Source organism: Delphinus delphis, chromosome 4, assembly GCF_949987515.2.
Source record: "Delphinus delphis chromosome 4, mDelDel1.2, whole genome shotgun sequence".
NCBI lineage: Eukaryota > Metazoa > Chordata > Mammalia > Artiodactyla > Delphinidae > Delphinus > Delphinus delphis.
The window spans coordinates 59069185-59141273 of NC_082686.1; the positions used below are offsets into that span (position 1 = coordinate 59069185).

General features: G+C 36.7%; 2 protein-coding genes and 1 pseudogene across 4 annotated transcripts in view; 2 read left to right on the forward strand and 1 right to left on the reverse strand.

Annotated features, from left to right (window-relative positions):
• Positions 1-1995: 1995 nt before the first annotated feature.
• On the forward strand, positions 1996-2535 carry LOC132424397 (protein Cripto-like; annotated as a pseudogene).
• Positions 2536-6696: 4161 nt separating this feature from the next.
• On the reverse strand, positions 6697-39190 carry CD200R1 (CD200 receptor 1). The gene is made up of 8 exons (XM_060009889.1): positions 39079-39190; positions 19808-19891; positions 18618-18677; positions 13298-13615; positions 12931-13182; positions 9110-9215; positions 8351-8390; positions 6697-7681 (listed from the first exon to the last, which is right to left on the reverse strand). Exons 1-8 carry the CDS (start codon positions 39143-39145, stop codon positions 7541-7543), a joined length of 1068 nt encoding a protein of 355 aa, XP_059865872.1. The 5' UTR covers positions 39146-39190; the 3' UTR covers positions 6697-7540.
• Positions 39191-59132: 19942 nt separating this feature from the next.
• The window catches only part of GTPBP8 (GTP binding protein 8), a 29163-nt gene continuing 16206 nt past the window's right edge, over positions 59133-72089 (forward strand). For 2 of the 3 annotated variants that reach the window (XM_060010644.1, XM_060010643.1), the window contains exons 1-5: positions 59133-60025; positions 61822-61920; positions 63604-63734; positions 64737-64836; positions 67227-67345. In XM_060010644.1, the coding sequence (XP_059866627.1) occupies positions 59690-60025; positions 61822-61920; positions 63604-63734; positions 64737-64836; positions 67227-67345 (785 nt within the window). In that variant the 5' untranslated portion in view covers positions 59133-59689. Of the gene's footprint in view, positions 60026-61821; positions 61921-63603; positions 63735-64736; positions 64837-67226; positions 67346-67538; positions 67790-72089 lie in introns of all 3 variants that reach the window. The other variant, XR_009519242.1, reaches the window with a different exon arrangement.

Consider the following 72089-nt stretch of genomic DNA (forward strand, 5'->3'; position numbering starts at 1 on the left):
CCCATAAGCACTGATGAGAAATCCCCTACTGTCTTACTCCACTGTATTTCTGGCTAGTGAGCAATTTAAGAAGAAGCATTTCCTGTTTGGAGAGTTGAGGTGATAATGACTGAACTTCCTGGTTTGTGCTTTTATACATTTATTTCTCTCCAATGAAGCATATATATTTGACCCACTATTCAGATCCAATGGTAATCACTTGAGTTATAGCCCAGACGATGTTAAAATGATTCTTGGAGCTTCCCTGGTGTCACATTGGTTAAGAATCCGCCTGCCAATGCAGGAGACACAGGTTCGAGCCCTGGTCCAGGAAGTTCCCACATGCCGTGGAGCAACTAAGCCTGTGCACCACAAATACTGAGCCCGTGAGCCACAACTACTGAGCCCGTGTGCCACAACTACAGAAGCCCGCATGCCTAGAGCCCGTGCTCCCAACAAGAGAAGCCACCACAACGAGAAGCCTGCGCACCACAACAAAGAGTAGCTGCAACCAGAGAAAAGCCCGCATGCAGCAACAAAGACCCAACACAGCCAAAAATAAAATAAATAAAATAGATAAATTTATTTTAAAAAATGATTCTTATGAGGCATGTATCAGTATATTCATTTTTATAAATAAAGAAGTAGAAAAGTTAAGTAACTTATCCTAACTTGATTAATGACAGAGCTATAGAACCAGGATAGAAACCGTGATCTTTTCCTGGATAGTTTTCCTTCCCTTGCATTGTATTGTGTGTGTGTGAGTGTGTGCATGTGTCTGTGTGTGTCTATGTATATTCGGTAATTTGTTGCGTGGTTTATGAGAGATGACAAACATGATCTCTTCCTCTAGAAGTATGCACTTTAATACAAAAAACACTGAGGCAGAGAGTATTTAAAAGTAAAACACTCTAAAACACCATAATACAAATAGTTCTCCACTCATATGACCCCCTTCCAAGTAGAAAGCTTAGGCTGGGGCTAGAGGTCAGTCTACATTCAGGAATTAAAGCCCACCTGGGGGGATTTTACTTTGATCCATCCAAGAAATCCTGTGCGCAAGCCCTGGACTTCTGTCTTCCACAGGTGAGGAGGGGACCAGGTCCATGATAATGCTGCATGTGGCATTTCTGAGGCACCTCCAACCTGGCTCCAGCGCAGCTGCCCCCTTGCTGTTTCTGAACATGGCCCTAGTGGAATGTCATCCCTGCCACAAACTAACAGAGGACACCACTGCCCACTGCACAAGCTCAGACCTGTTGTGGGAGAGGCCAGGTCCTCCTTGCCTCCACCCGACCTGCCTAAACATTCACCCTTACACTTTCACACCCTGCTGATGATGTTACCCTCTTCTACTTCATAATTTCCACTTTATTTCTTTTTTCTTCTTTATTCTGTTTATTTCTGGCTAAGGCATTTTAGGATATGCTGTCTTCTACCACAAAATAGAGGGTGGCGGGGTAGGGGAATCAATCTACAGATTCAATGCAATGTTAACCTGGGTTTTCTGTGTGGAAGGAGACAGTGAAGACTGAGGGGCTGGACTGGTAGGCAGAAGTTTCTGCTTATAAATTCTCCTTACATCTTCTTGAACAGATGATAATCCTTCCCTTTGGGTTTGTTCTATTAACAAATGTTTAACATAGGTTTCAGTTTGACTATCCAAAGGAACGATTAATGAAAACTTCTTGTGAAAAGCATCAGGATCAGCTTCTTGTCACCAGATAGATAATTCCTCACACGTTTGAAGATGAAAGTTGGGATTCTTTTAATTGGTGAATTTTATTACTGTCAATATCTTGGTTACTGTCAATATAGTATAATTTAGCAGAATGTTATCATTGAGGTAAACTGAGAATGGTGCACAGGGATCTCTTGTTATTTCTTACACTTACATGTGAATCTATAATTATTTAATTATTTCAATGAAAAAAATTGAAAGTCAGGTGTGGCTGAGGGAGGAGAATCTCCCTGAAGGTTATAGTCAAAGCGTTTATTAGGACTGACCTGTGAGACATGGACTGAAGAAAGATGGAGTGCTTCTCTTCCAGTGTGATTTTGATCATGGCTTTTTCCAGAGCATTTGAACTAGTTGCTCAATTGGGCCACCATGAATTTGCCCATCCATCACAGGGAGACCTGGCCTTCGGAGATGATGGCCTTCAGTCCTGGGAGGAGCCTGCAATTCATCATCAACCTTCCCAGTTTGTACCATCCATGGGAATCCAGGACAGTAAGGAGCTAAATAGCTCCTGTCTGTATGGGAAAACCTGCATCCTGGGGTCCCTTTTGCCTGCCCTCCCTCTTTCTATGGACGGAACTGTGAGCATGACTTGCACAAAGAGAACTGTGGACCTGTGCCCCATCACACCTGGTGGCCCAGGAAGTGTTCCATGTGTAAGTGCTGGCATGGCCAGCTTTGCTGCCTTCCTCAGTCATTCCTACCTGATTGTGATGGATAACCACCTCACAGCTTCTGGGACTCCAGAATTAACACTGTCTGCATGTGCTCTTATGCTACCTGTCATCTGCCTTGCTATACAAAGTTATAATTAACCCATGTTTGCATGCAACATTTGTCATACAAATTTCATGACCTGTAAAGGCTGTCCTCCAATGTCCCACCTGAGAGATGATGATTTGTTAGTTGCCTTGAAATAGTGAATAGATTTCCCTAACACAGTGAAATAGTGAATAGATGGTCCCTAACATTCCTTAAAGTACCAACTACTTTCCTCTGCCCTGCCCTCTCCAAAAAACTACTTAAAAAAAAAAAAGTAACCCATATCTTGTGCCCAAGTCCTATGTTTCTTGATACATGTAACTCTAGCAAGGGCTTATTAATAGTTTCCTTTAAACAATTGAATTCTATCTTCAGATTATTAAAGGTTACTCCCAGTGTGGAACTGAGTATAAAGCACTGAATAGAGTTGATCACAATCAATTAAGGTAATATGTTGAAAAGGAAAGGAAAGGAAGTATCTGTAAAGGGAGCAAAGGAGAAGAGAGGGGCAGATATCGGAGGTGAGAGACAGGGTGCTGGAGAAATGGAAGTGTGCGTGTGTCCCTAGGAGACTAGATATTAAAGTGGGAACAAATGAGAAAGAGTTGAGAAAATAAAATGGATTACTTGGTTGATCGGATGGGTATAGAGAAGCAAGTTAAAAAGCTAAGTTGAAGGACAAGTTTCTATCATCTGTAGGAAGCTGTATAAGACAAGGGCACCGGTTTTCTCAAGGATTTGAAAAGAGAATAAAGTCTCCTTGAAAAAAAAATTTCTATATAAAGTCCCCCAATGTATTAAGAGTGCTTAATACATTATGATTTCTCCATACTATGCAATTATTTTAACGGTGGTAAAAGATAAAATGTTCACAATATATTTAATTGTAAACGAGGTGATAAAACTATACATTGTAAAGCCCATTTTAAAAATATGTATCTGGTGTGTCTAGTAAAAGTGGGAAGTACGCTGAAAAAAAAAATTGAAACTGGGGTCTATATCTCGAATCTTGATGTTAGTAAATTTAGGATAATAGAAAGGAAGTTGGTTGCAAACTTACAGACCTTACTGGCCTAATTTCAGAAGCTGCAACACATGGATGGAATAAAATAATTTGAGGTGTTATTATATACATGATCCATCCATAAGGGATACTTCTAATTAATTAGGATATTCTGTAGTTCATCACTACACCTAAGTTTTAGGGGAATTCACACCCTTTTAAAATTGTTCTTTAGTATCTCTGACAGAGATTTAATATAGTATTTGGGAGTTGGTGGTTGTCATTTCTAACATCAGTCATAGGAAGTTTTTTAAAAGCAAACCCATCACCTCACATAGTACCTTTCTTTGTATACTTGAAATTAGCAAGTTTCGCGTATACAATACAGTATCATTAACAATAGTCACCACGCTGTACATTAGATTCCCAGAACTTACTCATCTTATAATTGAAGGTGTGTACCCTTTGACCAGCATCTCCCCATTTCCCCAACATCCCAACCCCTGATAATCACCATTCTACTCTGTTTCTATGATTTTGACTTTTTTTCCCTTAGATTCCACATATAAGTGATACCATGCAACATTCGTCTTTCTGTCTGGCCTATTTCACTTAGCATAATGCCTTCCAGCTTCACCCATATTGTCACAGATGATAGGATTTCCTTTCTTTTTAAAGGCTGAATAATAATCCATTACGTGTATATACCACATTTTCTTGATTCATTCATACGCCAACACACTCTTAGGTTATTTCCATACCTTGGCTATTATGAATAATGCTTCAGTGAAAATGAAAGTACAGATATCTCTTCAAAATAATAGTTTCATTTCCTTTGGATATATACTTAGAAGTAGGATTAGTGAATCATGTGGTAGTTCTAGTTTTAATTTCTTGAGGAATCTCCATACTGTTTTACATAGTGGTTTACCAGTTTACATTCCCACCAACAGTGCACAAGGGTTCCCTTTTCTTCACATCCTTGCCAGCATTTGTTACCTCTTTTCTTGTTGATGATAGCCATCCTAAAAGGTACAAGGTTATAGCTCATCATGACTTTGATTGTCATCTCCTTGATGACTAGTGATGTTGAGCACCTTTTGGTGTACTTGTTGGCCATTTATATGTCTTCTTTGGAAAAATGTCTACTCATGTCCTTTGTCCAGTTTTAAATTAGAGTATTTGGTTTTGTTTTGTTTTGTTTTGTTTTTGCTATTGGGTTTTATGAGTTCCTTATATATTTTGAATATTGACCTCCTATAGATATATGGTTTGCAAATATTTTGTTCTATTTTGTAGGTTGCGTTTTCATTTTTTATTGAGGCATAATTAACTCATATAACATTATATTAGTTTCAGGTGTACAACATAATGATTTGTTACTTGAATATATTATAAAATGATCATCACAATAAGTCCAGGTAACACATGTCACCACACATAATTACAATTTTTTTCCTTATGATGAGAACTTTTAAGATTTACTCTATTGGCATCTTTCAAATGTGCAGCACAGGGTATCATTAACTGTAGTCACCATGCTGTACATTATATCCCCATGACTTATTTATTTTATAACTGGAAGTTTATACCTTTTGACTCCCTTCATCCATTTCACCCACCCCCTACCCCCCACCTCTGGCAACAACCAATCTATCCTCTGTATCTGTGAACTTGGTTTGGGTTTTTTTTGTTTTGTTTTGTTTTAGATTCTACATAAGTGAGTTCATATGGTATTTATCTTTCTTTGTCTGACTTATTCCACTCAGCATAATGCCCTCAAAGTCCACCCATGTTGTCACAAATAGCAAGATTTCATTCTTTTTTATGGCTGAATTATAGTACATTGTGGGTATTTACCACATTTTCTTTATCCATGCATCCACCAATGGACACTTAGATTGTTTCTATGTCTTGGCTATTGTAAATAATCGATCCAGCAAAGCAGAGTAAAAGAAAAAATAAAACAGAGCTGGGGGAGGAAACATAGTAAATGAGACATGTAAAATAAGATTATAGAAATATGGCCAAATATGTAAGTAATCACAACAAATATGAATGGTTTAAATTCTCTTATTAAAAGTTTAAATTCACCTTCACACTGGTCAGAATGTCCATCATCAAAAAATCTACAAACAATAAATGCTGGAGAGGGTGTGGAGAAAAGGGAACCCTCCTACACTGTTGGTAGGAATGTAAATTGGTACAGCCTCTATGGAGAACAGTACAGAGGTTCCTTAAAAAACTAAAAATAGAATTACCATATGACCCAGCAATCCCACTCCTAGGCATATACCCACAGAAAACCATAATTCCAAAAGATACATGCACCACAATGTTCATTGCAGCACCATTTACAATAGCCAGGACATGGAAGCAGCCTAAATGTCCATCAACAGAGGAACAGATAAAGAAGATGTGGTACAAATATACACAAAATATCATGTCAGGTGTTATCATTAGTTTTACATCCAAAATAGACTAAAAATCCTTTTAAGGATAAAGCCTAGAGGAACCAAAATGTCTTCAGGGAGACAAACATATTAACAAAACAAAATAGCTGTCTTAAACATTTCAAATGGCACAATTAAAGAATGAAATGGATTTTGTTTTAATTTCTACCATGTTGAAAATTTTTAATTTTCAGTATCATTTTTTCCTGCTATGGAGTAAATAGAAATATTTTTCATAATTAAAATGTATATTTAATAATATTAAAAATGATTAATATACACATTCCCAATATTTTATTCCATAGAAAAATGTAGAAAAGGGTCATGTCATCCCATGGCTATTCCCTTAGCACATAGATCATATTTTATAAATATCCCAAGTCCTCCATAATGCATATTTAGCTGGTTATAAAAATTTGTTATTTGATAAATGCATCACAGTAAAGTGCACACCATAAAAATACACATTTCCAATTTATCACATCTGCAAAACTATTAGGCATTAAATAGCAATGCCTCTATAGAGATATAAGTTCAGAAGAAGCTAATGTCTTCACATGTCTGTCCTCCCTCTCTCCCTCCCTCCATCCCTCTCTCCCTCTCCCTCTCCCTCTCTCTCTCTCTCTCTCTCTCTCTCTCTCTCTCTCTCTTTCACACACACACACACACACAAGTATTGAAGAAAAATATAAATTCAGTTTTATTAAATAGTGAAATTCTTATTATAATCTTATATTAGCTAACAGTAGGTTGGCATTTTACAGATATTAAAATAACAGAAAAGGCACATTCAAACAGCATTGGAGGGAATGTAAATTGACACAGTTTGACATATTAGTCAATAAAAGAAATGCACAAACCCTTTGACCTGGCAATTTCACTCAAGGAAATTATCTTACAAATATATTCAAATACATACAAAGAGATATAGTCACAAGAAACATTCTATGTAGTATTGTTTATAATAGCAAAACAAACAAAGCTTAATCTAAATGTCCACCACTAGAGTTGTGGTTAATTAAATTAAATTCCATTACATACAATGGAATTTTTTGTAACCATTAGGAAGAATGAGGTAGCTCTGCTTGTGTTGATATAAAAGATCTTCAGGATATATTACATTATTAACTTTCTGTAAGTACAGAACAAAACTATGGTATGTCCCCATTTGTGTCTTGACAAGGATATGTGTATGTATATATAAATGGACATATAAGTGCACACATATACCATGCACATATAGATATGACATATGCACATAGAAATTTTCTAGAAGATTACATAAAAACTGTTGGTTAATTGTTCCTTCTGTGGAGTTACTTGAGGTAACTCAGTTTTCATCATCTACTGTATTGAACAATTTGAATATTTTATCATGAGCATGAGCTTTCTTTGTAATAATATCAGTTCTTCAAAGAACTACATAGTAACAGCTAAAATTCTAAAATTTCAAATGTATAAGGATATGAATACAAATCCTCTAGAATGTCTCTGTCTTCTAAGAATCTTTGAAAAGCTAATTTCAAAATAAGCCTTCCATTCCAGAACTCCAAGAAAATCAAAACAGTATCTGTACTATATCTTGATTCATTTGTCCTGGTGCTATACTTCAGGAACATATACAGCATGGAGACTCATCCCATCAACTTCACTTTGTAACACCTTAGACATCTTCACCCTGTTTGTAGTATCATAAAGTGGATTGTTCTTCTCTGTGTAGCTGGCATAGGGCTGCATTTCATCCTAAGAAATAACCCAAAGTTAAAATCAATTCAAAAAAGCCAGAAATCAGTAACCACCTATGTTTTTCTAACAAGGGCCCACAGCTTTAGTGTCTACCAATAGTAGTCTCTGGGCTTACATGAACATAAGAGCAAGACTTTTCTAATATTTTATCAAAAAATTATTGATTATTTAAGTCTCAGTGTGACATGATAACAGTTGTCTGAAAGTAGGAGTGGAGAAGAATGGAGTGATATGAGAAGTATTTCAGAGGAGAGTGTCAAAGACTTAGTAAGCTATTGGCTATAAGAGATTATAGAGCTGGATAGGTTTTAAGCTTGGGTAAGAGAGAAATGATGATGGTATTGAAAAAAGGAAGTCAAGAATTAGAGCTGGTTTAATGGGAGAGGAAGTACCAATTCAACTTCTCCAAAGATTACAGCCCAAATGAGGCAAACATTATGTCTTTTGTAGGATGCAGTTCTTGAAATAAAAATATGGATTTGGACTGTATATAAATAGTACTTGGTGGATAATTAACAGAATAAGTACACCTGACAGCACTGTAAAGTTAGAATTTTTGCTTTTCAACTAAAATACTAATAATGATGCAAATTACAAATTATGTGACTAGATTTTCAGACTACATAGCTTAAAAGTTTATAAATATTCTTTTTAATCTTATCTTACCTCCTCAAAAACTGAAGTATGTTCTGTTTTTTTCAATTTTCTGCAAAAATAAAAATTAGCTGGAGTGAATGTCAAAACATTATTATTCAGATTGAAAATGGAAAAACAAAACAGTATGCTATTGACAATTGTGGTTCATTTTGATAGAAGCCTTAATAAATCAGAAATGAACTACCAGAAATGAGTGAAGAATGCTGCTTGTAAGTTAATTCGTCCAAATAAGATAATTCTGGATTTTGGAAAAGGAAGTGAAATTATGCAAAGAAGTTTGATGTAATAGAATATATGTGACACCTCATATTTGGTGTATGAAATGAATCACTGTAATTCTTTTCTCAAATAGAAAATAGCATGCACTGTCTCTCCCAAGATCCTGCCCTAAGTGGGCTGTGCTTGCATGTCTAATTCACTATGCTTGCATGTCTAAGTAACCTAGAAAAATCCCCCTCGTCATTAGTGTAGTCCAAGTCTGTTATTTTCAGGACACACTTATTGATTATAAGAGAACTGAGGTTAACATCTTTTTTTAAATTTTTATTTTATATTGGACTATAGTTGATTTACAATGTTGTGTTAATTTAAGGTGTACAGCAAAGTGATTCAGTTATACATATACATATATCGATTCTTTTTTACGTTCTTTTCCCATTTAGGTTATTACAGAATATTGAGCAGAGTTCCCTTTTTACCCAGTCAATTCCATTTTTTGACTCTTTTCTAATCCAATAAAGCAGGAGAAGAGAAAGCATCAGTCAGTACCTGCAGCCACTGATTTTCAAAAGCCAAATGGATCCAACGATGACCAAGATAATAAAAATAGGGGGAACGATACGTAAAATTCTTAAGGGTGCTGATGTTTTGGCATCTGTAAATGTAGACACAAAAATGTATGATTTACTATTATTCAGCAGTAGAAAGAAATGAGCTATCAAGCCATGAAATCATTGAGGAAAATTAAAAGCATATTACTAAGTGAAAGGAACCAATCTGAAAAGGCTAAATACTGTATGATTCCAACCATATGACATTCTGGAAAATACACAACTATGGAGTAAAAAGATCAGGGGTTGTTAGAAGTTAAGGTGGAAGGAGGGATAAGTAGGTGGAACATAGAGGACTTTTATGGCAGTGAAACTACACTATATGATAGTATAACGGTGAATACATGGCATTTATACATTTGTCAAAACTCATAGAATGTGCACCTAGAATGAACCCTAATGTAAACTATGGACTTTGAGTGATAATGATGTGTTAACGTAGGGTCATTCATTATAACAAAGGTACAACCGCGGAGCGGGGGATTTAGATAGACAGGGAGACCATGCATGTGTAGGGTCAAGGGTTATATGGGAGCTCTGTACTTTCCACTCAATACTCCGTCGTCATAAAACTGCTCTAAAAAATAAAGTCTGTTTAAAAACTATATATATAGCATGGTTCAAGAATGTCTCACAATACATGAAATTCATTTCTGTGATTTTATTTGAAAACTTTTGATCCATTTATAGTTCAAATAATTGTTATAATTAAATTGTTTTATCATTTCAGACTCTTAAGTTTTCAAGACATCATCTTGTATCAGTATTTTATTGCTTTAAGGATTCATGTGGTGAATTCCTGTAAGAGAGATGTGAAATTTAGACCTCTCTGTTATAGTAATAGAGTGTTTCTCATCTCCAATATTCAGAAATAAATAGAGTTGTAAGGAAACTATTTGGATAAATAACCCTAATTCTGAAGTCACCTTTCTTCCAGGGCATTGAAACTGAAATGAATGCATGGCAGCAACTTTAAACTATTCACTGACTGCTGGCAGCAATACAAAGTTCAATCTGATCGGAGGACAAGTCAACCAAGGAATTGCCAGCTCTGAGAGGTTTTGAGACTGTGCTCCTGGTGTTTCGTGAACGCGGCTGGGGCAGCAGAGTGAGGTAAGTGGAGGCCGCATCCAGTCCCTCCACCTTCCTTCAATACTTTGTTTTTAAACATTGGATTTTTATTTGAAAAAGAAGTTTGGTTTTGCATTTTAAAATGACCACATTGTTTTGAAACCCTCTCTTTCAAACTAATGGGCTCTCTTTTATTGGAAGTGCACTAGCACAGATGAAGATCCACCCTGCGAGGAAGACATATCTGCACTGGGTGGGAGTGGACTAGAGAGTCCCTCCAGTTCTGAGATTCTATAAATATGACATCATATTGTAATACTGGGTGGTCGGACTTCATACATAACCAGTGGCAATTACTCTTCTCAGTAAATACTGCTAAACTATTAATATGTATATAAAACTTTAAGAATAGATATTAGAAAATTGTGGTTTAAACCCATGTGTTTTCCTCTTCTCCTTTCTTAACACTTACTAAAACATCAGCAGAGAATTTTTTAAACTATAGACTTGCAAAGACAAAGAGAACATGGATGAAGACAAGAGCAGATGAAAGATTTCAGCTTGTTTTTAGGGTGAAAAATGAACAGAAGAATGGCCAATAATTCAGAGTGAAATAAGTATAAACCTTAGTGAACTCCAGGAAGACTCTAGAGTAGGAAAGACCAAATATAGAGAAGGGGGAATGTAGGGAGTGAAGCGTGGAGCTAAAGTTGGAAGCTTCCTTGAAAGTCTGTATTAAGAACAGATGGGCTGCCAAGTCTCCTCCCAGCCCGTGCAACCACGTTATCATACCTTCCCCGACCAGCAGAAAACAGGAAGTGTGACCCAAAGAAGATGAACTGGAGAAACTCCAGAGTGTCAAGGATCCAGACATAATGGAGGGTGAAGATGAAGTGTCATTAAAAGAAAGTTGAGTTCTCAACAGTCATACACACACACACACACACACACACACACACACACACACACTCCCCTCTCCTCCCTGCTCCCAGAACACTGATAGTCAGGATTATCCCTCCCAGGCAAGAGACTGGAGAGTTATTTTCTGCAGAGTCTGAATAGCCTCAGAGAAAAGACCTTCAGGTACCTAAGGAAATAAGGAATCCCCAATTTTAAAACAATCACCTGTTTTCACCCTATAGAAACCTACTAGCTAACAAACCCACTCACAGATAATATAACTTCCAATCAGCTCCTTAGTGTTCACTTTTAAGTGAACGGATAGCCAAGGAGTTATGGAAAGCCTTGTATGTGGAAGATAGATTAAAACAAACAAATGTCAGGAAGGCAGAAGGAACTCAGATTACACAGACGTGGCATCAACCAGAGGACTGAGGGAAAGAGAACATCCAGGACAATAGCTGTGCAGCATGTCTCGTGACCAACCAGGCCAGATTAGAACAAGAGCATGTAAAAACTCAAGAAAGAATGTCTTCAAGGAAAAAAAAAATGGAACTGACATTACCTAACAAATCTGACCATGTGGAAAGCAGTATTAAGAGGCGTTTTCTAGGGTTTTGTTTTGTTTTGTTTTTAGTGTTAGTGATAATTAATAATAGGTACATGCATTATTAAGGAAATGAAAAAGGAAAGCAATTAAGGCCAGGAAAAACAAAAAGTTATTCAAAAATGAAAGTATGAGTTTATTTCTTGATTCAGAGCTTAACAAAACATACATGTTCAAAATAATGTAAACACTGGCTATTTAATTTAACCAAAAATTGCTATTTTACTACATATGAATGGTGAGGGAAGAGAAGGTAAAGTTAAATCCTCATCTACCATAAGAGGAAGTGGGTACACTAGGTTTAAATTTGCTATATTAAGAAATAGCAGCACAACCATGTTGTTTATAAAAACTGAGTCAATTACTAGAAGAAATACTTGAAGATCTGAAAGTACTTGTGTCTAGAGAGTTGTGTAAGAATGGAGAGGTGGGGTTGGAGAGGCAGAGAGATGGCTAACGTTTTTCATGGTAGCCCTATAGAACAACATAGACTTTAAACTATATGAGTTATGTTGATTAGAATAATATTTTTTATAACAAGAAATAAGAGTAGATGGCAGCAGAGAGTAGAGAAACTAAACTGTAATGAACCGAATCATAGATACTATTATAAGATATTAAAGAAATTTCACTGGAAGACCCTGGAGGAGAAAATTCTACCAGACTGAAAATTCATGAAGATAATTTATGAGCAACGTTATTCTTCTAATAAAATAATATTTATTTGTTTAAAATTACCCATTATCCTTCTATTAAAACCATAAATATTTACATAAAAGTACACTACACAAGCCAATTTAGTAGTACAGAAGAGAACATTAAAAGAAGAATAAATTGGGAAGTTCACTAGTGGCCTAGTGGTTAGGATTCGGGCTTTCACTACCATGGCCCAGTTCGAATCCCTGGTCCCAGAACTGAGATCCTGGAAGCTGTGCAGCATGGCCGAAAAAAAAAAAAAAAAAGAAGTAGAATAAACTGCATTTGATAATATGGCTTTTTACAATAAATTTTTGTATTATTCTTCCAGGCAATCTTTTTACTTTGAGGAGGAAAGGGAGATAAAGTGGAGGGTGGAAAGGACATCCTTGAATGAAATTTCTCTGCACACTCCTTTTTTCTTCTTAAGGTAACTCTTCTGAAAGAATGGAAAAATCAAAAACAAAACTAGAAAAATTACTAACCTTGATCCAGCTCTATGGACAGACTCTTGTTGCCAGTCAAGTGGGAGACAGAGCAGGACACATTAGGTACATGGCGGCCCTCCCAGTAGCATGTACTCTGGACGGTCACTGTGTCGTTGCCCCAATGACGTTTTTGCTCAGTGACACAATCTCCCTCTGGGGTCCAGGAGATCTGTGCAGCTGGCTTCCCTGCAACTGCCTTGCACACTGCAGTTCCATTCTCAGTTTGAACCAGGGTCACCTCAGGGGGCACTGCAGAAATGTAGGGGAAATGCTTCAGTCTTAACACATGGGACATGGAATTCGGAGATTTGTTTCAGCCCAAAATCTGGTTACCTGAAACACCACAATATATGACGTTCCTTACCTAACACTTGGAGGTGATATCCACGATGGAAATTCCCATTAGGTGTTACCATTTGACACCTGTAATACCCATCATGAGTGATGGCCACTGGATCAATCTGAAGGGCAGGATTCTCGTCAAGTCTGGAGGCCCAGGTTATTCTCTTGTCGGTGCAGTTTCCTCCCTTGGTCTCATTTGTATCACCCCTGAAGGCTCTGAAGCAGGGCAACTTGTCTCTGAGGACTATTTCCCATGTTGTTAGCAGTATACTTGTACACAGCTCAAGAGGGCAAAAGAGCACAGCCTTTGTACCCACTAGTACCGATAGTGAAGTGTTAACTGTACACACACACACACAGACACACATGCACAAATACAGAGAATAATAAGAGAAAAGCTTGATAAAGAATTTCAGTGTTAAAATTTATTCACAGCATATTACATGAAATTGTACTTGAACATTACTTAGCGAGGTCTTATTCCAGAAATATTAGACTTACGTAAGAAATTAACATTCATGAAGTATACATAAAGTATTAAACCCATCCAAAGATTAACCAACTTCCTCCAGTATTATGCATCATTAGGAAAACAACATGAATTATATATGTGACAAAATTGTTTAAAGTGTTATGAAATTAATTCAGGAGATTTGATCTATAAGACAAACAGATGAGAATGCAGAATCTAAGTTAAAAGACAAAGGCAGTTTTCTAAATCTAATCTTTTGGCTTCAGAGACTATTAGATTGATCATACAACTCATGCTCCTCAGGGGGAAAAAAATGGAATAATTAGTGATGTGGTTTTCTCCTCTTAAGTTTTGATGAAAGTGAAAAATCAGTAACATCAGAACTAAACACCTATCCTTAAGGGTGGCAATTCAGACAAACATAAATGTGGAAAGATATGGTACTTTCATTAAAAATAGCTAAGATGGCAATCAGGCTGAACAAGGTGGAAATTATTTTGTTTAATTTTTATTCAGTGAATCACAAAATCAGTTAAATCAACAGATTTTATTTATTTATTTATGTAAAGAATAAAAATTTCCTTTATTCTTCCTAACACCTCAGATGTACTTCCTAACTCTACAAAACAATGAGAAGCACTTGCTCTGTCTTTCAGATGTAAATATGCACATTTAAGTATGTATTTACATACAAACATGCATATTTTAATTTATATATATATATATAAATTGAGATGTATATTGCATATCATACTGTGTATATTGTCCTAAGTCTTTTTCTTTTTTGTTGATATATAATAGACCTATCACCATATCAGTATATCTACATCGATGTCACTCTTTTTTTTATTAATTAATTTGTATTGGAGTGTAGTTGCTTTACAATGCTGTGTTAGGAAAACTGGACAGCTACATGTACAAGAATGAAATTAGAACACTCCCTAACACCATACACAAAAATAAACTCAAAGTGGATTAAAGACCTAAATGTAAGGCCAGACACTATCAAACTCTTAGAGGAAAACATACGAAGAACACTCTTTGCATAAATCGCAGCAAGATCTTTTTTGATCCACCTTCTAGGGTAGTGGAAATAAAAACAAAAATAAACCAGTGGGACCTAATTAAACTTAAAAGCTTTTGCACCACAAAGGAAACCATAAACAAGACAAATAAACGACCCTCAGAATGGGAGAAAATATTTGCAAATGAAGCAACTGACAAAGGATTAATCTCCAAACATACAAGAAGCTCATGCAGCTCAACATCAAAAAAACAAACAACCCAATCCAAAAATGGGCGGAAGACCTGAACAGATATTTCTTCAAAGAAGACATACAGATGGCCGACAAACACATGAAAAGGTACTCAACATCACTAATTATTAGAGAAATGCAAATCAAAACTACAATGAGGTATCACTTCACACCGGTCAGAATGTCCATCATCAAAAAATCTACAAACAGTAAATGGTGGAGAGGGTGTGGAGACAAGAGAACCCTCTTACACTGTTGGTGGGAATGAAAACTGATACAGCCACTATGGAAAATAATATGGAGCTTCCTTAAAAAACTAAAAATAGGGCTCCCCTGGTGGCGCAGTGGTTGAGAGTCCGCCTGCCGATGCAGGGGACACGGGTTCGTGCCCCAGTCTGGGAGGATCCCATGTGCTGCAGAGCGGCTGGGCCCGTGAGCCATGGCCGCTGAGCCTGCGCGTCCGGAGCCTTTGCTCCGCAACGGGAGAGGCCACAGCAGTGAGATGCCCGCGTACCGCAAAAAAAAAAAAAAAAAAAAAAAAAAAAAAACTAAAAATAGAGCTACCATATGACCCAGCAATCCCACTACTGAGCATATAGCCAGAGAAAACCATAATTCAAAAAGACACATGCACCCCAATGTTCATAGCAGCACTATTTACAATAGCCAGGACATGGAAGCAGCCTAAATGTCCATAAACAGAGGAATGGATAAAGAAGATGTGGTACATATATACAATTGATATTACTCAGCCATAAAAAGGAACAAAATTGAGTCATTTGTGGAGATGTGGGTGGACCTAGAGAGTGTCATACAGAGTGAAGTAAGTCAGAAAGAGAAAAATAAATATCATATATTAATGCATATATGTGGAATCTAGAAAAATGGTATAGATGACCTTATTTGCAAAGCAGAAATAGAGATACAGACATAGAGAACAAATGTATGGATACCAAGGGGGAAAGGGGTGGGGTGGGAGGAATTGGGAGATTGGGATTGACACATATATACTATCGATACCATGTATAAAATAGACAGCTGATGGGAACATATTGTAAAGCACAGGGAACTCTACTTAATGCACTGTGGTGTCCTAAATGGGAGGGAAATCCAAAAGGGAGGGGATATATGTATATGTATGGCTGATTCATTTTGATGTACAGTAGAAGCTAACACAACATTGTAAAGCAACTATACTCCACTAAAAATTAACCAATAAATAAACAAACAGATTTTTAAATAATCTGTAATTTCTTTAGTTCAACCACCTCACAAAAATGAAAAATGATGATGCCAAGTGGTAAGAGATGCTTAGAAGTATTCTTCTAGAAAAAAAGTACTATAGTATATAAATACAAATCAATGCAAAAACAAGGATTAGTTTCCTCTGTAAATTTTCTATAAAAAGGATTTTATTGCAAGCATGTAATAGTATCAAATATGGCCTTTCAATGAGTTCCCCTTCCTTCCTATTCATTCACACATATACTCCCTGACAGTTTGCTGTGAACCTTGCTCACAGATTTTGTTTCCATACATTCAATAACATTATCAGGATTAAATATAGCATTGACCTATTTTTCCATATTTTAAAGTACAAATTAAGACCGGCAAGCATCTCCTAATGTAGAAGCTCACGCTTTCCCATAAGCTGACATGTGTACCTGACAGAAAGGGGTTTGCTGACAGGTGATTAGGTGTATCTGTCACAAGTCACCTGTAACGAAGGAGAGCGTCATTGATTTCATCAGTTTAACATAAACAGAACCAGCTGTGGTATGGCAAAATTTTTACGTGGATGAAGCTTATTTTTTCTAAACTTTGCATTTAACATTTCTTCTATCCTCTTTTGGTGTCATCTGCCCCCTCTGTGATGTACTCAAGCCTTTGCATTTCATGGCCAAATAAAGATCATATTACTAGATGAAGAGGGAGGATTTTAATGCAGATCTAAGAGGGCAGGTAAATCCATGCTCTTTCCATCACTCCAAGTGTCATCCCCTCATAGCAAGAAACTCCAATTTGGCAAAGGCTTGGAGAGAAGCAAGAACATGGCTTGTTAGAGAACTGCTAGAGGTTGGGTGTGGGAAGCATATATGTGCATAAGGGAATCGGGATTAAGATAAAACCAGAAAAATAAGAGACTGGCGAGATAGCAAGTTGTGAATGTCCTGTTGTTCTTGGGATTTGGAAGTTTAGCTTATAAGCAATATAAGGCTTTAATATTTAACCTCAATATCTGACTCATTTTTGTAAAAGAAAGTTCTTGCTAATCAAATAAACATGTATTTGAACAGGGGCACAGTATCCGAAGAAGTAACTCTAATGGTGAGGATTCCAAGCACTGCAGATATTCTCTGTTCTTTCACCTTCCTCCATTCTATAAACTTCAGTCAATCACCCTACACCTATAATGATAGTTCTTATGTTAGTGTTATTTTTTCACCCTTTCTTCATCCTCTTCTTTCCTTTTTCATACCTGTTGTGATAAGTTACACAATGGCCGATACCTCTACAACACTCAGTGGGTTTGGCACCTGTCTGACAGATATATTCTCCATATGCTCCTGTGATCAGCTAGGGTGATTTCACTTCTTGCTTCACTGAGAAGATAGTAGATTCTCATCTCTGCTCCCAAACCAGCAGTCACATCCCATCTTTTCTGCATCCTTTGCCTACAAATATCTTCCAGTCTCATCTAGCCTTATGCACACTGACAAATCCTCATTGGCTTTGGGGCATTTCCTTTCTTTTCTCACAACCATAACCTAGATTAAGTCCTCGTTGCCATGTACCTGGATTGCTGCAAAGGCCTCCTAACTTCTGTCTCTGTCTCAAAACCCTTCTCCTTTCAGTTCATACCTTACACTGCAGCCAGTACATCATTCTGTAACACAGATGTGGTTCCCTCAACTCTAAAACCCTCCAGAGATCTCTCACTGCCTGAAGAATAAGTTCAAATGTCTTCGTATTGGCTTTGAAAGCCCTCTTTTTCACATTGACTCACTTTGCAATCTTATCACCCACTACATTCCCCCAAACTGCAGAAAAAAACACCAAGCACAATTCCATTTCTATGTCATTTCTCACATCGTTTTCACTCTCTAAGGTGCCCTACACGATGCTCTTTTTCTATTAAAGTACTCTACCTTTAAGACCTGATTCACATGCTACCTCATCTGTGAGGCCTTCTCTAAGCCTTGGTGCTTAATCACCCCCTCTGTAAACTCCTGGTACACTCGATGTGAGTGCTTCCCTCCTCTGCCTGTGTGATAACTGTGCTCCTGTCAGGGTTCCCCCACAAAACTGAGCTCCCTGGGGGCTCTCTGATAGTCTTGCTCATCTTTATGTTCCCCACAAAGCCCAGCACAGTGCCTGATAGAGAAAGCTCCACAGTCTTCCAGTGGAATTGAGCTGTTTTAGGGGAAGATGGGTGAGGTCGTTCAGGTCCCTCATCCCACAGCATTCAGATCACCATATTCTTCAACTGGGCACAAGGCTGGACTTGGTCCAGACCATCGACTATGTTTCTAAGGAAGCTCAACATTCCACGCTTCAGTGCTGGCTTCAAAAACAAACAAACAAACAAACAAAAACCAAAAACAGCATACTACCTTCTGCAGGAGGTGTTACAGTGCTCTCCTTTCTGTCCATAGATGAAGTAATTGTTGAAGCTAGAAAATATTCAGAGGAAAGTAGGTGAAATCAATTTTAGATATTTAAATGGAGTGGAAACCATTATTTCTCCACAAGAGCTTGTATACAACATGATAGAAAATCAACGAACCATAACTAAAATTACACAAAAATCCTTGAAAAAGAGAATTAGAAGCTGTTCCATCACTATATGGAAACATTATATGTGAAACATTATATGTGAAACATTATATATGTGAACATTTGAAAATTACATTTATAAGCTGTTAATCAATGATTCCCCATTTATGTGACACCTCATTTTATACGTAAAACTATTCTGTACAAGGTAACGCAGCCTCCACCCATTCCGTAGTCATAATGGATTCGTCCATCATGGGCACCTCACATGAGTTGGGCTGATGATAGTCCTTCTTCCAGATGCCACACCCAGATTAAAATGGTCTGGTCCAGTGGTAGGCACCTCACCCAGCAGGACAAATCAGAGTACTTTCTCAAGAATTTTGAAACCAGAATTGAGAAGAATAGTTCATCCGTCTTTCTCCCCCATTTTTCTACTGTGACGGTTAATTTTATGTGACAACTTGGCTAGGACACAGTACCCAGGTACCTGGTCAAACATTATTTGAGATTTTTCTGTGAAGTTACTTTCTATCAGTAGACTTTGAGTAAAGTAAATTACCCTCCATAATGTAGATGGGCCTTATCCAATCAGTTGAAGGTTTTAATAGAAAAAGACTAACCTTCTGGGAAAGGGAATTCTGCCAGCAGTCTGCCTTCAGACTCAGACTGCAACTCTTCCCTGGGTCTCTAGCCTGCTGGCCTACCCTGCATATTTTGGACTTGCCAAACCTCTGCAATCGTGTGAGCCGATTCCTTAAAGTAACACAACCTCTCTCTCTCTCTCTCTCTCTCTCTCTCTATCTATCTATCTAGCTATCTATCTCTATGTCTATCTCTATTTATCTCTCTCTGAATCTCTCTCTACAGGATGTATGCCCAACACACATGTACATCCTGTTCTGTTTCTCTCAGGAACCCTGACTAATACACCTACCTTGGGGTTAAAAAGTAAAACTATACATAAAAACTATACAAGCATCAAGTATTCTTCTATTAGAATTTATCATTAAAAGGTGAGCATTACCCCAACTGTAATTGTCCTTGACCATCTGCTGCATTAATGAGTTGTTTGATGTAACAAGATCTTCCATTACTGCGCTTATGCATTCTGAAAAGGCATATGAAGTAAAGAGAGGAATATGCATTAGTATTTCTGACTCCTACCTAAAATCACATTTTTTCACATCCTTTGGGCTATTTTAGGGTTGCAGTTGCCAATAAATACATCAATTATGACAGGCAAGCAAAAGTCTCATAAAAAATTTGTCTCAGTATGAACTTTTGAATTGATCTTCCTACCTGTTTGGCATACCCCTACTTTCAGTCCAGAGTGCCCCTTACCACCCTCCTGTCTTTATATTCAAGTCAAAGTATTTCTTCTCCCAGGCTTATATGCATTTAATCTATCTCCAATTGTGAAAAAGTGTTTTACTATCTGGTACAGATTTTTCAGGCACCAGTGATGAGGTAGAAGAAGTTTAGAAGTGATGTGTTGGTTGGATGCTGGTATAGAGCAAAAAAAGGAGCTTCCTAAATGTTGTTGAGATAACATCGTATAGACAGCTGTCTATTAAGTTCAAATTTTATAAGGTGAGCTCTAAGTGAGAATAAGCATTTTTAGGGTATCAACTCCTGGCAAATACTCACTAGGCATAGAGACATCAGAATAAACAATAGCTTCTTCCCTCCATGAGCCTAAGGTCCAGGCGAGAAATTAGCTATGTAAACAATAATAACATAAAGTTGTTGGTATGATGATAGCAGTATACATAATGTCCAGAAGATAAAAAGAAGAGATGTTTCATTCTAAGAGTGCAGTAGTAAGAGATTAGGAAAGACTCTACAATAGATAATATTTGAGCTGGATCTTAGAAGATCAGTTTTCCAGGAAGGTAGAAGGAAAAAGAAAATTGCACGAAGAATGACATTTAGAAGAAGGCATGAAGCCACGGGATTTTCAAAGAACTACACATTATGTATTATATTGCCATTATGTGAGAAAAACTGGATGTGTGATTAGAATTGAGGCTGGATATTGGCGGGCTCTAACTGTGGAAGACACAACACTCCTAAAAGTTTTCACAAGGAAATGATACACTTCTAATGCACCTACAATGGATATATCTGTCCAGCAAAGAGAAACATTTTACAGTAAAATTCAGTGCACAGTGTTTTTCTGGAGAAATTTTGAATGCACTACTTCTCTTAGCTACCATTTTCTTTTACAAAACATTGATAAATAATAATTTTTGAAAGTTAGAAACAGATTTTTGGTAATTTGCACATGTTATTCATTTTAGTCTCTCCACATGGACAGGTGTTATCATCCTCATTTTAGAGATGAAGAAATATAGATACACAGTGATGAAGCAATTTGGCCAAGGCCACCCAACTTTTAAGCTGCTCCAATTGCCCAGTTATTTTCATGCGAGTAGTTCTTCCTGCAGTGAGTAGGAACGAAGGGTCGGATCCTAAGAAATACACCAGGATAAATACACTGCCCAAATTAACCCAAATTGAGGGAGTTGGAGAAGGTAGTCCAAGCCATGTTTCTGTAGAAATACTGATAGACAACCGTCTGGAAGAGCACATCAAAAGGCAAGTCCATAAAATCAGGATTATAATGGCACATGGATACAAGCATTATGAATGCTGGATATGAATGGGAATAGTTAAGCTAAGGAGGAAGATTGGAGACAATTGCCAAAATTCATGGGCCAAACCCACCACTCCCTCACAAGATTGTAAGCTCCAGGAGGGCAGGGATTTTCATGTATGTTGTTCATTCTTCATCCTCAGTGCTTAAAAGAGTGATTTGCGCAGCTCCCTGGCAGGTGGCTGGCTCAAGGTGGGTTAAAAATAAAGGTCAACAACCCTATAGCAAGCTGGACTAAAGATATGGACAGTTAGTTTACAGAAAAAGAAGTATACATGTCTCTTAGTCATTTAAAAGAAGCACAGCATCATTTATGGTAAAAGAAAGGCAAATTAAAACTATGCAGAAATGCCATTTCTCACCAATAAGATAGTCAAAACCCAAAAGTTTGACAACATACTCTGTTTGCACAACTGTAGAGAGAGAGGCATGCCAATATACTGCTGGTGGGAATGTAAAATGTTCCCGATTCGATAATGGAAAATATGACAGTAAATAGCAAAGTTACATATGCATTTTCCTTTTGACGCAGCCATATCACTTCTCAGAATCTATCCCAAAGATATGCAGGCAACAGTATGAAAAAATATATATACAGAAGACTCATCATTACAACATTGTAATAGCAAGACTTTTAGAAATAACCCAAATAGCCACCCGTAAGGAACTAGTTGTCTAAATTATGGGACATCCACAAAATGAAGTATAATGAAACTCCTAAAAAGGATGAGAGATATCTTTATATTACTATTATAGAGTGATCTCCAGGGCATATTGTTAATGAAAGAAGAGGCACAGATAAAAGTGTATGCAGTATCACATTTTGTGATATGCAGCTAAAGCAATGCTTACAGAAAAATTAATAGCTTTAAATATTAATTACAAAATAAGAAATATCTAAAATCCACTTAAAGAAGCTAAAAACAAGAGAGAAAGAAGAAAATAATAAAAGGAAGAGCAGAAATCAACAAAACAGAAAACAAGCAAAATCAAAAGCTGGTTCTTTGGGAGTTCCCTGGTGGTCCTGTGGTTAGGACTCGGTGCTTTCACAACCGGGGGCCGGATTCAGTCCGTGGTTGGGGAACTGAGATCCTGCAAGCCATGGTGTGACCAAAAAAAAAAAAAAAAAAGCTGGTTCTTTGAAAAGTTCTTCAATATTTATAAACCAATAGCCATATTTATCAAGAAAAAAACAGAACACAAATATCAGGAATGAAAGAAGGGACGTTAACATAGACACTACATTCATGAAAAGAATAACAAGCAAATATTAACTATGCTAATCAAATTCAGTAACAGATGAGATGGACAAGTTCATTGAAAGACACAGCTTTCAAACCTCATTTGGGATTAAACTGATAATCTGAAGAGCCTTATACTTATTAAAGAAATTAAATTTGTTGATAAAAATCTTCCCATTAGATTGGCTACACTGACAAATTTAAGCAAACATTTAATAAAGTAATACCAGTTCTACACACAAACCCCCTTCAGAAAACACACAAGGAGGGAACACTTCCCTCCTCATTTTATGAGTGTAGAATACACTGTTCACCAAAACCAGGCAAACACATTACAAATAAGAAGAACGATGGAGCAGTAACCCTTATAAACTTTAAGACAAAAAAAATTTTCACAAAGTATTAGCAAATCAAATCTAGCACTTGTAATACAACATGATCATATAAGGTTTCTCTCAAGAATGCATGTTGATTGAATACTCAAAAATCAATGAAATTGACCACATTAACATAATAAGGGAGAAAAAACATGATCATTTCAGCAGATGTAGAACAAGCGTTTGACAGAACTCACCACTCATTCATGATTTTTAAAACTCTAGGAATAGAAATAAACTTCCTCAAACAGTTAAAGAGCATCTATGAAAATCCTATAGCTAACATCATACTAATAATGAAATATTTCCCCTCTAAAATCAAGAACAAAGCAAGAATTTCTGTTCTTACTTCTTTTTAATTTTGTACTACAGGTTCTAGCGATTGCAATAAAGCAAGAGGAAAAAAAGGCATATAGATCAGAAACAGAAACGTAAAACTGTCTTTATTTGCAGATGACATGATTGTTAGAAATCTATAAAACAGCTCCTAGAATTAATTGAAATTAGCAAGGTCATAGTATTAAAATGCTAATAATGTTTTAAAACAATTATATTTTTGTATACTAGCAACACATAATTAGAAAATAAAATTTTTACATCAATTCTATTTATAGTAATGCAAAAGAAAAAACTTAGGAATAAATTTAACAAAAGATGCACAAGGCTTATACACTGAAAACTACAAAATATATTACTAAGATAAATTAAAGAATACCTGTATAGATGGAGATAAATACCTTGTTCTTGGATGGAAAGACTCAAGAGGTCAACTCAAATTGGTCTACAGATTCAACACAGTCTTAATTAAAATCTAGTAGCCTTTTCTGTGAAAATTAAGAAGCTGAAATATTTATGGGAGTGCAAACCTAGAATAGCCAAAGCAACAGTTAATAAATGAATAAGACTGGGAGACTCATATTACCTAATTTCAAGCTTTACTCTGAAGCTGCACTGATCAAGGCAGTCTGGCATTGGCTAAAGGATAGGCACATACTTCAATAGAGCGGAATAGAGAGTCTGGAAATAAACTCACACATTTGTGGTCTATTGATTATCACCAAAAATGTTAAGGCAATTTAAAAGGAAAAGAAAAGTCTTTTATACAACAGGTGGTGGAACAGCTAGATATCCGTATGTAAGACGAAAAAAAAACTTTAACCACTACTTAATAACATATACAAAAAATTACCTTAAATTTGATTATTGACTTAAATGTAAAAAGCTGAGACTGTAGTACTTCTAGAAGAAAGCATAGGAGATAATCTCTGTGACTTTGGCATATACAAAGATTTCTTATAATACAAAATAACAAACCATGAAATAAAATTTGATAAACTGGACATTATCAAAATTTAAAACTTTTGGTCTTTGTAAAAGAACATTAAGAAAATGAAAAGGGAAACCACAGATTAGGAGAAAGTATTTATAATACAGGTATTTAACAAAAGACTGCTATGTAGAATATGTGAAGAACTTTTACAATTCAATAATTCTAAAATTCAATATTAAAAAACAGGCAAATGACTTGAACAGACACTTCACCAATAATATATTCAAATTGCCAATAAATACACAAAAAGATGTTCAACATTAGTAATCGTAGAGGAAATACAGACTTAAATCACAGTGAGATAATGATTACACACCTATAAGTATGGCTAAAGTTAAAGAGACTGATAATATATATTGGCAAGAATGTGAAGCAGTTGGAACACTCACACATTATAAATGGGAATGTAAAAAAGTATAACTGCACTAGAAAATTTCTGGCAGTTTTTTCAAAAGTCAAACATATGCCCATTTATAACCTCACCATTCCAATCCTAAGTATTTACCCAGGAGAAATAAAAACATATGTCCACACAAAGACTTGTGCATGAATGTTCATAGCAGCTTTATTCACAAATAACCAGAAGCTAGAAACAACCCAAATGCCAGTCAGCAAATAGATAAATTAGTTAGCCATACAATGGGATACTATTCAGCAATGAAAAGGAATACACACAACATTGATGAATCTCAAAATCATTCCCTTGAGTGAAATAAGGCAGACACAAAAGAGTACACTACGCACTACACAAAAGAGTACTACTAATGTAAAATGCTAACTAATTTATGGTGACAAACGGCAGATCAGTGGTTGCCTGAAGATATGGGAATGAAGACAAGGATGGACTACCAATATACATGGAGGAATATTTTGGGAATGATAGAAATGTTTTGTATCTTGTTTGCGATGATGATCACAGATATATACAACTGTCAAACCTCATCATAATGTACCTTTTAAACGGACACAGTTAATTGTACATAAATTATCCCTAGAGTTAATTTAAAATAATATCAGAAACATCAGGTTGTAACATACATAATATTAGAACATGCTTCTACACAAATAAACATAAAAGAAAATACAAATGAAAAACCTTGGCACTGAAAATACTGTTTAAAAAAAACCCTTTTCCATCTAAGTCAAAATCATCAGTAGAAGTAAGATGTTTTGTGATTTGACTACTAACGAAACCTCTTAGTCACTTTGAGCACTCACTTTGAGTTTTCTTTCCCAAATCGTCCTTGTCATATGCCTGAGCAAGCATATACCACCCACACAGTAGACACTGTATAGGCATTGACTGTGCAAACCCATACTCCAAAGGCTTCCTCCAGTGAGTGAAAAAGCCTCTCAGAAACAGCACGTGGTTTTTTTGTGCTACTTAACAGTTTTTATCTATTGTAAAATCCTGTGCTCTGCTGGGCTCTACTGACTAAAAAAGTTAGAGATAGGCATTTCTGATAATTTCACCATTCTCGATAAAAACCTCTGATTCAGTAACTGTTATTAACCAAAATAGAACATGGATTATGCCATACTTAAATAGTCAGTATAGTGCCTTAGATTATTATTTCTAATGTATGAAGATGGAAAACAAAAAATTAAAGATTTTTCTGCCCTTTCATTCATTGGCAAGGTTTTGGGAGAATACAAACAAGCAGTAAAGAGTCTGATCAAATGAATTTTAAGCTAAAAGAATTCTAAAATTGAAGCAAAACTGTAGCTTAAAGTATCTGGCTATGCTCTAATAAAATTACCATATAGCTGTAAAAGAGAATAATGTAGAATAGCTTTATTTTTACGTTTCTTCTGATATTTCTCTCCAAAACTTGAGGCTTCTATGCTAGTATTGAACTAATTAGAAGTCATTCTTATTGCTTATTATGGTCTTTGCATCTTGTCATCTTTATTGTTATTTAACATTTAATGAACTTACTATCAACTCTTTTAGAAAAGGAACATAGAATACAAATATATTGAATATATTTCAATACACTGAAGTCTGTGAGAATATTCTGATATTTTACACAAGGAAAATATTTGGTGTTTCAAGCTCTCAGACTTCAAAACTCTGCAAGTTATCATAATAAATACAGAACTGGACGATTTTGGATTAAGCAGTGGCAGGAAAATATGAGGGATATGAGTTTTACTTCTTACTGTGCTTCTTCCCTGAATCATTATAAATAATTAAATGAATTTATTTACTCTAGTTCTCTCCTCTGCAAAACACAGACTGTCATCCTTACTTAATAAATAAGGAATAACTAGTGAAAGGTATCCAATGAACATTACAAACTGAGGTTTTAAACCCAGTAAAAAGGAAACCGTACATCTCTCCTAAAGATTCAAGTTTCATTTAAAATAAATGCAACTCTGAGACTGAGATCTTAATCACACAAAGAAAATTAAAATTACATTGCCAGAAGAAGTTTATTTAGCTATACTGAGCACATAACTTTTTCTAATCACCAGTATGGTGAAGTAAATACAGTATAGAAAACTTTACTATAACTTTTTGGCTGCAGAAAGCTTAAAATATCAAGCTTAACATTTTAGTTAGTATGTTTGTACTGTTATATAAAACTGCATATTGTGGATATAGGTTAGACATAAAAGTATTATTTCCCAACAGTTTTTAGAGTTATGAATGGATTCAAGCAAGAAGAGACATTGTTTTCTTCAGAGGTCCTGAAAATAAGATGAATTGTCATCCAAATAGTCTAATTCTATTTCTGCTTCTAATGCAATGATTTTCATGTTGGAAACTAGTGGAAGTCCATGATAATTGACCAGAAAATCCATAAACTTTGTAACTTTGGGGGAAGGGATCCTAATTTACAATTTTTTTTTCTGATATATAATTTAAGAGTACTCCCACCCCTGTAAGAATAATTGAAAGCATAGCCAATTTCCCCCCAATTTTATTTTCTAAATAGCAAGCAGGAATGGTTGGAATAACAGACTCATGTGATCTTTTTCTCTACTAAAGCTACCTGAAAAGTAATGCACTAATTTTACAAGAAATTTTGGAAGAAAGGAAATAGGTTTCTTTCTGCCTTCTTTCACTAGTTTTCATTGAGATGGTATCTTAGTGACCACCTATCACATATATAAGAGCTTTTGGACTGGTGGAGGGAAACTGGAAGCTGCATTAATAATATTTATTTATTCAGTTACAATAGCTAGGCACTCAATAAATGCCCATTTATCATGGAGCTTTCAGTCTAATGGGGACAATACACATTAACCAAATAATTATGTGAAATTGCAATAGCAATAAATGAAAAGTACATAAAATGTACCTTGAGTAACTTATCCTAGTACTGAGGCATGGTAGGCAGCCTCTAAGATGGCACCTACTGTTCCCTCTTCCTGGTATTCGTGTCTTTGTAAAATCCCCTTCTCTTGAGTGTGGGCTGGATTTACTAACTCACTTCTAACAAATAGAATACAGCAGAAGTGATAGAATGTCACTGCCAAGATTAAGTTATAAAAAGACTGTGGCTTCTGTCCTGGTGTTTTCTCTCTCACTCACTGCTGGCTCACTGTGAGAATATAAATATTTGTTAGGCGCTAATTTATTATGCAGTGATAGGTGATTAATACATGGCCCAATGAACAAGAAGCTGATAATAAGAAAGAGAATGAGAGGAGAATATTCCAAATAAAAGTAATTTTATGTGCAGAGAGCATGTATCCGGAGGGAATATACTAGGATCTGAAGAAAGACCAGGGCTAAAAAAAAAGATAGTTTCAGCTTTTGCTATAAATCTAGTCTCCCATAATGATTTCAGGATTTTTTCCCTGAGACAAATGTATTTTCCTATGGAAACAGAAGAGAAAAAAAAAATAAATGTTTGACATTTTGGCAATATAAAATGAAACATGCCTTTTAAAATTAAAACTATCTCCTTCATCTGTCTCATAGCTTAATATTTCAATTAACATGATCCTTGCCTCCAAAAAGGAAAGAAACTGAAATGTAAAATACGAAATTTTTTATTTTAAATCATATTTGTTATTTCTGTACCAGAATTTTTCCAGGGGAAAAAAAACTATTTTGCAAACATCTAAAACTTTATGATAAAAATTATTTATATTAATGAACAGCAGCTACATACTTAAATATAGTTAAATCTCAAACATAATATTGACTAAATAAATGTAGTTATAATATACATAGTATGATTCCATTTATGCACAATACCAAAAAAAAAGGCAAAATAAATTTTATTGTTAGGGACTACATATGTACATGGTAAAATGTAAAAAAAAACCAGGGAATGATTATACACCAAAGAGAATGATTATCCCAAAAGATAATGGCTACCTTTAGAGCAAAGTTTGGGAGCTATAATTGAGGAAGAATTGGCAACAGTCTATGTCTTAATTTACATAGATATTCACTGTATAATTGTTCTTTAAAATGCACATATATCATACTCTGCAATATATATTATATATGTCACTATACAAGAAAATTAAAATAAGTACAAAGAAACACAAGAATACTTACGTTTTTTAACATAATAATGTCAACAATTGATCCTGGTATCACAACATATATTTCGTGTTCTTACAGTGTGAAAGTGATTTATGTTTTAAAATACATTAATTTAGTAGCAGACAACACCTAATTAGGTGTTCAGTAAACAAAATATTGGGTAAAAACCCAAAGTTTTAACAGAGACAAAAATAGAAAAAAAAACCACCAAAATTAGAGTAAGAAAATCAACTAACATTTTGGCTCTTCCATTTATTACCTCTGTAATTTTGCACAGATTACTCTCTGAACCTCAGCTGCTTTATCTACACATATGGGAATTTAGTATCTGATAACAGTGGTCATTTAAATTCGTAAGGGGAAGGATGATTATTTATATCACTGATAAATGATACTAGGAGAACTAATTAGCCATTTGGAAAAGAAACATGGATAGGATACAATGATAATAAAAACCATATTTCTGGGAATAATTTTTGTGTGTGTGACGATAGTCACAAAGTCTGCATCATTTTATTAGGACACAGTATTAATGAAAGCCATATTGTTGGGCTAATTTTTTTGAGGCGGTTACCATCACATAGTCCAAAACTAGTTAATGAAGACAGATTTGTTCCCTAGCTCATGGAAGATGTTGTACAAATGTGTATCAGTGATCACAAGGGTCAGTGTGTTCAGTGGACAGATCATGAATATGATTTAGCATATCAAATATACAAAGATACAGACATATCTCCTTTTACTGTGCTTCACTTTACTAAGATTTTTACAAATTGAAGTTTTGTGGCAACCCTGTGTTGTCAGATGATGGTTAACATTTTTTAGTAATAACGTTTTTAAATTAAGGTATGTACATTGTTTTTTAGACATAATGTTATTGCACACTTAATAGACTACAGTATAGTGTAGACATAACTTTTATATGCACTGAGAAACCAAAAAGTTTGTATGACTCACTTTATTGCAATATTCACTTTATTGTGGTAGTCTGGAACTAAACCCACAATATCTCCAAGGTATGCCTTATGTTCTAGGATATTAATTCCAGCATAGTTTTTAATTCCAAGAAAAAAAAAAAAAACTAGAAACAACCAAAAAGTCTATCTGTAGGGGCCAATTAAATAAGTTATAAAATAATATCTATGAAAGAGCTTTGGAAACTGCAAAATAATTATTGATACGATTTTTTTTAATGTTTGTAAAATTCAGACACAGTATTAAGTGTTTTATATATATCATTTAGCTTAATCCTCACAGCAACCCCAGACACTATCTCAGGGTTTTGGGGTAAAATCTCCCAATTTAAAAATATTGGCAACAAATTCAAATTTTTAAAAATATTACATGAACCAGTCAAAAGTCTCTTCAAGCCAGATCCAGCCCATGGGCTGCCAAATTGCTGTCTCTGTTGTGGAAATTAGAGAAGAGGCCACAACCAGAGTCTTGAAAACATTTAAAATTAGGGATCTGTTGGAGGAAGTGAAGTTAGCAGAAATGATGAGGAAAAGTAGAAAGTAAATGCAGTGTCTTGAAGCCAGGGAAAGAGATTTCAAGACAGAAATACTCAAGGTCAAATCGTGTATGAAAAGTCTTAAAGTAAGGACTAAGAGGCTTTATGGTTTGCTAACAAGGTCATCAGAGACATTTAGGAGCTGTAAGAAAGTAGTGTTATAGTACAGAGGGAGGGGTAGAACAGATTGCAAGGGGCCAAGCAGAAGCAATTGTCAACAAATGTAGACTTGCTCTTTCAAGAAGTTTGACCTTGAAGGTATGGGAGATATGGAGAATGGGACAGTGGCTTTATCCTTTCATGTCAAACCTGAAAGAGAGATATGGGGCAATATCTGGAACTATGAGGACTGAGAGGGTATTTAAGAAGAGAGGAGAACATAGCATATTTGTAGACAGAAAGAGGGAGCGCTAGAAGTTGCAAGAATGAAGGAGGCTAACTGGTAAAGCAGGATCCTAAAGGTAGTGGGAGGAGATGAGACAAACGAAAAGTAGAGGCTTGCTTTTGAAGACTGACACTTGGTTTCTGAGAGAGAAGCATAAAGGGCAAGAGTGGTTACAGATACAAGAGACATTTTGAGGAAGTTTAGGTTGACAGACGTTTTCTGAGTATACGTACTCAGCTTCAGGTAGCTGTGCAGAGCTCTGGGGATGGTAGAATGAATAAGGCAAGGCGTTGGCCCTCAGAAACCTTATCATTTGGGGAAGTTAAAGTCCACATTGGATGATGGGTAAATCTGAAGGTGAACAGAATCTGATCTATAGCAGCCTGTAGATCTGGGACAACAGGGATAGTTTGGGTAATGAAGAAAGACCTAAAACAGTGTTCTTAATCCTAGCTCCCATCAGAATAACCTGCAAAGATTTGTGAAAGTCCAGATGCCCTGAAAGGTCTGATTAAGTAGGCTTAAGATGCCACCACTGTATCTTTAATACTTTAGGCCCTGCGGGTGACTCTGTCCGGCAACTAGCTTAAAATTACTGGCTTAGAACAACCTCTGGGTAACATGTAGGAGAGAGCCAATAAAAGACAGATAGAATGATATTTTGGAGAATAAAAACAACTAGATTTAATAATTTTGAATCTACCACTATTTACTACTTGAACATTTTTTCAAAAATTGTCAATACCACAAAAATAAATCCTATAACCAGATACTCCCATATTACGTAGTAGATAAATTGTAGGGAAAGATGTCATAGTATTTCATGGTAAAGTAACAAAATGGCAAGGACAAAGAAAAGAAATCACTAAACAATTTAAAACTGCATATGCGAACACCCTGTTTGGGAAAATATCTTTACTGAATCACTGACTGTTCTCCAATGACAAAGTTTGAACACACTCAGGTCCCCCTATATTGATAGAAAATTAACATAGAATTAGTGGTCTAAGCCCACAGTCTCAGTTTCCCCCCCACCCACTCCATCCTCTATGTCAGCAATTTGTGGCTCTTATACCCTTCCATTCAAACCACAATTTTGAAGGTCACCAGGCCCTTTACAGTCAAACTTTAGACCTTTCTTCAGTGCTTATGTTCCTGAGTTGCTTGGCATACTTTGATGCTATTATTTTCCTCTCCCTCTAAAACCCCTTCCTTCACCTCTACCAGTACCCTGTGCTTCTCTCTGTCTCATTTGCAAGCCTGCCTGTCTCCTCAGGCACCTTAATAAAGGTATTGCCCCAAGTCTCGCCTGCTCCTCTCTCCCTTTACACCTTCTCTCACCATCCTTTCCCACCTCCAGAATTTGAATTGGGCCTCGACACAGTTGCTTTCTCCTTGTTTTACCACTTCAGTCACAGTTTAGCTCCCTCTGCCCTCGTACAGGCTGTTTGACTCTCTGGAATGTTCATCCCCTCAACCCTCCTTGCCTAGCTATTTTCTGCTCATCTTCATCTTAAACCTCACTTCCACAGGGCAGTCTTCCCTGACCCTCAGACCAGATCAGACTTACCAATTACACATTTCCATGCCACCCTATACTTCTCTTTACACATTTCATATTGTTTAATTATTTGCGATGATTTAGTTAATATCTACCTTTCTTACCAGATTCTAAGGTCCATGAGAGCAGGATCAATGTCTGTCTTATTCAGGTATCTGCAGCATGAAGCATAGTGTCTGACACATGGCAGACACCCACTTACTTATTGACTGACAGAAAAACTAGCCCACATGCTAGCCTTGACTTATTTTTCCTAAACAAAAATCTCAACCCTTAAGCTGCTATTTCTCTTCACTTGAATGCTTGCTGTTACTTCAAGTACATCACATCTAAAAAACCATAGATTCTCCCACATATACTTGCCACATCCATTTTCCCCTCTATTTTTTGGTGCTATGGAGGATTTCCAAGCTCAGCTCATCCACTAAAAAGTTGGGTAATGTCTTTAGTAACTCCTTAAACATTTCTGAGCTTTATTTGCCCATGTATAAAATGAAAGAATTTAATTTGAAAGTTTCTAAAATCCTTCCTGTCTGAAAACTCAATACTTCTCAATAGTGTCATGCATCTCCTTTATTTCACAAATGAGGAAATTACTGTTTAAAGGGGGGGCAAGTAATTTCTTAAAGATGACATAGCTAGCGGTTAGAATTATATCTCATGACGGATCTTTAAGTCCAATACAGAGATATATAAGAATCTAGAAAACGAGGGAAAGGAGAGTGAGATTTTCTTGAGAAAAATGAAAAGCACCAAAATAGTCAAGGCATGGATGAAATTTAGAAAACAAAAAGGCATTTAATAATATAATACATTCGATCTAAATGTCCAAGATAATACAACTAACCAAATCAATATCACTTGGTAAAAACACAATGATATTAAAAAGACATAGATTTGAAGAAAGTTCTACTTTGTTTATGGACAAGTAAGCTTCCACACATAACAACCACAAATTCTGGACCAAATAGAAAAACAACTATTTGAAGCCACTGGCAAGTAGAAAAAGCAAGAAGATTCTTGAGAGGTATCAATCCTTGAAAGAAAGAAAGTTTCCCATATTTACCACTTCTAGTCCCAGGAAAGGCTGCAGTTGGCATGACACTGGACAGCTAAAACTCTAATAGAAAACCCACAGTTCTCTGAAGAACAAGAATATAAATTTCAGGGCAACCTTGGTCTCTTGAAATTGAGAGAGGCAGAGAGCTAGAGTTCTAAATTCTGTGTATAAACTGTACCCACCTCTCTGGCTGACCCCAAGCCCCACATGGCAGGGCACACTTGGAGCCAACTAGCTAAAGGTAAAAGCACTGAGATTTAAAATACTGTCCAAGAGATCAGACTTCCCTGGTGGCCCAGTGGGTAGGGCTCTATGCTCCAATGCAGGGGGCCCGGGTTCAAACCCTGGTCAGGGAACTAGATCCTGCATGCATGCCACAACTAAGATTTCACATGCCGCAGCTAAAAGTTCACATGCCGCAACTAAGAGGTCCGCGTGCCACAACAAACATCCCGCATGCCACAATTAAGACCTGGTGCAGCCTAAATAAATACATTTTTTAAAAAAAAAATAATGAAATAAAATACTGTCTGAGAGAGTTTTTAGTTTGAGTTCCACCAAGGTAAATGTTTTCTGGGGGAAAAAAATCAACAAAGTAATATAACAGAATATAGCCTCTAAGATGTAATATTCACAATCTAAACAAAATTACTCACCCTACAGAGAACCAGGGAAATGTGGCCCATTCTTAGAAGAAAAAAAATACATTAAAGAGAAATCAACCTCAAATTGACACAGATACTGCAATTATCAGAAAAGGACCATAAAGTAAATATTAAGCTATGCTCAGTGATATAAAAGAAAATAGATTCACAATGAATGAAAAAACAAAAAATCTCAACAGAATGAAAAGAGACAAGTTACAAAATAAATGGAAACTCTAAAATTGAAAAATACAATATCTGAAATAAAATATTCAGTGGATGGCCTTAAGAGAAGTGAGAGAGGAAGTTGTTAGCAAACTTAAAAATATATCAATAGAAGTTATCCAATCTGAAGAGCAGAGAGAAAAAAAAAAACTGAAAAAAAAACCTATAATAGCTATAGGGACCTGCAATGAAGTAGCATAGAAAGTTGATAGATAAAATATTTGAAGAAAACAGTGATTAAAAATTTCCCTGAATTTACTGAAAAGCATAAATTTACAGATTCAAGAATCTCAGTAATCCTCAAGCAGGAAAATATGAAAATAACTATGCATAGACACATTATATGTGGTGAAACTGACAATAAGGAGATCTTTAAAGCGGCCAGAAAAAAAATGACTCATTATAGTCAGAGGAACAATGTTTTGAGTCTGCCAACTTCTCATCAGAAATAGTGAAACAACATTTTTAAAGTGCTGAAAGAAAAAAAGGTCAACCAGAATTCTACATCCAGCAAAAATATGCAAGAATAAATATGCAAGAATGAAGCATATTCAGATAAAATGAAACTAAGAGAACTCCTCACCAGCAGAACTACACTACTAGTGATGATAATAGAAATTATTTAGGTTGAAGGGAAATAACACCAGACAGAAACTCAGAAATTCAGGAAGGAATGAAGAGCCCTGGAAATGGCAGCTATGATGGAGATAGTATGTGTACCCGAATCCTACTCGAGGAATGAGTTTCTGCTCCTGCTGCTATAGGAGCACTGTCAGCAGCCAGCCTTCAGTTCTCAGCATCTTCGGAGATCACCTCAGTTATCTCACGCACAGTCAGACTTTTCCCAGGGCAGCCCACATCCGTTGACTAATTTGGAGGTATAAAGCCCCAGCCATTTTGATTCAATGCAGAGTCTCTCTGGAGCCACTCTAACTCTAGAGACCCCCATGAGGGGTCAGATGAGGGTCATGGTTAAGATTGCTGATGGACTTCTCCCTCTGCTCCCTTGTCCTGCTTTCCAGCTGTTTCTTCCAAGGGTCCTCGCTAATAAACATTCTCTGCTCAAAACTCAATTTTTAATGTTTATAACTATAAAAAAAAGTAATGGCTTGATTCTTAGGAGCAATTAGCATCACACAGTCCAAAGTCATTTCATAACCACAGATCTGCTCCCTAATCCCATTTAGGAATTATCAAATGTGTGTTGATGACAACAAGGGGGAAGAGGCAAAAGTATATATTAAAAGTTACTATATTTTAATCCCTATTCAGATACAACATAAAACCAAATGAAAACTGAATTATCTTATTAACTAGCACCATTAACTGAAATACTCATGACTTTATTGGGAGGGAATTTATCTACTGTGGAACTCTCATTTGTTCCCATTTCCTTATTTCTATCCTCAACCTATTAGCGTCCTTACATCCAACTTCTCGTCTTACTCTGAAATTTCAGAAGAGTGTCTGTCCTCTTATTTAAAGTGAAGCATTCCATTTATACGGCAGATTGTCTCCCTTCCCATCTCTTCTCAGATCTTACTCTCTGTTATAGAGAGGAAGAAATAATTATCACTCCTAGGACCCAAATCCAAAAATCTCTAGAGTTTATTCTATTATTTTTATCTCTTCATGTGTACTCTCTTTGTGGGATCCTCCATCCACAAATTCTGGATGTGCTATACTTCCAAGTACTCATAGGGATTTTCATCCTATGTGTTTGCCCTCTCTATACTGAATTAAACATCTTCCTCCGCAAAGAAACTTCCCTTCTCAGCTGCCAATGCCTCTCAGTAATGTCATGGGCCTTCCTAAAATGTAAACTCAAGGGTAGGAGCTCTTGCCTCTGCTTCACAATAAAGCTTTACCAAGTGCCACTCCCACTCAGTGAGATACCGATGCCACATTCTTCTCCAAAATATTGTTTTATTATATTATTTTCCTGACTAGTGTACAGTATCCAAGTTTCTTTGTTTAGAGATCAAGGACCCCTGAAATTCAGCCTTATTTCCTGCAGTCATATAACAAACAATCTCTGATCCATCAAGCTAAGAGTTCTTTTTCTCCCTGAACAACTTTGCCTTTGACCATGCTACACGTCTCCTCCTCCCACTTTCTATCTCTGCCTTTCCGCATCTATCCAAACCTATCATTCAAGACCCATCTCTTCCATAAAGGCTTCAGTAAGTCCAACCCACCATAATTTCTCCTATCTTTGGATTTTTACTAGATTCATACACAGTTTCAAGACTGAATGATTGAAAATGTTCTCCGTTTGTTTCATCTTAGCTTGATCTCTCTAATTTAGATTGCTAACAGTTTTTAGGCCCTATTCACACACACACACACACACACACACACACACACACACACACACACACACACTCTATATACAAGACTCTATATAAAGACTTTTGGTTCATTTATCAATTGTTTAAGCATGGATGTTTAGAGGAAACCACACCTAAAAATTACCATAATGTGTAAATTCACAGCTATCACAAATTAGAAAAGGAAGAGAAGACTGAAATTAATGAGGACAAACACCTTCTTTTTCTCAATTGCTTTTAATCTCTTTTTCGGTTTTTTGCAAACCTGCGGAAGCTACCAAACAGCCCTGCCTTGATTTTTATCTCCTCTTCTTGTTACTGCCTGCCCCCTACTGGGAGATCATAACAAATGGTCAAAATTAGCCCAAAGAAGAAAAAAGGTGGAGGATTCCTTTTCAGTAACCTCATAATCTCAATATCTGTGAGATTATATATCGTTATAAAAGCTAGAATCTTTTATAAAAGATTTTGATGGGGACGTCAAAATATAATTTGAACACAAGAAAAAAATCTAGAAGACAATAGAATAAAGTAAAAAAGAAGTGGTGTGGGGTAAAGGGAGTTTGAGGGAAGGGGACTAGGCACAGGGTTGGAGAGCTTTACTCTGCAGTGGAGGATTAGCATTGTTTTTATTTTTCCCTCTCAGGTATTTTCTTAATAAATCTTGCCTATCACCTTTGTCTATCAACTACCACACTGCTTGAATTTATAAGCAAATAAGTAAAAATAAAGTAAGTGGATTTTTTAAAATAGTATGTTGTTTACAGTGAAGTCATTAGCTCTCTTTCTCCTTTGTGAGTTTGTCTTGTATAATAAAGTGAGTTATTTCTGTTTGGCAGCATTAATAACAAAATATTAGTGATAAAGTTATAAACTCATGCCCCAAGTGCTTTGCGTATCATTATTCTGAATTATTTCATGGTGAATTTATCATGCGAAATCACTGCACATAAAGTAATTTGCTTTTCCATATCTTTATCCTAAACATTCTGATAACATTAAAATTATAGAAGCACAGACTTCAGAGATTTGATATTTGTAGTATCGCCTAGTTGTGGTTAGAAATAGTTTTTAAACCCAAACCTTTAAAGCATTAAATTCAAAATTATTGATTATGTTTTAATCTTGATCTTTTTTCTTTTACCCAAAAGTCATAGTGCAACTTGACATAAATAGCTCATTGCCTAGCTGACACTCCCTGCCAAGTTGGGTCCTGCACAGGTTTCTTTAAGAACTTTCTACAACAAGACCTCAACTATTGAAAGATTCAGATCAATTGGTTTTTTTTTTAAGTGAGTAAATACTCCATTCAGTTTATAACTAAGTATTGGCTTAGTGGCAGTTGTTAGTGAAAAGCATAATGACTAAGTATTGAGGAAAATTGCCTATTCAAATGTTTAGTGATGCTTACAGATGTATATTATTACTGGGTATGACTGTCATATACTAGTAGTGTAACCTTGGACAAAATCATTTCGCCTCTCTATGCCTCAGTTTCTACCTTTGTAAGATGGAGAAATGTCTTCTATGCCTGCTTCCCTGGGTTGCTGTGCAGAGCAGAGGAGAAAAAGTATGTGAAAATGCTCCATAGAAAAGTACAGTAATACAGTATAGTTACTTCACGTGTGCTCACCAGTAAGATTAACATGCAGAAAAACAGATGTTTTGCTGGAAGATAGTATTTTAAAGTCATTTATATGAGAAAAAATACTTTTCTTCCTTCAATTACCAAACTATAAAATTTAAAACCAAATGTTTCCTTGCAGCGGCTTCCACCTACTACAAGTGAAACCTGAAAACTCCCTCCCACTCCTACCAACCCTCTATAGTGAAACCCGGACAGCCCCGCAATAGCCCCAAGTTCTCCACAACTCCTGCAGGAACCTAGATGTTGAAGAACGTGTCTTCTAACCCAGAAACTGTCTCTGACAGCCCACACATGTTAGAGATAAATACAGACCTACATCACAGACGCACCACCAAACTTCGGAACGTGTTATATTTTTAAAAGTGCCTGGTCATCGAAAGTGACAAGAAAGCAATAAATTTTACTAATTTATACTGTTAACAATATGAGCATAAATAGGTTGGGATTATTATTTAAGTTTTTTAAGAGGGGGAGACGAAAATAGCGCCACTTTTTTCAGGTGACTTGAATTGCTACTAGAAATTAATTTATTCTATCTCGCTCAAAAAAGGGGGAGGGGGAATAAGGAAATGGGCAGTGGGGCAAATTATAGAGATATGTAGAGTGTAGTAGGACACAAAATAAAATAAGTAAGACAAAGAGGAAAATAAGAATAATAAAGTGAAGTAAATTTAGATGGAAACCCCATCCCCCATATCTCAGATGGCATTTATCATGCTCTGCTTCACAAAAAAGGCAAAGAAAGCTCAGGAAAAGCTTAGCCTGGGTTTCTCACCAGTCATTCTCCTGTCACCCTCCCAAAGAGAATTCAAACCCACCTGCAACTAAGTAGAGAGTCAAAATCAGTAGTAGCTGAAGATCAGAAGTTATCCAAGTGCAGGGCATTTCTGTTTTCTTATTTTCTGCCCTTCACTCAGCACTGTTCCTCCACACAGGTGTAAAAGGAGCTATGGACATGGTGAGGCTCTCTCTCTCGTCCACTTCTCCGTGCTGGATCCTCTTAGCCCATTAGCAGCACGACGACACTTCTTTCCTCATAGCCCCTTCCGTCAATACTATGTGTTTCAGCCTGATTAGTAACTTGGAACAGAAGAAACTTCTCTGGAACTTGACACAGCAATAGATTTCCTGTATGAAGCACTGAAGCAAAGACGGAGGAAGTGGATTGATTGAATTATCTTTCAGCTCATTGGTTCTCTTCTCACTTCTGCTGTACACAGATAAACTTTACAGTAAGGCATTGAACGTGCCCAAGATAAACTGATTTGTCTAAATTTGGTTTACAAAGCAAAACAGGATATTTCTCTATATTTGACCCATCCTGTAAATTTCCCAGTCATCATAACTTTTAGCAGTTATCTCCAGTTTGAAGAGGTGTACAGCCTCAGTAATCAAGTTTAGAATAAAAGATTTTTCCCTTGAAAATTCTTATGTGATTACTGTCTATAATGGGAGTCACATACAACTCTAGAAGCATCATGAGTGTATTACTACTGTAATAAATTACCACAAACTGATTGGCTTAAAACAACACAAACTAATTATCTTACAATTCTAGAGGTCTGAAGTCCAAAATAGATCTTATAGAGCTAATATCAAGGTGTTGGCAGGGCTGTGTTCTTTCTGGACACATGGAGAGAATCTGTTTTTTGCCTTTTCCAGCTTCTAGGGGTCACTTGAATTCTGTGTCTCATGGCTGCATCATTCCCACCCCTGTTCCTTTGTTATATCTTCTCTGGTGGTAAGTCTCCTGCCTTCTTCTTATAGAGACCTTTGTGATTATATTGGACCACCCAGGTAATCCAGGATCATAGCCCCATTTCAAAATCCTTAACTTAATCACATCTGCAAAGTCTCTTTTCCTGTGTAAGGCTACACATATACAAGGGGTTAGGACACGGACATCTTTGGGGGGAGCATAATACTGTCTATCACAATTCAGTACTTATTCCCATTCACTTTCATGTTTGAAGAGCTAGAATGATCATTTGAACCAAATTAACAAATAAATACTCATCTTTAGTTGCCACACGTCTGGAATTTAGAGTTACCAAAAAACAAAAACAAAAAACACCTGCCTTAATGTGACTATTCATAGGTATTTAGATTATGTTTGGGAGGAATAAACTCCTGTATGTGCTAAGAGTTTCCTACCCCAAGGCAAAACTCCCCAGGAAGGGGAAGAAAACATTGCAAACAGGAAAAAAATTAAATAACATGCATTTTTTTTCTTTAAGCTAGCAGTTCCATCTTGCCTCTTGCCAAAGAGTAAACTATATATATTTCCCCTCTTCCCCTTCTCAAGCTTTCCTTCCACTGAGTCAATTTAAGACAGTGAAATCAGGTGCTTGAGGGCATGGAATACTTAAGAAGACCATGGATTGAGTTTCTGCTGGACAATTACTAATCTGATGATACTAGGCAAGTTTCTTAATTGAGTCTATGACCTATTTTTTCCACTTAATATTATATTGATATGAGCATTTTCTCATGTCATCAGAAATTCTTGATGATCATTTATGTTAATGCCTGTTCAATGACACAGCCAAAACTAAAGCACAGAAGGGTTACATGATCTGCCTGAGGTCCCAGTGACTTGGTGACAAAGCTGGGAGTAAAACTCACATTTCAAGTTCACTAGCCCTCTGTTCTTTCCAGTTAACTCCTCTGGCTTGAAATTTCAGGCAACAGCTTTAAATAGACACACTCCTATGCCCTCATCTCAGGTCCAACCACAATGTACAATCAGCATGTTAAGAGTCAAGCGCGTGGTGTGAAAAACCATAGAATTCTCAAAGTAGATTTGGCGGGATGAGACCTTCTCTTCACACTCTTACATCCCCTCCATCCCAAAACCCCATCCCCCCAACCTCCCAACTCCCACCTTGACCTCTTATGCAGAGCAAGTATTTGGAAGAACAATAAAGAGACCAAGGTTTGTTAGCATAACCATCCACCAAACATAAGCCGTGAAAGTCAACAGAATGAGAGAAAAATGTGATTGTCTTGTATATGCAGGTCTCTGAAAAATCTCAAAGAGTCTCCTTAGGTGTGCCCCTTGGGTCCCAAAAAGCAGAGCAAAAGATGGAAACAAGATCAAGAGGAAGGTACCCCTCAAACCAGAAACTCAAACCTTTTACTCCACCAGTCTTCCAACTCCTCTTCAGTACTGCCAATTATGAATCAGTGCCCACAGAGACAAACAGAACAATGTTATGCAGGTTAATGTTGTAGTAGCCAAGACAAAAAGGCCTAGTAAGCTTTAGTAAGTTAGAGCTGCTTTAAGACATAATGCCCCCAATTTGCACTGTTGATTTACTAAAAAAAAAAAAAAAAAAAAAAAAAATTCATCTGCCTATAAATGCTTTTGAAGTAAACTTCTTCCAGTCAGGTGTATCTCTTTGTCTTGTGTCACAGTCGTGCTTAGCCACAACTGAAACCAGTCAAGAAGATGTTGTCATCTTGCCCTTGGGACCCCTTCCCATTATATAAAGGCTTTGCATGGACCTTGAATATTTACTGCACAGACTCTAACGGCCTTTTATTTCTGACCCCTTGTTCTCCATTGCCTGCTCTTTCACCTCTTGGATTTGAGTCTTGACTGCCTATAACTGAAGTACCTGCCTGCTCCTCCTTCCTTAGCTGAATCTTCTGGATGTGTATCCTTGCAGTAATGGGCCAATGCCTACTTGTCATTTTTGCTCTCTGTGAACATTCTGGCTTAGATATGTGGCCTGACTTACCCTTCCATTTGCATGTGCGTACACACGCGCACACACAAACTCACATGCACACTACTAAACACTTAATCCCAAGTCCCTCAGTTTACCCTGTCCTACTGCCACCCAGTTGCTAATGTAACTATTTCATGGAGGTGAAAGAACAATGCCCAACAATGAGAAGAATTTCAAAGAATTCAAACTCTACAATGCTCCACTCTTTATTTTATTTCCTCCCTGCCCTCATGGTACAATGGTTAGAGATCTGAGGCTAATGAATTACCACAGAGCCACTATAATTCAATCTATGATTGCCTAAAATGGCTGGTCTCCTAGCCATTTCCTATTTCCCTATTCTCTAATTCACTTTTCTGCAATCCTCCCTGATCCAAGCTCTGAAGACCCATCTGAAGTCCTGGATCTTCTTCCATGCACAGTCATTAAATGTACTGATGAGTAACTTAAGAAAGCCTCACAAAATGTATATTTCTATTTTTTACATTCTACTATGTCATTGATATTTACCTTGAAATTTTTCACTTTCAATATACAGTTGATGCTATACCTCCATAATTCTCCTTTAAAAGTTAGAAGATAGATAAGAGCTAATCATTGTTTTCCAATATAAGTTCATAAATTGTACAAAAAGAAAATTTAGAAGTAAATATTTGAAAATAAAATGTATGCAATATCAAGTAAACAAGTAAAACCAGAACAGAGAAATTAGTAAACACATTTTATATATTTATATCTTGTTAAAATATCAATTCTAGACCTCACTGGTTCTGTCCATAGTAAATAGTTAAGATCCTGTTCTAAGCATTTTATAAATATGGCCTCATTTAACCCTCTCAACCCTATGAAGTAAAAACATTATCCCCATTTTACAGTTTACTAAAGTCAGTAAATTGTCCAGTCACACAGCTAATAAGTGATGGAGATAGGATTCAAGCCCAAGAAATCTCACTCCAAGTCTGTCTCTTAATTATGTGGCAAATTACTTTACTACCTATTTTTTAACTCTGTCTTGACTCTAATGCATCTCCCACACTTATCACCCTTCCTTAATCTGTTCTACTCACTCATTCTTTCTTCCATTTGGGCACTCTCACAACTTAATAGTTTGTTTTAAAGAGACAGAGAGAGAGATACGTGGACGTATGGATGGAGGGAGAGAGGGAGAGACAGAGACGGAGAGACAGAGACAGAGACAGAGGGAGAAACTCTGTGCTCTGCCTCTAATCACTATTTGCAGTAAGATCACTCTCTGCTGCCCCCTGGGGATAATTTGGTGAAACCAAAGCTAATATTTTTACAAATCAATTTATTAGCAAATTCAGTAACAGCTACACTGAGATTTTGATTACAAAGTATGTTAACATTCTAACATGTTACTCCACTTCCCAAAGAGAACTTGGATATGGGGGAGGGGGAGGAGTGCTGACCAGAGAAACATCCCTTTTCTGTGGCATTAGAAAGGGGAGGGACAGCTGGGGACCTCCCCAACCCATTTCCCCCTCCTTCCAAACTCCTGACCAGCCCCTCAATCAGTGTTTGAGCCTCCTAATTCCCCTTACACACCGCTTGGTGAATCTTGGTGATGATTTTGGCAACTTCGGGTAAAACTGGCAATTCTCAGAGAAGAAGAAAAAAAAAAAAACTTCAGAGGAAGTTATGTTATTTTCATCTATGAGTGACAACTGGGACGGGGAAGTCCAGAAGAATACAGAAATGAATTGAAAAGAATGAAAAGCCAAGTCATATACCTTGGCTAAAAACCAATATCCAGGCAAAGTATTCTGAAAAGAGACACATATTATCTAATCTCCAAAACGCCTTAATTACTAGAGTCAAGAAGGAACAGGAACTTTTAAAAATAAATTTTCCAGACTGAGCTCAATGGGATCACCTTAAAAGTTTTAGACAGTATTAAATTAATAAATTATTTCTGTGCAACTTTCTGGTAAAAGAATATGAAACATGAAAATTATATCATTCATAGAAGCTGGTATCTCTCTACAATTTCATTCAATTTTCAATGGAACTTTTTCAGGGAAATGACAAATGTTCTGTTGACCATGGTTTTATTATATCAGTGGCTTAAAATTTGTATTCCCAAACTACATATTTGACCATACTACATATTTGTCTATTTTTTATGACATCCCATAATGTTTTCAATGATTAACCAGAATGTAGTTTAAGTTGGTTAAACTCTCATTAAATTTGGAAGTTTAAGAATGTTAACAATTTTTTTCCTAGTTTTCAGAGTAGCTGTTAAGACCATGGTCCCTAAAGTTGAACTTCCTGGGTTCAAACTTCAGTTTTGCTGCTTAGTTTTTGATTACTGCATTTTTTTTTTCTGTTCTAGAATGTCTATTTGATTCTTTTTTTCAAATCTGCTGTCATTTTTTAATTTCTCATTTTCCGCCAAAATTTTGACTTTGTCTTTTGTCTCCTTGAACACAAAAAGAATATTTTAAAGTATCTGAGAATTCCAGTGTTAGAGTGGCTGTGAGTAAATCTCTATTATCTATTGTTTCTATTGTTTCTTTCTGTGATGTCAGGTTTCCTCATGTGCCAAGCATTGTGTGTTGTTTTCCAAAGTGTAGAAAAAATTTGAGGCCCTGTATGATTTTATCTGTCTCCAGAGAAGATTTTCATTTACTTCTGCCCAGAATCTGAACATTAGCAATCTGGCATCATCTTAATCCAACGTTAAGGACAGATTCTCTAGGCCACCAGGGGCCTGAAAGCTGGGTTGTAGTCTACGTGAGGAATGGTTTTACTTTCTCCTTGCCTCCCCACCTCTCCTGCCCCAAGAAACTGTAAAGCACTACTTAACTTTTCAGCCAGCTCATCTAGATCAACAAATATCCCCAAGGTAAAAGTAGTTACAGGTGCTAGCCTCACCAATCTGTATTTCTTTCTTTTTCTGGATATTGACCAGGTAATTCTTCATCACCTTGTGAGTTCTCTGATACCTTCCAACAGATTGATTATTATTATTATTACTATTTCTAGCTTTTCTACTTGTCTTCAGTGGGAAGGTTGGTCTAAATTTCTATCTGGCATTACCTGATGCAGAAGTCCCATCCTTTGATTCTTTACTCTTCCTTCTCTCCCACAATCCATCAGCAAGTCTTTTTGTTTCCTCCTTTAAAATATTTCCAAGTGGTGGGGGAGGGGGTGTGTGATGAATTGGGAGATTGGGATTGACATATATACACTAATATGTATAAAATAGATAACTAATAAGAACCTGCTGTATAACAAGATTAATTAATTAAATTAACTTTAAAAATATTTCCTAACTTGGCCATTCTACCAATCTCCACTGTATTGGATCAGAAAAAAAAAAAGAGAGAGAGACTAAAGTTCTTAATTCAAAAGCACTTTTTTTAAAATTTAACTTGTGGGCGTAGCAAAAAGATAAACAGATACCAGAAGCTGAAGAACCCTTGCATTTGGTAGCTGCTCCGTTTTATCACACCTTTCTGCAATCTGCTCTACTAAAATCTTTGTTTATTTTGGTCACTTGTAGACTTGACTATGTTAATGAAACATAAAAGCTCAGATATTCCATACATCAAATTTAAGAATTTTAAAAGTCAGAAGTCCTACATTATTTTTCCTTGAAATCATTTATGCTGTATTAACATCTGTCTAAATTATGTTTCTGTGACTATTTTCCTACTAGTGACATTTCTTTCTTGTATGCTTTAATTCATCTTATTTAATATACTGCCAATAATTTCGGAGTGGTTTACTATGACTTGAAAGTGTGTCTAGGGGAATTTTCTAATGAATATTTTTATGATCCTCTCACATTTGTCGGTGGGGGGGAAGGTTATGCGACTGTTTAGATGTTGAACGCTCTGTATCAAAAAAAGGAAGTAGATAAGATCTATCTGGTTTAGTGTTTCTACATTTTCCTTAGGTGAACATGATAAAGCAATCATACCGATAAGAAGTGGTGCCCTGGTTCTAACAAATTTGTCCTAGGCCAATTATGACTGAGCTCCTGCTGGAGATGCACCAACCTTGGGGCGAATGAATCAGAGATGAGCTTCATCACCTAATGATGAAGCTAATAGGTGATATATGAAGCATTAGGTGATATATCATCACCTAATGATATATAAACCCTAATTTTTCAAAACGAAAACCCCAGAACCAACGGCAGTGGGAACACAGCAGCCACGCTTCCATCTTCCAAAGCAAATCATCACCACAGTATCTATCATGAGGCATCTCCATCCAGAGGGAGGAAACCCGGACCATTAGAATGTCTTGGGAGAAACTTTTGGGAGAAGAGATGTGGGCAGTGATGTGAAGGGTAGGCTGCTTTTATCTTTGTCCATTGTGCATGTATTAAATAATCTCTCTTCTAAGGTAATGCATTTTATGACTGCTTAAATCTGGTTTGCTGACGTGAGAGGATCAAGAAAAAAGAGAAATAAACTATTACTACCGCTAAAAGAGTTAAGCTTTCCCAGGAATATGTCATCAGGTATTTAACTTAAATTTTCACTTGGGCCCATTTGGAAGCAAATAACAACTCCTTGAGCCCTGGGGTATCAGTATTATTCAGAATCAGACTCAGATTGGAACTAGTTTTGGAGAAGTGACATGCTGAAAGGAATCTTTTTAAGATTCCTTTAAGATCCTTTAAGAGCTAACACCTATCCTTCTCAAACTCTTCTAAAATATAGCAGAGGGAGGAACACTCCCAAACTCCTTCTACGAGGCCACCATCACCTTGATACCAAAACCAGACAAGGATGTCACAAAGAAAGAAAACTACAGGCCAATATCACTGATGAACATAGATGCAAAAATCCTCAACAAAATACTAGCAAACAGAATCCAACAGCACATTAAAAGGATCATACACCATGATCAAGTGGGGTTTTTTCCAGGAATGCAAGGATTCTTCAATATACGCAAATCTATCAATGTGATAAACCATATTAACAAACTGAAGGAGAAAAACCATATGATCATCTCAATAGATGCAGAGAAAGCTTTTGACAAAATTCAACACCCATTTATGATAAAAACCCTGCAGAAAGTAGGCATAGAGGGAACTTTCCTCAACATAATAAAGGCCATATATGACAAGCCCACAGCAAACATCATCCTCAATGGTGAAAAACTGAAAGCATTTCCACTAAGATCAGGAACAAGACAAGGTTGCCCACTCTCACCACTCTTATTCAACATAGTTTTGGAAGTTTTAGCCACAGCAATCAGAGAAGAAAAGGAAATAAAAGGAATCCAAATCGGAAAAGAAGAAGTAAAGCTGTCACTGTTTGCAGATGACATGATCCTATACATAGAGAACCCTAAAGATGCTACCAGAAAACTACTAGAGCTAATCAATGAATTTGGTAAAGTGGCAGGATACAAAATTACTGCACAGAAATCTCTGGCATTCCTATATACTAATGATGAAAAATCTGAAAGAGAAATCAAGAAAACACTCCCATTTACCATTGCAACAAAAAGAATAAAATATCTAGGAATAAACCTACCTAAGGAGACAAAAGATCTGTATGCAGAAAATTATAAGACACTGATGAAAGAAATTAAAGATGATACAAATAGATGGAGAGATATACCATGTTCTTGGATTGGAAGAATCAACATTGTGAAAATGACTCTACTACCGAAAGCAATCTATAGATTCAATGCAATCCCTATCAAACTACCACTGGCATTTTTCACAGAACTAGAACAAAAAATTTTGCAATTTGTATGGAAACACAAAAGACCCCGAATAGCCAAAGCAATCTTGAGAACGAAAGAAGGAACTGGAGGAATCAGGCTCCCAGACTTCAGACTATACTACAAAGCTACAGTTATCAAGACGGTATGGTACTGGCACAAAAACAGAAAGATAGATCAATGGAACAGGATAGAAAGCCCAGAGATAAACCCACGCACATATGGTCACCTTATCTTTGACAAAGGAGGCAGAAATGTACAGTGGAGAAAGGACAGCCTATTCAATAAGTGGTGCTGGGAAAACTGGACAGCTACATGTAAAAGTATGAAATTAGATCACTCCCTAACACCATACACAAAAATAAGCTCAAAATGGATTAAAGACCTAAATGTAAGGCCAGAAACTATCAAACTCTTAGAGGAAAACATAGGCAGAACACTCTATGACATAAATCACAGCAAGGTCCTTTTTGACCCACCTCCTAGAGAAATGGAAATAAAAACAAGAGTAAACAAATGGGACCTAATGAAACTTAAAAGCTTTTGCGCAGCAAAGGAAACCATAAAGAAGACCAAAAGACAACCCTCAGAATGGGAGAAAATATTTGCAAATGAAGCAACTGACAAAGGATTGATCTCCAAAATTTATAAGCAGCTCATGCAGCTTAATAACAAAAAAACAAACAACCCAATCCAAAAATGGGCAGAAGACCTACATAGACATTTCTCCAAAGAAGATATACAGAGTGCCAACAAACACATGAAAGAATGCTCAACATCACTAATCATGAGAGAAATGCAAATCAAAACTACAATGAGATATCATCTCACAGCAGTCAGAATGGCCATCATCAAAAAATCTAGAAACAATAAATGCTGGAGAGGGTGTGGAGAAAAGGGAACCCTCTTACACTGTTGGTGGGAATGTAAATTGATACAGCCACTGTGGAGAACAGTATGGAGGTTCCTTAAAAAGCTACAAATAGAACTACCATATGACCCAGCAATCCCACTACTGGGCATATACCCTGAGAAAACCATAATTCAAAAAGAGTCATGTACCAAAATGTTCATTGCAGCTCTATTTACAATAGCCCAGAGATGGAAACAACCTAAGTGTCCATCATCGGATGAATGGATAAAGAAGATGTGGCACATATATACAATGGAATATTACTCAGCCATAAAAAGAGACGAAATTGAGCTATTTGTAATGAGGTGGATAGACCTAGAGTCTGTCATACAGAGTGAAGTAAGTCAGAAAGAGAGAGACAAATACCGTATGCTAACACATATATATGGAATCTAAGAAAAAAAAATGTCCTGAAAAACCTAGGGGTGAAACAGGAATAAAGACACAGACTTACTAGAGAATGGACTTGAGGCTATGGGGAGGGGGAAGGGTAAACGGTGACAAAGCGATAAAGAGGCATGGACATATATACACTACCAAACGTAAGGTAGATAGCTAGTGGGAAGCAGCCGCATAGCACAGGGAGATCAGCTCGGGGCTTTGTGACCGCCTGGAGGGGTGGGATAGGGAGGGTGGGAGGGAGGGAGAAGCAAGCGGGAAGAGATATGGGAACATATGTATATATATAACTGATTCATTTTGTTGTGAAGCTGAAACTAACATACCATTGTAAAGCGATTATACTCCAATAAAGATGTTAAAAAAAAAAATCTTACTTATAGTCTCTTATTCCACTGTTATTCTTCTTCCAAAAGATTGTCCCTTTATTCAAGTATAAATATTAGGTAACTCAGGGCTTCCCTGGTGGCGCAGTGATTGAGAGTCCGCCTGCCGATGCAGGAGACACGGGTTCGTGCCCCGGTCCGGGAAGATCCCACATGCCGCGGAGCGGCTGGGCCCGTGAGCCATGGCCACTGAGCCTGCGCATCCGGAGCCTGTGCTCCGCAGCGGGAGAGGCCACAACAGTGAGTTGCCTGCGTACCGCAGAAAATATATATATATATATTAGGTAACTCAGTTATGCTCTATATACACCAATTTGTATCTCTATTAAATGGGATTAAACACAATGACTTTAAGAGGCCATTTGAAATAATTCTCCTGCAAGGCAAAGAGATGCATGATATAAAATATACGTTCTATAAAAAGAAACAAAAAATGGAGAGGGATCAAAATATATTTTTAATGTTATTATTATAAAAGTAGTATCTTCTTTGCGAAAGCAATTGAAACAGTAGCACAAAGTTATATAAAGTAAAAAATGAAACTGTTCCTCCAAATGCTCCAATTTCTACCTGCCTTCTCATTTCCACTCTCCATTTGTGGTAGACAGAACAATGTTTCCCCCAAACATGTCCATCCTAATCCTCAGAACCTGTGAATAGGTTTCTTATGGCAAAAAGGACATTGCTAACGTGATTAAGTTAAGGAGTTTAAAGTGGGGAAATTATTTTGGATTATCTAGTTGGGTCCAATATAATCACAAGGACTCTTATAGGGGAAAGAGGGAGGGAAGCAACTCAGAGTCAGAGGGATGAAAGGCGCTACCTTGCTGGCTTTGAAGATGGAGAAAGGAGACAAGAGCCAAGGAATGCAGGCTGCCTCTAGAAACTGGAAAAGGCAAAGAGGCAGATTCTCCTCTAGAACATCTAGAAGGAACACAGCCTTGCTGATACCTTGATTTTAGCCCAGTTAAAGCCATTTCAGATTTCTGACCTCCAGAACTGTAAGACAATAAATTTGTAAGACAAGAGTTGTTTTAAGCCATTAAACTGCTGTATTTTGTTAGAGCAGCAACAGAAAATCAATACACTGTTTAACCACTGTTATGCTTGTATAGTCTTCCACAATAGGTACAAAGGCCTGCTATGATTTTTTTTATTATTCTTTCTCCTTTATCAGTCCACTCCTAATATTTGTTGGGCCCACGTGAGAGTACAGATGGAGGCCCACATAGCACATGTCTAAATATTTTAAAGTTATAAGTCAAGCTAACAAATTGTTAAATAAAGTGTGTTTTATCCTCCTACCTTAACAAATAGAACTTCAAAACAAAAAAGTTTTAAAATGTAAACCTATGATTTGTATAAGGCCAAATGTTGGCAAAATATCAGAGATGGTCAAATTCAATTACTATTATGTAACTCTGAGTCTTCTCTTGATGGTCCATCTGTGTTCGAAAGAGTCATAAAACGTATATAATTCATAAGCCACTGTGTAATTATGTCATAAATCCTTTTCTTGTTTCTATACAATTCAGTTTTCCTCCTCAGTAAACTGACCATTAATATGCTTTGCCTAGCCTTTTCTCCTTCTACTTGAGTTAAACTATAATCTTTGTTGATATATTGAAGTTCCTTATATTCAAGATATTAATCACCTCAGCTGCCTCCTGGCTTGGGCCCACCCCATCTGTCTGCTTCCAATAGTTTAAAAGAAGTTAAAAGGCTACATATTTTATTTTAAACTTTGTCTCAAAGACAGCATATAGAATTACCTAATGAATTTGAATGTTGCATTTTCATTGTGTTTGTTTATGTTGTTTACCAATGTGAGAATCGTATCATTTTATGGGTTAGTTTAAACTATTTATATTTATTATATTGCTGTGATATTAGATCATATTTCAGCCATCTTATTTCCAGTTATCTATTTACCATACTTTTAAAATTTACTTATCTTTTTCTAATACTCCCGTTAGAAGAATTCCATTTTCTCATTCTATTTTAAAAGATCTACATCCTATTTTTATTCTTACGGTGGATAGCCCAACTTAATAAGATTCATATTTATGCTTATTTTTTCTATAAAGTTTTAAAGTTTATCAATATCTAAAACTTCTTTCCACCACGAAGCCAAGACAAATACCCAAGCTCATGTTCATTTTCCTATGGTCTTGTGCACCTCCAGTCCACACCCACCTCATAATGATATCCTCTGTAAACAGGTTACTCAAAATATGGTCCCTGAACCAGCACTAGTCTACAAACTGTTTGATATCAGTTTTGATATTTTTAGAAAAAAGAACTTTGTGCCAGAGTCTAAATCATCTGTATTCCTAAGCACACAGTTTAGTCCAGCTTACTTTTTTTTTCCCTAACAAGATATTATCAAAAAAAAAAAAAAAAAGGAAGCGGTGTATTCATTTATCTTCCTGCATATGCTTCTTGTTTCATCCAGATGGATAACAGACACTTCTTGGACTTGCACTTAGAGTAGCAGTGGTTTAGACTAGAGTTTTAGTTCTGGGTTGTTAGAATATGCTTTTGTGTGTCATTGCTTATTTAGTCAACAGTAAAATATACTGAGCTTGATGTTCATTTTCTCCAGTGCTTTAGTAATGCTACTTTATTATTTTCTCACATTCAGTGCTGCTACCCAGAAGATTTAACCTGACTCCTATTGCTTGGTAGTTGACTTGCATTTATCCTCTGGAAATTTTTAACATTTGCTTTTTGTACTTGGTGCTCTAAAATGTTAATTTACCATGACTAGGCATAAAGTTTCTTTCATCTATTCTGTTGTATAAGCCCTTTCAAACTGAGGTTTCTCATCTCCCATTCTGGAAATTTTTTCAATAATTATTTTTTAAAATACTAACTTTCCTCCATTTATTTTACAGTGACTCCAATAATACTGATACTAACATTTCTTCTTCTACTCCCCACAGCTCTTAATTTTTTTATGTTTCATTTTATTACCCCTTCCCAGCGCTTTCCTAGACTGTTCTTTAACTTGATCATCCAGCTCACCATTTCTTTTGGCTGTATTCATTCTGCTATTCAATTATCAAGTCCATCCATTGAGATCTTTACTTCAACAATAATACATTCATATCCAGTATCTCCAATTGGTTCTTCTTTGAAGCTTCCTGTTTCATGTTTTTCATGTTCCCCATTATCTCTCTGTGAATATTCACTGGTTTTATTTTAAATTCTTTGTCTACCAGATCTGTTCACTCTGATTACCTCTAGAATGATTTTTTTTACTTTTATCTATTTTTTTTTTTTTTTTTGGCTTGTGGGTTTGTAATGTAAGTTTGTGAGCTCATATTATCATGGTAAAATCAGTTAGTTACATTGGCAAATAACAGATACAGGTACAGGGTGAGAAGAGTGAATTAAGCCCTAGCTTGTAGTAGTTGGGCAGTAGAGGGGTACCCCACAGCATGAAGACCATCTTGTATTACATTCTGGGCTCAGCCACTCCTTCTATGCCCTCCACTCATGAGATCTGCCTATCAGGTAACTGCCTTGTACTTCTATCCAAGCATCCTTTCTAAAAGTAATCACAAAACATTCTTTGAAATGTATTGTCCAGCTCATGACGGAGGGTGAGTAAGGAGGTTGGAGGGAATATTCCAGAACCTAACTGCACTCAGCTGCAGCTAAATACCCCAGGATTCACTTAGTCACCCTAGGCTCTGCTGTTCCTACCAATTCAACCATTAATGTTAACTGCACTGCTCTTAGGATCTCCATACTTCATGACAGGTAGGTGGCACAGCAATGTTGATTATAACCTCCCTCAGCATAAAGAGTTCTAGTTTTGCCATGTTTCACTCAAATGACTAGAGCAGGTTTGTCCCACCTTTCTCAAAAATCTCTAGAAAAATCATTTGTATTTAGAGCAAAACCTGAAATATAGCTTTTCTACGAGCATATGCTCTCACAACAAGTGCAGATAAGAAACTCCTCATTAAAAAAAAAATTTTAACCTTTTAATCTATGTGCAGAAAAGAGTTAACATAGTAGGCCTGTGACTGCTATCCTTAAAAAGTCTTGCTTGCAAGATTGGCCTCTGAGAACTTGATTAGGAAACGTCCCCTAAATGATAACAGTGGCTCAGTGGACCTAAACTGTTTGTACAAACAATGTGGTTTAGGCTGAACATCTGCTTTCCTTCTGTGAGTCTGGAATTTCAGTGACCACAGTCAGCCACACAAGCGCTATGTGCTATATGACCAGCCCACGATAAAACACTGGAGTCCTAGGCTCAGGTGAATGTTCCTAGTGGACATTTCACACGTGTCGTTATAGTTCACTGCTGGCAGAATTGAGTGTATCCTGTGCAACTCCCCTGGGAGAGGACTCGTAGAAGCTTGTGACTGGTTTCCTCCAGACTTCACCTTGAGTGCCCTTCCCTTTACCAATTTTGCTTCATATCCCTTCACTTGGATAAATCATAGCCATGAGTACACCCATATATTGAGTTCCGTGAGCCCACCTAGTGAATCACCAAATTTGAGGAGTCGTCTTGGGGACCACTGACACAATCTACCTGTGATTGAGTTAAAGAACCAGAATATATCTCAACATCTCTGCCTCTGGAATGTCATCTCGTCTATTCAGGGTGCCAGAGAACACACCGTTCACTTCCAGTCAGGCAAGGAAGATATAAATTAGAGGCATACTACTGATACAATGTAAACTTGCCCATCAAAATGATCTTGCCTAATAGGTAATAAGAATTTAAATGTTAATGAATTATCTGTGAGAACAGCAAAATGCTTTTTTCCAACAACAGCAAAAATAAAAACGGAATAATATAAAAACACACGTTGAAGAGAGTTCTAAAATATTTTAATAGCACTAGTATGGCAGAGAGAGCAAATACGCAGTTACAAGTGAGAACAACTGACTACGTAAAACAAGTGTTTTTCTCTTTATTGAGAAAAACAACCTTGAAGGAAGTGAAGCTCTACACTCCTCCTCCTCCAAACCCAAATCATTCTAAGAGCTCACCTCCTACACGTGATCAAGTTCTGACATTTAATCTCCAGATCTTTCTAGAAATCTGTTAGTACAGGAGGCATAGCCTTAAAAGAAATCTCAAAAAGCTTCTCTGAAGGAAAAAAAAAATACCTGTTAGAGATATTCTCTAAAGATACATTAATGAAATATAAACTGAAACTAAGTGATTGATGAGCTCCCAAGGAAGAGGATTATAAGAATTATGTCTCTGTTGTTTCTTGAATGATGGTCAAATAATAAATTTCAAGAATATCAATTTATAACCTAATTAGGAAATTAGGTGGACAAATCATACATCATGTTACATATGTGTGCCGTAAATTTGTGTCAACATGTTAGGTGATATGTAATTTAATTTTTTAATCAGCTGTTGCACAGAAAAATTTAAAAAGTATAATTAAATGCATTTTTAGTTTATAGCATTCACTCAGACAGTAGTTATTACAATTCAAGCAATTTAAGTTACACGTGGAAAGCTCTTCCATGTTACTCTCATTCATACAATGTGTCTTCCTAATACAAGACTTTGAGATCCAAATTAGATTATAACCACGTTTTTCTAATTCCTGGCACCCAGGTCAATTCCTGGCATGGCACGCAATCAATAAACGTTAATTACTGTTGTTTAAAACAAGCGGGAAAGTATGGTAGGAAAAGGTCTTGTGTAAATTGGACACTGAGACCTAATCCATTACCTCTCTCTACGTTTTCCTAGAATCTCTGCCCTTGCTTCTGTTAGAGCTTTCAAACCATTTCTAGCCTAGGATGAGAGTTAATCTATGTGTATTCTATGCTTGCTAACTCTCTGATGTTACCAATTCTGCCTACAATGTTTTCCTTCTTCATGTCTTGATGGATTCCCTAAACTTAACACTTACAGAACTTGGACATAAATTGAGATCACTTTGAATTCTATGGCAATTCGTTATAGAGACAGACATCACTGAAGGAATAATTGAGATGATCCTGTCCTAATGGTAAGATCCCACCCCTGTTCTACCTATGTTCCTTGCATTCTTATTAGATAAACATGACAGTATAACTATAGCATTTAGGTCAGATAGGTTTTAGCAATGAAAGCTGATTCTAAGGAGTGTATATGAAGTATGTAATGCCCTCCCAAATCATATTAAATAGCAAAATCTTGTTAACTTTGTGGTGAACTACCTCCTAAGCTGTCAAACAGAAGGTACTTTTTCTCAGAAGGATGACTATAAACACATCCTGAACTCTGCTGATTTTCACAACATAACCAGATTACTGACCTTTACCAAAGATCATGAATATCCACTGGATGAGGAAATATCCTGAGTAGAAGGAAGATTCTTAAGCCCCCTAAAGTCCAGCTGTTACATTAAGGGAGGGTAATAGTTTGGCCCTGCTTAACCTGCAGCCACAGGCAATCTAAGCCCTAACGCTTTACCATGACTCCTCTATAATAGGGTTGAAATTTACGTAGGACATTCCAGCTATCCTGCATGGTAGTCTGAGGGCTCTGAATTTACACAAGGAACCACACATTATCTTAAAATGCTCTATTAAACAGGACTCTTGGCTGCCATCAAATCCAAGTCAAATCAGTTTCAGTAAACAAGGAGAGGAGCATACTGACTTGTGTGATTGGACAGCAGAGGGACAGAGAACATGATTCAACATAGGTCATCAGGAGTCACGCCACCTCCCATCCCCACCTCTCAATACTGTTTTTCTTTCTGTGTTAGCTTCATTCCCTCTTAAATCCCCATAGGTATCCTTCGTGTAGCAGTGAAGAATAGCCATCAGCCATCATGAGTGTAGGCCTCACATTCCAACATCATGACACAAGGTTTAATGGTAGAGCCAGCTGCCTGTCCAACTTTAACATCATGACTGGCTTGGTTGCGATCACCTGCACATTACCCAAGTAATCGTTATTGTCATAATACACACAATGTCTAACCAAATCCCACCTCCTGTGACCAGAAGAGTGGAGTTCTTTAATTGATAGGCCTATTAGAACCACATAGAGTGGATGTAGGAGGTTCCTCCCTACACAAGGGATGCCAACCAGCTAAAAATAACTTATGCATACATTCACTTCAAATGTCTATATCGAAGCCAAAGCTGGCTAGAGTCACTGCCAGAATCCATCCTTTTTTTACTCCATCCTGGCCACATTGGCCTCCTTGCTATTCTTCAAACAAGCCATACACACTCCTGTCTCTGAGCCTTCACACTTCCACCTGGAATACTTCCCCCAGATAATCACATGGTTATTCCCTCACTTCCTTAACATCTGCGCTCAAAAGTCACCTTATCAGTGAAAATCACACTAAAATGGCAACATTCCTGCGTCTCTACACACATACACATCTAACCTCCCTACCCAGCTTTAGCTTTTTCCTAAGCATTTTTCATTATCTAATATACCCTTATTTTACTTACTGTCTCAAGACCATAACATATGAGAACAGAAACTTTTTTGTTTCATTTACTGTCTTACACCTCCAGCTCTTAGTACAGTGCCTAGCACGGATATTTGATGAATGAACAAATGGTGGAATTGACCAGGGGTGCCTAATCACTCTCAGTATTAGATAATGTACACTGCAGTATTATACAGGAAGGAGTACAGAACAGTACAGTCCATGAATACAGTCCTCATTTATCAGCCTCCCTGGGGTACCACAGCTTAGTGAGTATGTCTTGACCTCAGTGCTGTGGAACTAAACCAAGTGTGGGTTTTCCACAGTTCTCTGGGAGGAGTGCTAAGATGCCCTTAGATCAATTCAAGCCCTATCTCACATCCTTGTTACGTCTATGGAATCTGCATGACTAAGTAGCTGCTTGGTTTCCTAATTCACACTCCTTTTTCCCACTAGGACTTAAATCCTATTCTGAATGGTATCCCTGACACCCTGCCTATCCAGGAGGATCCTGACTCCCAATCCAAAACCGTTAGCTAGGGTACTACTTTATGCAGACAGACCACCTGGAACAAAGATGCTGCCTACAGTCAGAGGCAGAATATTGCCAGAAAACAGATAATACTATTACAACATTCATCCACCAGACTGGATTCCCTTCAATACTGATTTGGCCTGATTTTCCTGGACTTTGACAATTCCCTGGGTACCCTATGATTTCCATTGCAGTTCCACAACAGAGTTATTTCCCCTACACTAATTCCTCCAGTTTCTAGCTTTTTCCCTCTGACTAGCAGGCCTCACAGCTATGAATGCCTCATGCAGGATTACAAAACGAGTACTGTGATGTCTATTAATCCCTGAACACCTCTCAAACCCTTGTAAGAATTGGCAAAAGCCCTTCATGCTCGGGTTTATCTCCACACCTGGGACCCCAGAGTTAGAAATGAAATAGCACATATGAAAGCACTTTCAAAGTTCAGAGTTGTCTGCAAATGTACCCACATACACATTCAGTGAAGAAAAGATAGACTGTTTAATAAATATTGTTGAGACAAATGGCTAACCATTTGGAAAAAAGTAAAGCTGAGGGCTTCCCTCGTGGCGCAGTGGTTGAGAGTCCGCCTGCCGATGCAGGGGAAACGGGTTCGTGCCCTGGTCTGGGAGGATCCCACATGCCGCGGAGCAACTAGGCCTGTGAGCCACAACTACTGAGCCTGCGCGTCTGGAGCCTGTGCTCCGCAACAAGAGAGGCCGCGATAGTGAGAGGCCCGTGCACCGCGATGAAGAGTGGCCCCCGCTTGCCACAACTAGAGAAAGCCCTCGCACAGAAACGAAGACACAACACAGCAAAAATAAATAAATTAATAAACTCCTACCCCCAACATCTTCTTTAAAAACAAAAAAAGTGCACACACCTTATGCACCTATCAAGTCCTCTTCTAGGAATTTATCCTACTTCCACAAGTGTGCAAAGATATCTATTCCTGAGTGCTCACTGTAGCATTGTTGTAATAACAAAACCTAATTAGTGATCAATAAGACACTGGAGATATAAACGGAATAATATGCCTCCATTAAAAACAATCATGTAGGAAAATGTTACTATGACAATGTGAAAACCACATGTGAACAATGATAACAAGAGAAGAGGCCACCCTCTCATATCTAACTAGTGCTTGGAGTGAATGAGGACTTTGTGTTTTTATGGTAGTTTAGGGTTTGTTTGTTTGTTTTTTTAAATCATGTAGGTCGGTACGTATTGATATAAAAAGACTTCCAACTATATTGTTTAAAAAATTTTAAAGGCTTTAGAACAGTATTTTGAGTTAAAATACATACATGGTAATATATATATCCAGAATGTCTGGATGTTTACAATGAAGTGTTTTCTTTGGAGGAGAGAAACTAGGGGAAGGAGGAAAGCCTCAAAGCCCAATGCAAAGATCAACAAAAAATTAGCCGGCCGGCAGTAGGTCAGGCTACTCTCCAAGTCGTTGGTCCTGTTCATTAACTTTTCTGTAACATTAATTCAAGAATTGCCCTTATCAGTCACTGAACAACCTGGGGAATCGCTCAAAACACCGTGCGTTAACCTTGGTATGCTGTTTGCTGCTAAGGTTTTAGAAGACCCATCGTCTTTTAAGCAGGAATATCTTACAGATATTCATTTTGTCATGATCCCTGTATCTCCCATTCCAGCAGTGATCGGTTTGAATTGCTTTGAAAAGAAACTTTTGAAATAAGATGTCATTACATAACTTCAATGAAACAACTCGAACACTTGTGCAAACTGTTTTTTTTTATTTTATTCTGTAAGAAATCTCTAAAATTTAATGACATTTCCTGCAACTATAGAGAAGACTGAATGAAATATGAACAGGCGCTTTTTCAACTACATTTCTCACCAGCCCTTTTCATTGTTGAGAAAGTGTTTTTCCTAGTGATTTGTACAACGTTAACGTCCGTGAGACAACCAGAAACTGTGAAGAGCAAACTGGCCTGAAACCCACCAGAGCTGCACAGGTTTTCTTCTTCATTTGAGCCTCAAGGCTCACACAGCCAGATATGTCTCTTCACCTCTGAAAATCGTTAAACAGCCTCCCCACAGCGACATACAAGTCAAAGGCACAGGTGTCAGGGCTAGAGTGTGAAAGGCACCCAGCGAACTTTTTTCCCCCTGCGAAGTAACACCTGCCTCCGGCTCTCTGTACGCGAAGAGCTTAAGCGGGAACCAGCGAGGCCAGCGGAGACTACAATTCCCAGCAGGCGTAACGGGAGCGGGGTCACGCACGCGCAGTTCAGACCTTCGGAACGAAGGCCCGAGGCGGGGCTTCTAGGAGAGGAAAATGGCAGCACGCCGGCTGTGGTTTGACGTGGGCTGGCTGTTTGCGATGGGGGCAGAGCTGGGGAGCGGAAGACGAGCTTACTGCACGTCCCAGGCCTTCGCGGAGGTTCTACGGCTGCCAAGCAAGCAACTGACGAAGCTCGTGTTCCCACTGCAAGAACTCGAGCGGCATTTCGTCCCGGGCTCGAGGCCCGACCTTCACCTGAAGATCTTCAACCCAAGCCTGGATGACATCGCGAGGGCGGAGAGCGTCTTCACGGCTTCCTCGCGGAACCGCATCGAGTACCTCAGCTCCGCCGTGCGTCTCGACCACGCCCCGGACCTCCGCCGCCCGGAGGTGAGAACGGCAGCCGGATGCGGGTGCTGAGGACTTGGGCTGGGATTTTGCTGTCATCTCTTTCTTGTCAGCAGACCGGAGAGATTTACTAGCTTTCTGTGGACGCATATCATTATTATAACAAAGTAAGCAGATATAGTTTTAATTATTTTGATAGTGAATATAAAAGACTTCAAAAGGCGTTTAAAAACTTAACCATTTATCTTTTTTTCTAATTAATTGCAGTAGAGAATACATGCCGAGACAAATTAGACAAAGTGAAGAATATGAAAAGTATAGGAGTTTCACAAATGAAGTGATTCTTATCAATACGTAATTTTCACCCAATCTAAATTTCCTATCGTGGCAAAAAAAATTTTATATATAGATGGCAATAATGTATAACATTTTTAAAAACAACTTAAGTGAAATTCAGTGAGTGTGCATTTTATTCATGTCCTGCAGTTTACTATTTTGTTCTGTTAAATGAAGGCTCTGACCTCCTTACATACTTGTGATAACGGTACCACTGCACTGAAACTTTTCTGCTAATATATTTAGAACTGCTGTAATAATTTAAGAGTACATAAATCACTTAATGATTTTAAGATAGCATCGATTTTCAATTTTATAAATTACTGGACTTTTTGTGTAATTGGCTTTTTAATTCAGTTTTATTATCTGTATATTATCATTGGATTTAATCTGGGAGAGCATTTGAAATTTTTGCAGGACCCAAATCAATTCATTCTGAAGGACTGACCCCAGTTTTGCAAAATGTGTAGCATTGCTGGCCCCTGCCCACTAAATGCCACCCAATCCTATTGATAACCAAAAATACCCTTACAAATTTCTAAAACACCCCAGGGGGCGGTACTGCCCTCATTTAGAAGCACTGATTGGAAATGTACCCTCTTCAATACTGTATTAAAAAGACGAGCCATGTGTATTAATCGTTAATATTAGAAATATTTTGTTGCTTTCTACATTCAGACTAAAGGAGAAAAGCTTAATTGGAACAAGAAAGGTCAAGAGAAAGGAGTAATTATAATGGTGCTATGGTGTACTTTGAGAGTTTGTGAGGAAATGGAGTTCCAAACACAGAGCCAGTTCTGTTGAAACGCGTCTAGTTTGTAACTTCAAAAAAGCTTTGTAGGGCCTTCCCTGGTGGCGCAGTGGTTGAGAGTCCGCCTGCCGATGCAGGGGACATGGGTTCGTGCCCCGGTCCGGGAAGATCCCACATGCCGCGGAGCGGCTGGGCCTGTGAGCCATGGCCGCTGAGCCTGCACGTCCGGAGCCTGTGCTCCGCAACGGGAGAGGCCACAACAGTGAGAGGCCCAAGTACCGCAAAAAAAAAAAAAAAAAAAAGCTTTATAAATATGGAATTCTTAATAAATGTTGCAGATATTCTTGAGTGGCATAGTGTAATTAAAAGCAAGGTTCTGGATGTAGATGCCCTGAGTTCAGATTCCAGTTTCTTCACTTTCTGGCTGTATAATTTTGGGCCAGTTATTTAACCTCTCTCTACCTCTAGTTTTATCACCTGTAAAATGGGGATACGAATATTATCAGTTTCATGGAGATATTGTAAAAAGTAAATAAGAAAATATGTTAAGTGCTTTTAAAACAGTACCTGCCACATTGAAATCATTTAGTAGATAGTAGCTGTCTATTAGAATCTGAGGTTTGACTAACTATAAGCCACTTTTTATGGTTAGGCAAGACTGAGTAGTATTCACAGATTTTTGCAGCTAATACATTATATAGTGATATATATATAAACTAGTACTCAATTATCTTCTTTTTGCTTGTATAAGGTGTGTTTTATAGGCAGAAGCAATGTTGGAAAATCCTCTCTAATAAAGGCTTTATTTTCACTTGCCCCAGAGGTTGAAGTTAGAGTCTCCAAAAAACCGGTATGTTAAAATTTAAAATATATCTAACTATCTCTGAATTGACTAAGATGAATAATAAATGCTGAGGGGGTAGAAGAAACCATCATTGCTAAGTTCCTAGAAAAGTGATTTCTTTCACACAAGCACTAATGTAAGACATTTCATTAATGCCTGTGTATTTCTCTGAAGAAAAGGAAGTGTATCTGGAGTTATTTTAGTAGTCTTGCCAGTATCTTGGGGAAATCTTCCTTGGTCCAGTCTTTTCCAAAGAGTTGTTCTAGTGTCATTCTATATTTGCTTCTTTGAGAATGATCATCTGCTTCTACTTTGATTTTAAAGAAAACAGCTTTAAAGTGTATTATTTTTTCCTCCTCTAATCTTTTATACCTTGCTAACTCAAATATATACACCCATCAGGCAATTCCCAGTTTACCCAGGGCCAAATTATGTGCCTAATATCCCAGCCAGCCTGCTGTAATAGCTTTCTGTCATTTTCTCATTTCCTCTGCTTCCTTCTCAATAATGCAGACTCTACCAATATTTAAGATATCCTCTCCTCAAAACTCACCTCAGTTTTCCTCACCTTATTATCTATCCTTGGCCAAATGTTCACACCAACCCAGTGCTCACTGCCCCTGTTGCCTTGCACTGGAACCCTTCCCTGAGGCTTCACTGGTCTTCTCTTGCTCCGCAGTTTTTCCTATGGTTGATTCCCTGATACCATCCCTGACAATTGTAGTCATTTGTTAACCCTCCTAGCTTTACTCCCTCCTGCCCTGCCTTACCAAATACCCCAGCTAAACTCTCACTTCTTGGTAGGGTTGTTCCCTTTCTGCTGGGAGAGGACAATGGAAGAAATGTATTCTTGACATTCCTAATCTGTAATTCTAAAATTATTTTCCTATAGGTAGACACTTAAGCTGCCTGGGAACCTAAGCATCATTTATAAAATCTTCCCTCTGAAAATAATTCTTCTAAGTTCTAAACAATTGACTTTTAAAGTTATTTGTGTTAATCTTTCCTTTTCTGATTAATAATGTCTGTGGACACGAAACCACATGAATAAACTACTTTTTATCATCTTTACATCAGTTTTAGTTGCACATTTTACAGTTGTACATGCTTTTTAAAAAATGCTTAATGAAAGCACTAAACCCACCTAATAAAACATGCAAAACATCTTGATTTTAGGAAAGTTATAGTCTAGGCATAATAAACTATCAGGCTTTGCATCTAGGTGTTATGCAAACTTGTATGACTGATAGTAAGCATTTAATTTAACCTATCTGTGCCATAATTCATTCTTCTTTAAAGTGGAGTTATATTGTTCATCAGAGAATATTGACTAATGCAGTCGTACTATTTAGAACAGTATAACTTTTTCACAGAGAGGGAGCTAATGAAGTAGGAAAGACTCGAAAATATTTTGCCTACGTTATTTCTAATATGGAATCTAAAGTTCTTAAATCATATAGATTCTCTTTAAAAAATGAATTGGAGGGAAGTAGTAGTATCATCTAAGCTAATCTCCAGCCACTTGTCTTCTGTCTTCTTTTCCTGTATCATCATCAGCATAGGGTTATATACAGAATACTTTTATGCTTTTAATAAGTAATTGTTAATTGAACAGAAAATATTTTGAGTCATGAAATATATAAAGGACATATTTTAAGAAAGCTTTTATTTTTCCATTTACTTTATCAGGGCCACACAAAGAAAATGAATTTTTTCAAAGTTGGAAAATATTTTACATTGGTGGACATGCCAGGTTATGGCTATAGAGCACCTGAAGATTTTGTTGACATGGTAGAAACCTATCTAAAAGAACGAAAGAAGTAAGAAAAACATTTTTCTTATAATTGTTATGTTGAACCCCCCAAAGTTCTCATGACTAGGACATTCTACACATGATGAACACTTCCGTTTTATCAAATGACTTTTTTAGAAAGTCCACTTTATTCCCTTAATATTCTACAATACAGTATTTAGGAGCAAGGTATATACTGCCTGCTTAGTTTTTTCCTGTAAGTTAGCTTAAACTTAATTTCAATTGTTTTCCTAAATTGAGACTATCAATAGTAACTCAGCAGACTTTATTAATTTTTTTATACCAAACTCTAAGCTGGCTGTTTTTAAAAATGAAAAATGTTGGTTAATGTGGTATTTACCAGATTTAAATAAACTTCAGTAAATTCTGATTATCCTTAAAATACTTCTGACATCATAGCCTCTGTAAATACTACCTTTTTTTATTTCCATAGGTAGTCAAGTAGCAGGTCTATGTTTCAAGCATTGCACAATATATAGAAAAATTAATGTTAACCTTTTGAAGAATAAAAAAGTGTTTACAAGTATCTTGCTTGTTGTAGCTTTACATAGAAACTAAGATAAAATACTTGCAAAAGAAAATGAAAAATATAACGTTTGGTTTCTGTTATCTGTTAGTCTTAAAGTAATATTTGAAAATTTAGACATTTTTATGGTAACTTATAGTTAATTGGGTTCCTGTTTCTTTCTCCCACTAGAGTTCAAGCTCTTAGAGGAAGGGGCTCATTCATCTTTGTATCCAGTTCTAGGCAGATTATCTTATGTTCAATATATGCTATTGAAATAAATTAATATTAATGAATTTAGTTACTGAATGTAAATATTGAGACCTGTTGGACTGTAGGATGGACTTCATAGTGAATTGAGAATTCCTTTTGCTTAAAGAAATTTTAAAATTTTGAATTGATAATTATTCAAAGTAAAATTTCTTAGTGTAGTGAAGGTTGGGGGGAAGAAATGAATGAGTATATTTTATATTGCCGTTAATCTTCTTTTCTGCATTCTTATAGTTTGATGAGAACATTTTTGTTAGTGGATAGTGTTGTTGGAATTCAAAAAACAGACAACATTGCCATAGAAATGTGTGAAGAATTTGCATTACCTTATGTGGTAAGTATTTCTTTTGAATCATAGTTACAATTAGAAATACAAGTTCCCTGTGTGTCTATGTGTGTGTGTGCATGTGCACATGTGTACATCTTTTTAATGAAAGAGTAGGTCTTGCCTCCTCAAAAGATAAAGGAGTACCTTTTAAACAATCTTTTCAGTTATCAGCCATTAATATTAAAATAAGTTCTGTGGTACTTTTATTCCCTTTTCCTTCTCCTGGCTTTTAAGTTTTCAAAATTATAGTCAAAGTAAAAGTTTTCTAAACTGTTCATTTAGTGTTCCTAAGTGCATTTCTTTGTTTTTTGGGTTTTTTTAAAATGACAATATAAATATTTGCTAAGACTCATTTGTAGCTCCTTATCAGCAGGTTGGCAGATACTACTTATCAGAATGTAAACAAAACTGCAACTGAAAAATTTGCTAAACTAATCTGGAATTTAAGAACATCACAAGAATATAGTAGGCTCCAGCACACATAAGTAGGATGTTTATATTCTTAAGGAAAACAAAATTTCTTATGAGAATATCTTACCAGTTCTTACTGTTGTTTACCCTAGAATAGAATACAGATTGGTAGGTTGGTATCCATATTTATTTTGCTTTGTAGGTTTTACAGATAAAATGGCAGTCTTAAAGTTCCTCTCTAAGGAAAAGAGCCCACTGACTATAATTTGATTTCAAAAAAATGTCAGAAAACCACTAAAATGTAGTGGTTTTGGAGTTTAGTGCAAATCAAACCATGTTACCAGTCAGAAACTTTTCTGTATTCTTGGGGTTATGGAATTCTTGGGGTTTGCAAAAGCCCTGTGAAACATTAGAGATAATTTATGGTTATGAGGAGCCAAAGGATTGATAAACATAGTCTACGTAGTGAAAAAAAAAAAAAAAAAAGAAGAAGCCCAAATATCGTGCAACCGGTTATATTAAGTGACAGTGATAGTACTCCTAATTTGATATCATAGATACCATTTTGTGGAATCATATATTTTTCTCAGTTTTAACTTTAAGGAAATATTAACCTTTCTTCTTTGGAAAAGAAGTTGTGATAGAGAAATTATGTCTCCTTTTAAATATTTGCCTTTATGAAAAAAGACTTTCACTTTCTGCTTCTCACTCCTTTTACCATTAATATTTTTTTAATTGAAGTATAGTTGATTTACAATCATTAATTTTTTTTATAACTGAAAAGCATAAATGATTAGTCAGGAAATTTAATTTTATAGAAATTCCCTAGGAAAACCTCTGACAGATACATCAAGCTTTTACTTTTTTTTTTTTTTGCGGTACGTGGGCCTCTCACTGTTGTGGCCTCTCCCGTTGCGGAGCACAGGCTCTGGACACACAGGCTCAGTGGCCATGGCTCACGGGCCTAGCCGCTCCGCGGCATGTGAGATCTTCCCAGACCGGGGCACAAACCCATGTCCCCTGCATTGGCAGGCGGACTCTCAACCACTGCACCACCAGGGAAGCCCTCAAGCTTTTACTTTTTAATTGATTTTGTAATTATCCATGCATTGACCTTCCTCTAGTATGTATTGATAATTGTCATTGAGTAAGTAAATTATTCAAAGTATTTACTGTTGAACCTAGTAGAATCTAGGCTTACTTGGAATATAACTATATATCGGTATAGCTTGGAATATAACTCTAGTGGCTACAACCTACAACTAGCCTGATTTCTAATTTTTCCTTTAAATTTTACATATAAGGCAGAACAATTATGTAGTTCAAAAATGATTATAAGTTGGCAGTTTTATATGGATCAACCTAATAATATTCACTTCTGTATCTTAGACCATAAGACATATAGTGATCGTATGAAACATTTGGCATATGGCAATTGCAAACATGGCACCAGGGTGCTTTTCACTGGTCTTGAATCAAAGATATTATGGCCCTATGTAGTTAAAGCATCAGAAACAGCAAACATATATAGTGTATGCTTTATATATTGCATACATTAACTCATTTAATCTTCTCAGCATCTCCTTTAGGAGGTATTGCTTTTATTTTATAGATGAGGAAACAAGTACAGAGAGATTAAGAAACTTGCATAGGTCACCTAGTTGTTACTGAAATTTGTAACTAAAATGTATAAAACTGTAGAGTAAGAAATAACAGCTGACCCTTGAACAGTGTGGGAGTTAGGGGCGCCAACCCTCCTTGCGGTCACAAATCCAAGTGTAACTTACAGTCACCCCTCCCTATTGGGGGTTCCTCCATATTGGCAGTTCCACATCTGTGGATTTAATCAACCACAGATCGTGTAATATTGTAGTATTTACTATTGAAAAAATATGCATATAAGTGGACCTTTGCAATTCAAGCCCATGTTGTTCAAGGGTCACCTGTACTTTATTTCTAATGCTTAAATATTTGTTTTCCTACAGATGGTATTGACAAAAATTGACAAATCTTCCAAGGGACATCTTTTAAAACAAGTCCTTCAGATCCAGAAATTTGTTGACACTAAAACACAAGGATGTTTTCCTCAGTTGTTTCCTGTAAGGTAAGAGTTGAATTGTCTTTATGTACTAACATATAACTTTATGTACTAACAACCTTTAGTATTAAATCAGTGTATCTGAGGTATCACTTAAAATTACAGGAGTTTGGAAGACTATGCACTTAGCCATAATTTATTGGTACAGCCCATCAACACTTTTATTTTTTCTTCCCTCTATTCTTTCTTTTTTCTGCAGATTCTTGCTAAATCTTCCCTGTAGTATCTTCATGATCTTTCTACCTCAGCCTATTTCAACCCTAGACCACAGTAGAAGTGAAAACTTTTTACTTTTTAAATCACCTAAACAACAGCCATAATAAAGATACTACCATCTCTTTCTCAATTCTAAAGAAAAACAACTCATCTTTATGGTAGAAAGCTCATTCAGGCTGTGAAGGATAAGAATTTTCCTTTTAAAGGACGATGTGCAAAGAAGAAATTCTTCGTGTAAGTTAGAATTAAGCATCAGTAGCTGACAGGATGGTTATTTCCTGAGCAGCAATTTTTGAGATATTAGATGTGGTTTAGCAATGAAACATGAGTTTGTCTTTTCAGTGTACAGTTTGGGTACAGTAAGTAACCTATATACTAGCAGAAATGCAGTGCCACTTCCCTGTGATTTTCTGACTCTAACTTCTTTGACACTATTATAGTTTCTATGAGAAAATAATGAAACCAAGTAACACTTAGTTGTATATAAAACTGTCCTCTAAACAGTCATTCTACTTTCTACAAATCCAGATCACAATTAAATTGTTGGTAATTATGAACATGCCAGTCTAAATCCATCTTCATTCTTTCCTACAAAATGTTTTTCCCCCGTGTCTTACATTCAAGTATTTATCCTGTTCATTTGTCTGTGTCCCATATATACAGTGGAAACTCCTAGGGGCAGGAATGAAATCCTAATTCTTCTTAGAGCCCTGAGCATTGGCATAGAAATATATCTGTTTCTTTTAAACATTTAATAAGAAGGAAGTGAGACTTCCTCTAAAAAGGCAAAACAAACATAAGATGGGCAAATTATGGCCTAACAGAAGCATTTATTGAAAAAAAAGTTTTAGTTGACTGTAAGCTGAGTTAAATAGTATAGTGGGACTGGGGAAAAACTGACAATGTTTTCTTGAGCTACATTATTAGAATTATAGTGTTCAAAACAAGGGAATGATCAAACAGTAGTCTCACACTGCTATAAGCTGTATGCTACCAGATCAGTTGAGCTAGATTGTGGCTTGACATTAAGAACAACTAGAGCTATCTGAAAACAGATGGTCTTGGGGGAGGTTATGTCACTAGATCATTCAAAACACTTAATTGATCCACAAAGTAAGCATCCCTGTTTCACAGATACGATTACAAGTCGGAGAAGTGAAGTGAGTTATAGAGACGTATTTGCTGAAATAGAAAGAGCATGAAAAAAAAAAAAAAAAGCATGGACCTCAGGGTCAGACAGCCATGGTTTTGCATAGTTCCCCTACTTCTTGGCAGTAGCTTTTAAAAAAGCAACTTATTTCATTTTCTGAGTAAAAAAATATGACAGAAGGATTAAATAAAATGCATTGTGACTGCTATACACACATTAGCCACATAATAAATGTTAGTTTCTTTCCTTCCCAAAGGTCAGTCAGTGAATGGCAGGGTTAGGCCAACAACCCAAACTATCAGATTCTCAGTACTTTTTAGAGGCGTAGCCTTCTTTAGATGTGCCAGCATTTTCTGCTGCATGACCTTGGAATCACTGCCACTGTATCACTAAGTGACTAAGGCACTGCAGAAGCCACACAGCACTCAAGGTCTTAAGAATTGAGACACACGCAGGAGGCTGCTGGCTTTCAAGAACTTCAATGTTCACCATACCACAGTGACAACATACAGGAAGTTGTCAGGTTGTACTCAGTAGTTCTCAAAACCCAATTCAGAAAATAGAGTTATTTATACTGCTTGCTTTTATTTGCTTGACCAAGTCCCAGTACATCCCTCCAAAAGAGGATTTGGCCTACTCACAGAATAATTATTATAAAGTAAGTTAGGTTTTATTTCCTTATCTTCCTGTATGATCTTGGTAGGAGAAAGATGGAAGTGTGGGTAGACATGTAGTCCAACAGGGTTTGGCCTTTAAGCCTGCTGGCAAAAGTTAAGTGCTAACCTTCATGTCTGAACTCTGCCCCAGCTGAGTAGAGAAATAAAATTGGTGAAAGACCCCTAAAGATTGATTCTGGGATCAGTCTGTTTTTATAAATGATATGGAAGAAATATATAAGTAGGCACAATATAATTGTTTCTGTGGTTTTAAAGCAAATGAGAACTGAGTCTTAAGGACAAAGAAAATCATATGAGTTGACAGAAATGTTGCAAATCAGTTCATGGTGCCATAGTGTGTGGACTATCCAACTTGTATCGCTCCTGTAAACTGTACATGTGTAACTTCAGTTATAACTGAGAATCATTATGCACTGTTCTCAAGTAGGCAGCTTTGGTCAAAAAGTCTAAAATGCTGTACTTTATCAAAAAGAGAATTAGCAATACAGCAGAAAATATTTTACCTGTGTTATATACAGGTATACACCATACATGAATCCATAAACGTCATAGCGTCTCCATAAAAGTCCACATATCCCAAGAAACCATGTGTTCATTTCCATGCTGATAAATGGATGAAAGGATATGGATGGATACAGTAAGATAGATCGAATAATAGACACAATAATGGTGATGATTTTTTTTTAAAAATCATGATAAAAGGTCTACATTATCATGGTAATTGAATCTTTGAGACAAAAAGAACAAATTAAAGAAATCAGAATTTTAGTCTGGGAAATAAAAAGCAAAACAAGATATTCCAATGGCATTTCTCACAGAAATAGAACTAACAGTCCTAAAAGCTGTGTGGAACCACAGAAGACTGCAAATAGCCAAAGCAACCTTAAGAAAGAACAAAGCTGGAGGCATCACACTTCCTGATTTCAAACTGTGTTACAAAGCTATAGTAATGAAACAGTACGGTATTGGCATAAAAACAGACACATAGGTCAGTGGAACAGAATAGAGAGCCCAGAAATAAACCCATGCATATATGAGCAATTAATTTACAAAGGAGCCAAGAATATACAATGGGGAAAGGACAGTCTCTTCAATAAATGGCGCTGGGAAAATTGGACAGCCACATGCAGAAGAATATGTTAAGACCTGAAACCATAAAACTCCTAGAAGAAAACAGGCCCTAAGTTCCTTGACATCAGTGTAGGTGATCAGTTTTTGGATCTGACTCCAAAAGCAAAGGCAACAAAAGCAAAGATGAGTAAATAGGACTACATTAAACTAAAAGCTTCTGCACAGCAAAGGAAATTATCAACAAAATGAAAAGTCAGCCTACTGAATGGGAGAAAATATTTGCAAGTCATATATCTGATAAGGGGTTCATATCCAAAATATATAAAGAACTCATACAACTCAATAGCAAAAAAAAAAAAAATCGGATTAAGAAATGGGCAGAGGATCTGAATAGACATATTTCCAAAGAGAACATACAGATGGCTAACAGGTATATGAAAAGATCCTCTAATCATCCTCACTAAAGATCCTCACTAATCATTATGGAAATGCAAATCAAAACCACAGTGAGATATTACCTCACATCTGTTAGAATGGCTATTATCAAAAAGACAAGAAATAACAAGTATTGGCAAGGATGTGGAGAAAAGGGAATCCTTGTGCACTATTGGTGGGAATGTAAATTGGTGCAACCACTAAGGAAAACAGTATTAAGATTCCTCAAAAAACTGAAAATAGAACTACCATGTGATCCAGGAATACACTCCTGGATATATATCTGAAGAAAATGAAAACATTAATTCGAAAAGATATATGCACTCCCATGTTTGTTACAGCATTATTTTCAATAGCCAAGATATGGAAACAACCTAAGTGCCCCTCGGTGAATGAATGGATAAAGAAAATGTGGTATTATACAGTTGACCCTTGAATAGTGTTAGCGGTTAGGGGCTCTGACCCTTGGCCCAGTCGAAAATCCAAGTATAACTTATAGTCGACCCACTATATCCACATTTTCTCCGAATCCCTGGATTCAGCCAACCAGGTGTAATGCTGTAGTATTTACCATAGAAAAAATCCACATATAAATGGATAAATGGAATTCAAACCCATGTTGTTGAAGGGTCATTGTGTATACACAACTGGAATACTATTCATTCACAAAAAAGAAGGAAACCTTGCCGTTTGCGACAACATGGACGGGAGAACATTATGCTAAGGGAAATGAGTCAGAGAAAGACAAATACTGTGTGATCTCACTTACATGTGGAATTTAAAACAACAACAAAACAAGCTCATAGATGCAGAGGAGAGATTGGTGGTTGCCAGAGGTAGAGGTTGGGGGTAAGAGAAATGGGTGAAGGTCAGAAGGTACAAACTTCTAGTTCTAAAATAAGCCATGGGGATGATGTATTGTACAGTATGGTGACTACAGTAATACTATATTGCATATTTGAAAGTTGCTAAGAGAGAAGATCTTAAAAGTCCTCATCACAAGAAAAGAAAATATTTTTTAACTATAAATGGTGATGGATATAATTAGACTTATTGTGGTGATCATTTTGCAATATATACAAATATCGAATTGTTGTACCCCTGAAACTAATATAGTGTTATGTGTCAATTATACTGCAATAAAAAACAAAACAAAACAAACAGAAAAACACTTTTAGTCTGGAAAATAAAAGGCAAAACA

What these genes read in the sequence shown, in the direction of transcription:
- CD200R1 (XM_060009889.1), bottom strand. Translation starts at nt 39,145, where the DNA reads ATGCCCTGCACTTGGATAACTTCTGATCTTCAGCTACTACTGATTTTG. An exon ending in ATATCACCTCCAAGTGTTAG is followed by an intron (nt 13,183 to 13,297) that starts GTAAGGAACGTC and finishes ACATTTCTGCAG; the next exon opens with TGCCCCCTGAGGTGACCCTG. An exon ending in TTGAAAATCAGTGGCTGCAG is followed by an intron (nt 8,391 to 9,109) that starts GTACTGACTGAT and finishes TTATTTTTGCAG; the next exon opens with AAAATTGAAAAAAACAGAAC.